Here is a 51504-nt window from a genome sequence, read left to right on the forward strand (position 1 = left end):
AGCTTCGGTAAGCAAGGCCCACACTTTATTTTCAAAAGTAGTTTTTATACCTTAAGTTGTGCATACAAGATAAAGGGGGAAGGGGTAGAGTCATGCAAGGTCAGCAGTCCTTGATCATTATCAAAGCCAGGCTTTCTTCCTGCAAACTTATCATATGCAAAAGTTTTAGGTGATTTACATCATCTTCTGGCCAGGAGGCCTGTTAACATTTTATGACCCTTTTCCTCAGAAAACTTATTTTTCTCTCAAGGTGATTATTCTAAAGTCATGCGTCACCCTCCCAAAGCATTAGATAAAGTTGCATACCTATAGGGCAAAAGTGGTGGGCTATAATAAGAAACAGTATGAAAAGGCAAAATGATAATACTGAAAGAGAAACTCCCCAGGTCAGTAGGTGCCCAATATGCTACTGGAGATCAGTGGAGAAATAACTCCAGAAAGAATGAAAGGAAGGAGCCAAAGCAAAAAGAATACCCAGCCGTGGATGTGACTGGTGATAGAAGCAAGGTCTGATGCTGTAAAGAGAAATATTGCATAGAAACCTGGAATGTCAGGTCCATAAATCAAGGCAAATTGGAAGTGGTCAAACGAGATGGCAAGAGTGAATGTCGACATTCTAGGAATCAGTGAACTTAAATGGACTGGAATGGGTGAATTTAACTCAGATGACCATTATATCTACTACTGCAGGCAGGAATCCCTCAGAAGAAATGGAGTGGCCATCATGGTCAACATAAGAGTCCAAAATGCCGTACTTGGATGCAATCTCAAAAACGACAGAATGATCTCTGTTCATTTCCAAGGCAAACCATTCAATATCACAGTAATCCAAGTCTATGCCTCAACCAGTAACGCTGAAGAAGCTGAAGTTGAACGGTTCTATGAAGACCTACAAGACCTTTTAGAACTAACACCCAAAAAAGATGTCCTTTTCATTATAGGGGATTAGAATGCAAAAGTAGGAAGTCAAGAAACACCTGGGGTAACAGGCAAATTTGGCCTTGGAATACAGAATGAAGCAGGGCAAAGTCTAATAGAGTTTTGCCAAGAAAATGCACTAGTCATAATAAACACCCTCTTCCAACAACACAAGAGAAGACTCTATACATGGACATCACCAGATGGTCAACACCGAAATCAGATTGATTATATTCTTTGCAGCCAAAATGGAGAAGCTCTATATAGTCAGCAAAAACAAGACCAGGAGCTGACTGCGGCTCAGACCATGAAATCCTTATTGCCAAATTCAGACTGAAATTGAAGAAAGTAGGGAAACCACTAGACCATTCAGGTATGACCTAAATCAAATCCCTTATGATTATACAGTGGAAGTGAGAAATAGATTTAAGGGCATAGATCTGATAGATAGAGTGCCTGATGAACTATGGAATGAGGTTCGTGACATTGTACAGGAGACAGGGATCAAGACCATCCCCATGGAAAAGGAATGCAAAAGAGCAAAATGGCTGTCTGGGGAGGCCTTACAAATAACTGTGAAAAGAAAAGAAGTGAAAAGCAAAGGAGAAAAGGAAAGATATAAACATCTGAATGCAGAGTTCCAAAGAATAGCAAGAAGAGATAAGAAAGCCTTCTTCAGCAATCAATGCAAAGAAATAGAGGAAAACAACAGTACGGGAAAGACTAGAGATCTCTTCAAGAAAATCAGAGATACCAAAGGAACATTTCATGCAAAGATAGGCTTGATAAAAGACAGAAATGGTATGGACCTAACAGAAGCAGAAGATATTAAGAAAAGATGGCAAGAATACACAGAAGAACTGTACAAAAAAGATCTTTATGAACCCAGATAATCACAATGATGTGATCACTAACCTAGAGCCAGACATCCTGGAATGTGAAGTCAAGTGGGCCTTAGAAAGCATCACTACGAACAAAGCTAGTGGAGGTGATGGAATTCCAGTTGAGCTATTCCAAATCCTGAAAGATGATGCTATGAAAGTGCTGCACTCAATATGCCAGCAAATTTGGAAAACTCAGCAGTGGTCACAGGACTGGAAAAGGTCAGTTTTCGTTCCAATCCCAAAGAAAGGCAATGCCAAAGAACGCTCAAACTACTGCACAATCGCACTCATCTCACATGCTAGTAAAGTAATGCTCAAAATTCTCCAAGCCAGGCTTCAGCAATACATGAACCGTGAACTTCCAGATGTTCAAGCTGGTTTTAGAAAGGCAGAGGAACCAGAGATCAAATCGCCAACATCTACTGGATCACGGAAAAAGCAGGAGAGTTCCAGAAAAACATCTATTTCTGCTGTATTGACTATGCCAAAGCCTTTGACTGTGTGGATCACAATAAACTGTGGAAAATTCTGAAAGAGATGGGAATGCCAGACCACCTGATCTGCCTCCTGAGAAATTTGTATGCAGGTCAGGAAGCAACAGTTAGAACTGGACTTGGAAAAACAGATTGGTTCCAAATAGGAAAAGGAGTATGTCAAGGCTGTATATTGTCACCCTGTTTATTTAACTTATATGCAGAGTACATCATGAGAAATGCTGGACTGGAAGAAACACAAGCTGGAATCAAGATAACCTCAGATATGCAGATGCACACCACCCTTATGGCAGAAAGTGAAGAGGAACTCAAAAGCCTCTTGATGAAAGTGAAAGTGGAGAGTGAAAAAGCTGACTTAAAGCTCAACATTCAGAAAACGAAGATCATGGCATCACTTCATGGGAAATAGATGGGGAAACAGTGGAAACAGTGTCAGACTTTATTTTGGGGGGCTCCAAAATCACTGCAGATGGTGATTGCAACCATGAAATTAAAAGACGCTTACTCCTTGGAAGGAAAGTTATGACCAACCTAGATAGCATATTCAAAAGCAGAGACATTACTTTGCCAACAAAGGTTCGTCTAGTCAAGTCCATGGTTTTTCCTGTGGTCATGTATGGATGTGAGAGTTGGACTGTGAAGAAGGCTGAGCACTGAAGAATTGATGCTTTTGAACTGTGGTGTTGGAGAAGACTCTTGAAAGTCCCTTGGACTGCAAGGAGAGCCAACCAGTCCATTCTGAAGGAGATCAGCCCTGGGATTTCTTTGGAAGGAATGATGCTAAAGCTGAAACTCCAGTACTTTGTCACCTCATGCGAAGAGTTGACTCATTGGAAAAGACTCTGATGCTGGGAGGGATTGGGTGCAAGAGGAGAAGGGAATGACAGAGGATGAGATGGCTGGATGGCATCACTGACTCGATGGATGTGAGTCTGAGTGAACTCCGGGAGTTGGTGATGGACAGGGAGGTCTGGTGTGCTGCGATTCATGGGGTATCAAAGAGTCGGACACAACTGAGCGACTGATCTGATCTGATAACAAGAAAAGAATTAACTCAAGGGTCTAAGGTTACAAACATTAAAGCTACTACTTACATTTCTATACACCAACTATATTAATCAATACACTCCCAGGGACACAGTAGGTAAGGGATATGGAAACTTGGCAGCAAGCATTAGCTCAACAAAGAAATCCTCTACTAGTTCTATTTAACAACTTTAACTCTCTGAGAAGCTCTGCATTGTTAGAATATCTTAAGCTTCCTGTGCCTCTCGTGGTTGGGAGGCTGTGAATTTGAACAAATCTGTCAGGCAAGCTAGAAAGTCATCAGAGAGGTTTGAATTGAAACATTCCTATTATGTCCAGGAGACTTATTAACTAGAGTTTCAAGTTGATTTTCTTACAGAGAAGGTGGTGGGGGATAGCCGCTGTAAATGTCAGAAGAGTTGGTGAAAGTCGTGAAATAGTAAAACAGACAGATTTTGGTTTTGGGGTACATGCTCAGGCAGGCCCAGAGGGGCACCCCTTGATTTCTGGCTCGCCTTGCCCACCAGAACTCTCCCACATGGCCTTGTCATGGGGTGGGGACTCCCATGCTGGCTCCTGGCACATTAGCACTAAGCCACCTGGGAAACCCATGTCCAACAGGAAGAGAGAATTTGGAGTCTGAGTCATGTCACACAAGAGAGTGACACCTTAGTCTTTCCACAAATGCATACTACCAAAGCATAAAATCAAGCCCCCTTGATTCAAGATAATCATCTATTTCAAGATGATCCTCCGTGACTTGAAACATCTCCTAGAACAAAAATCAATCTTCTTCTTCCAGATCCAATTAAGCTTCTATCTTAATATTAGTTTGTAGTGTTAAGTGCCTGATAATTACCTTTTTTATTGTAATGCAAGTGCCTAACATTAAGCTTTTGATTGACAGGCATTTATTTCAAACACGTTTACCTCAAATAAACATATAGTCAACTACACATTTAAATAAAGAGCTGGGCCACCCCACCCATGAATTCCCCTTTTAGAAAACCTTGGATGGCCTCCATTAACTGAGCACTTGAGTGACCCTGCTTTTCCCTCCCATGCTTTAATTTCTCCTCTTGTGTTTTATTTTCATTGATAAAGAGTGAACCCATGACACCCTAGACACCCCACCCTTGATCCCAATAATGGCAGAGTCCCAGATCCATGCTCTCTCTCTCCCTAAATTCTCTTTGTGTGGCCCCAGGTGTTCATGTAACCTTCAGGACCTATAAGTAATAAACCTTGTTTTTTCCAAATTTCCATAATGATTGTTGCTGAGATGCATCCTGCAATCATAATAGGAACCACAAGGGTCAGCCCAGCCACAGCATTAGCCTTGGTCAGAGAAACGTCTGTAGGAGAGCCCAAGTGAGTGCCTCAGGCATTCTTAGCTGATGGAATCACTACCCTATCAATAGACTGAGATCGACACAAAATATGTTTATATAAAATACAAGATATAGGGACAGACACCAAACAAAACCATAAGTCAGCAGAAAGTCTAATGTAAAATATAAACCATTCTACAGTGAGCTTAATTTCCCAAAAGTCAAAAGTATGAAAAAAAAATAGAGGAGAAGGACCACTATGAAATAAGGGACTTAAAAACACAACAAGATACAGTGTGAATCTTGTTTACATCCTAATTTTAAGAATTTACTTAAAGATAATTGGAGAAATTTGAACATAGTCTGGGTATTAGATGCCATTGGGGAGGTATTTTTAAATATCATAACATCGGGGTTGGCATGTTTTTTTCTTTAAATGCCTTCATCGATAAAACATACTGAGTACACTTGACCCTTCAACAATACCAAGGCCAGGGGTGACAACTCACTGAGAAATTGAAAATCCACCTATAACTTTGAGTTGGCTCTCTGTACACATGGTTCCCCTGTACATATGAGGTTCCCTATCTACGGATTCAACCAGCCATAAATCCCGTACTTCTGTATTTACTACTAAAAAAAAAAAGTCGGCCTTTAAGTGAAACTGTGCAGTTCAAATCCATGTTGTTCAAGGATCAAATGTATTTGCACATGGAAAACATCGCTACACTTCTCACATAACACAATACTTACACATCTGAAATTTGCTCTAAAGTGTTCCAGAAAAAAAAGGAGCTATAGGCAATAGAAATAGGATTGGCAAATGTTGATATTGATGCTAGATGATGGCTGTATGGGATTTATTATAGTGTTCTATCTACTTTTCTGTATATTTGAAATTTTCTACAATAAAGTAGTTAAACAATTAAATGCATTCAGCTTTAATTTTTTAATATGCTTTCCCTTTAACCTGACAATTCAACTCTTAAGAATTTATTGTAGGAAAATCTAAATGTGAACTATATTTGCATGGTGAAAAAATTAAAAATGACTATGAGCTTTCACAAACAGAGATCACCTAAATCATGTTCAGCTATGCTGAGAATCTCTGAAGAATAAATACATACATATTGGTTAAAATAAAAAGAGGTTCAAGACATAGTCATCAATGAAAAACCACATTACAAACTTCCATGATTCAACTTATCTCTAGGTTTGTTTTGCATTGCTGTTTTCATATATTTGTTTCCTATAGGAAATATTCAAAGCCTATTTGGTAAAGAAATTATAAAATATTAAAGTAAAAAATTTAAAGCACTTTAAAATTATTGCTCTACAATATTCATTTTTAGTATGAGTACAGTAACTATAAAACTTTTCACAGAGAGAAATGTCAAAACAGGACAAAGTTATTTCTACCCAACCAATCCCAAAGTCCAATTAACATATTTACCACCATCCTCCTTCAATCATTTCAGCTTGCTTAACATACAGAAGCATCCACAGTGCCTGCTGAACTTCCTTATTCCTCAGGGTATAAATCACAGGATTGAAGAAAGGGGTGATCACAGTGTAGAGCAAGGCAAAGACCTTCATGAGGAGCTGAGAGTGGACAGCAGAGGGCGCGATGTATAAGACCATGAGAGTACCATAGTATGTGGACACTACAGCTAGGTGGGAGGAGCACGTGGAGAAAGCCTTCCTTCTGCTGGCCCCAGCAGGAACTCTCAGCACAGCCACCACAATCCGGCCATAAGATGTCAGAATCAGTCCAAAGGGAACAGTGAGGCAGACCACAGACAGAATGAATGTTGTCATCTGGGCTACACTGGGATCTGAGCAGGCCAGGCTCATCAAAGGCATGAAGTCACAGTAAAAGTGGTCAATGTGGTTGTGGCCACAGAATCTCAGTTGGGCCATGAGGGCTATAATCACTACACCTACCATGAAGCCAGAGAGCCACACTATGACCACCAGCCCCAAACACCATCTGGGTCCCATCAGGAGAGGGTAGCGGAGCGGGTAGCAGATGGCCAGGTAGCGATCATATGCCATGACAGCCAGTAGGAAGCACTCAGCAGTGGCTAAAGAACCAAAGATAAAGAACTGGAGCAAGCAACCAGCCACAGAGATGGCCGCCTCCTGCAAGAAGCCCTCCAACATCTTGGGCACCACTGAGGAAGTGTAGAGGATCTCCAGGAAGGACAGATTAGCCAGGAAGAAATACATGGGTGTGTGGAGCCTCTGAGAGCTAACCACCGCCACAATGATTAGCATGTTCCCTAGGATGATGGAAGCGTAGATGACAGTGAACACAATAAAGAGAAGGAGATGCAGCTCAGCTTTGACATAGAAACCAAGAAGGACAAATTCAATAATCGTTTGGTTTCCTATGGAGACCGTTTCCATGAAGATCATCCAAGTTTCTGCAGTGATTAAGTGACAGATTCTAGTGCTTCTTTGCATCTTCTACACCAAGCCCGAGATAAGTAGAGCTAAAATGAAAAAGATAAAGGTAAGTCTCAAAAACCCCTTTTTAGTTGCTTTTCCAATTCCTTACCTCTGCTGTTTTCCTTAATTGTGCACATATTCAAGACTCAAGAAGTTTGATCAATGATTTAAACTCACAATTTCCAGTCTTCAGAGACCTTAACCTATTAGTTCAATCTAATATTTTTATTAAAGAAGGAAATGGCAACCCACTCCAGTATACTTGTCTGGAGAATCCCATGGACAGAGAAACCTGGCAGGCTACAGTCCACGGGGTCACAAGAGTCAAACACAACTTAGCGACTAAACCACCACCAATATTTTTATGATTTACTAAATTCTACCTTCCTGATCTCTGTAACCAGCCATAGAGCCTTCCTCATGAGCAACAGTATGCTATGCTAAGTCACTTCAGTCATGTCCGACTCTGTGCGACCCCACAGACAGCAGCCTTCCAGGCTCCCCTGTCCCTGGGATTTTCCAGGCAAGAGTACTGGAGTGGGGTGCCATTGCCTTCTCCGGAGCAACAGTGTAATGTCTTTCAAATGCCTGCCTTGTGTCCTATCACAGCTTACAATCAGCTTGTTATAGGAAAAAAAAAAAAAAAAAAAACTGTTTTATCTTCCTTGATCACAACCAGCTTCACTGTGAGTGGTTTGGAAATTCTGCCTGATACCCAAGCTTACTATATTGTAGTCATCTTTATCTTAACATTGTCTCTTCATTCCTCAAGCACCTAATCAATTGTTACTTGGAAAATTCCTATGTATTCTCTCTTCATTAGTCTTATAACCTCTTTATCTTAGCACAATTATAACCTTATAGTCTCGAGATTACCCTCTCCCTTAAAAATAATGTTCTTTAAATTCTAATTTCATACAAGATTTTATAATACAAATGTAATAAATAATATGATTGATGAAAGTATAGGTGCTGTGTGATTAGAGAGAAAACCAACTCAGACTAGGAACTGAGAGAGTGTGAGAATCAAGATCAGGGAGGCTCCCTGAGGAAGTAATTGTAGCTAAAAAGTTTTGAAGAACAAGTGTCAGCCAGGCAAAGGATAGGAGAGTGAGCATAGCATTCTAGGCAGGAGAGACATAATGGAAAGCAAGGATGTATAATTGAGTGAAGAGCTGAAAATGCCCCTGAGTACCTGCAAGGAAGATCTCATATGCTATCCAAAGCGATGTGTGTGTGTTTATTAAAAATGAGAATGCATCAAATGATTGGAAGCAGAGGGCAAAAATGCAGATATTTGTTGGTGCATGTGTGTGTGTGTGTGTGTGTGTGTCACAGAATCTGCTAGCAGAAGGTATGAAAAATATGGTTGTCAACTCCACAATAAGACTGTTCTTGGGAGTGTTTTAAAAGTTCAGTCAAGGATCTTCCCTGGTGGTCCAGTGATTAAGACTCCAAGCTTCCACTGTTTGGAGGACAGTGGACACTGGGGACACAGGTTGAATCCCTGGCTGGAGAACTAAGATCCCACATGCTGTGTGGGAAAAATAATAATAACAAAATTAACTTTTAAAAAAATTCATCCACATGAAAACTATTTTCAAGTCATAGCATAATCGTGGCTTTTCAGATCACCACATTCCCACTCTATTTTTCAAGGGGTTGGGGAAGTGGGGAGAAAGAAGAAGGAAAAGAGAAGATAGAAGGATGTGAGGATTATAGACAAATGGGAAGGTTTTAGTGGAAGACGTTGCAACACTAGGATTCCAGAGGAATGACTTTGAAAAACTGACTTTTTGACTCTCTGGGTTAAATGAAATGTGTTACTAATCAGAGGAAACAACTCCATAAATACCAATTCTTTACCCTTTTATAAAAAGTCTGTGACCTAAGCTGTGAACAATTATACAAAAATAGGAAACTCACCTGCAATAGTCCTTCTAAAGATAAAAATTGTGAAAAGCAGAATATGTGCTAAGATCTTCTGAAGAGTTCAGATTATTGAAGTTTCCCAATTTCAACTCCTCCCTTGAACTCAACCTGAAATAATGCAAGACACTGATTAGAAATGTCACACTTTTCACCCTCCACTCCCCAGAGTCATTCTCTTTTCCACTCTCCATCTCCTTTTCTAGTTTCCCGATTCCTTTGGCTTTTCCACTGTAGGTCCTTCCCTTTATCACAAAAGAGGGCTGACAATTGCCAAGAGGAGAGGGGCCCCTGAGAACCAATTACAAACTGACTAGAGAACAACCTTAAATGAAAAGGAAATATCAGCCCCCTGAGATACCTGTCTTTCTCCAGAGGAGGTTCCTGAACTGTTGGCTTGACCAAAAGTAGAGCAGAAACCAAGGGTTATATGGGAACCCTCCTTTCCATCTACTTGGGGGCTAATGCACTCCACTAAGCATCCCATCCCCCATTCCTAGGCTCTTTCCCCAGAACTTATCACAAAACTCTCCTAAGTTCTCTACAGCATCCCTAAACCACCATGCCCAAGAGTGGTCCTCCCAGAAGACTGCTCTCAACCCTTCCACCCCACACCCAGCTTTCAGACATTTCACCATCCCAGAAAAGTATTTCAATTGAAACAGCCCTGGGGAGTATTTCATGTGGATTTTCAAAGCCTTGCCAATGTTGGGCTGATTTAAGGGGAAGGAAGCTGGCATATTATTACAAAGTAACATCTACATGATTAAATGGCCTTTCAGTGTCCTCCATGCCCAAATGCCTACCTGACAGCTCCTCTCCAATTGTTCCCTTCTGTGAATTCTCCACAGACACCAGGCTGATCTATTGACTTCTCATCCCCAGCAGTGTGTTCAGTCACTTCACTGTCATCCATCTGAGTCAAACCCTTACTTCATTCCCATTTTTTTCCCAACAGACCAACAGAGAAAGCCCCTTTCTCTGAACTACTGTAAGGTCCACTATCTACAGCAACAGTAAATGCTACTACTTTTTTTTTATTCAATAGCTTAAATCATAGATATAATGCACTCTAACTATAACAATTCAAATAAAATAGCAATCTCTAAAGAAAATGAATACTCTCTCTTTCTCCCCGCAGAACACTCCACCTACCTTGATGAAACCATTGTTTAAATATTGACATCTGTCTTTACATACTTTTCCCTTTACTTATAAAAACATTTGCAAACATAATGCCTCAGCAGGCAGATTCTTTACCATTGCATCACCCAGGAAGCCCTAATATCCCATGATTATTTCCAATGGTGCCAAAGAGCTCTACGATATTTGTTAAACAGAAAAAAAAATCAAGTACAAAATAGTATGCTTAGTGTGTTCCATTCTCATTTGTATAAAAAAGTAAAATAAACCATTCACATCTGTTTCTGTGGACATAATCAAGAAATTGAGACAATGCTGAGACCTGGGATCCTTTGCTGCAATACTGCAAAGCTTATACCTGGACACACCTCTCTTCCAGCTACAAAATACAAAGAAATTATATGGGACTAAAAATTACTGTGTGCATGCACAGTTGGGGCAAATTCTAGACCAAAAAATACAAAAGTCCCAACTGCCATTTCTGAAGAGATGGAAGCAAAAACTAGGTATTGGGAGCAAAAACAGGGTACTGCACATGCCCTCCTGCACTCAACACCACAAAAGGGTGGGCAAACCACCTAAGCCACACCTCCAGCCCAAGCCCTGGACACACTCCTTGTTGTTAGTCACTACATCGTGTCCAACTTTCTGTGGCCCCATGCACTGTAGCACACCAGGCTCCTCTGTCCTACACTATCTTCTAAAGTTTTCTCAAATTCATGTCCATTGAGTTGATCCATTAGTTAATTAGCATCAACTAACCAAGATGATTAGATGAGACCTAACCATCTCATCCTCTGCTGCTCCTTCTCCTTTTGCCTTCAATCTTTCCCAGCATCAGGATCTTTTCCAATGAGTCGGCTCTTTGCATCAGGTGGCCAACGTACTTTGGAGCTTCAGCTTCAGCAACAGTCCTTCCAATGAATAATCAGGGCTAATTTCCTTTAGGATTGACTGGTTTGGTCTCCTGGCAGTACAAGGGACTCTCAAGAGTTTCTCCAGCAACACTATTTGAAAGCATCAATTCTTTGGTGCTCAACCTTCCTTATGGACCAACTCTCACATCCGTACATGACTATTGGGAAAACACTCCTACCCTCAGCCATGTAAGGAATGAGCTCGCCCCTCCACTGGGACAAGCAAGGGAACATGTTACTTGCTTTCTCTCCCTCCTGCAGCTGGCACAGGAGCCCCAATAAAGCCTTGCCTGAATTTCTTGTCTGATCTGTAGTCAGTTTCTATTGACTGTGGAAGGCCAAGAACCTGGTTAGCATCAAAACTACTAATTCTTGCTACTGGGGATTTGGGGTGATATACATGATTTTTATTTTCATACATTTTTTGTTTTTTCCCATATAAAAACTTTACCATGTTTAAATTTTTTATGTGTTTGCCAATTACCATACAAATTGCTCTTTAAATTTATTTTCTATTTATCACCTTCAACAACCAAGATCAAAACCCTGGCCTGTTCACTGCTCTCTCTGCTATATGCTTACTTCCTAGGACACAATAAGAAAAGAAAAAACACACAAGGGAAATGAGGAGGAGGACAAGGCATCAGACAAGCTTTGGGGGATTTTCCAATACCAAAAATGTTGACCCTCATGCAGCAATGAATTGAAAACGTTATAGAATGAAAAAAACAGCATATTCATTGTAATGATTATTCAAACTTGATGGGACTTTTCCTGTCCCATCACAAACTGTACTTGGGAGAATTTCCTCAAGCCCTCATTAGTGAATTCAGGCAAGTTGCTGTTACCTTTCCCCTCCTTAACTCTCTTTACTCCCACAGAGGAAGGTCTTCCCTAAAGCCTGAAAAGAAATGTTTGTGTTCAACAAAAGCATAAGAAGTGGGCACTGGGGACTTCCCTGGTGATCCAATGACTAAGACTCCATGCTCCCAGTGCAGAGGGTCCAGGATCTATTCCTGGTCAGGGAACAAGACCCCACATGCTGCAACTAAGACTCGGTGCAGCCAAATAAATATATCATTGCTGTTGTTTGGTCTCTCAGTTGTGTCTGACTCTTTGAGGCCCCATAGACTGTGGCTCACCAGTCTCCTCTGTCCATGAGATTTCCCAGTCAAGAATACTGGAGTGGGTTGCCATTCCTTCTCCAGGGGATCTTCCTGACCCAGTGCTCGAACCTGCATCTCCTGCATTGCAGAAAGGTTCTTTACCGTTGAGCCACCAGGGAAGCCCAAATAAATAAAAAAAAATAAAAAAATTATAACCTTAAAAAAAAAAGGTGGGCATTGGACACACTCTTATTACTAACAGTCATTACTGACTGTACAGGACTCTGTGTGAAGAGTGATCTTCTTCAGTGGCTCTAGATCGAACAATATGACACCAAGAAATTCTGGAATCAACAGCCTCAGAGCTAACATTCCAGACAGCAGAAGAGGAAACCTGGTCCCCATCAGCCTGCTCCATACACAGAGAGGCAGATGTGGTCCTTCTACAGGGAATTGTCTGCACTGGCAGGGCTTTCTGACTCTAAGGGAACAGTGTGACCGCTGGGCTCCTGATACCAATCATCTCTGTGAGTCACCTTAGGGTGTGTGGGTCTCAGGGAGTACAGTTCCCCTGAGGAAAAAAGACACACCAACAACACTTCCCTTCACAGGGCAGTCACCTCAGAGCATGGAGGCTCAAATCTGGAAAATAAACTGTACATGCTTCTGAAGATTCCATGGTTTTCCAGAGACCCTGACCCCCTAAGGAAGACATGCTTCTGAAAAGGGAGCTGGGAGAAGAGGACACAGGGAGCTCCTCTCCAACACCACCTCTCTCAGTTGGACTTTGTTACTGTTTTTCCTAAGACAGAAGCTGCACCCTACCTCTTTGTCCCACAGAACCAACTGATGCATCTTTCCGGTCCTCTTTCCCATCATTGGTGAGTGCTATCTTCTCCTGCCCTGATGCCCAAGGCAATGAGGGTCAGTGTCTTTGGTCATGTAAAAAGAATTAGGAATGGAAAGTTAGAGTGTAACTAATGATAGTGAGCCAGATCTTCTCTCTTAGTCAGAATTCAGTTGCATTATCCCTATTTTAAAGGCTTCGGCAGTGGCTGACAGAATCTGCCTGCAATGCAGAAGCTTCAGGAGACTCAAATTTGATCCCTGGGTGGGGAAGATCCCCTGGAGGAGGACATGGCAACCCACTCCAATATTCTTGCCTGGAAAATCCCATGGACAGAAGAGCCTGGAGGGCTACAGTCCATAGGGTCGCAAAGAGTCGGACATGACTGAAGTGACTTAGCATGCATCCCTATTTTAAAAAGAAAGAAAAGGGGTAGGGGAAGGAAGGGAGGAAAACTTAAATTCAAAATAGCTGAGATAGGACACTCCAAAAGTAACCTGAAGCTTCACTGAATAGCAGAATGGTGTAGAGTATTTCTCTCTCTCTTTAGAAATAGAGAATAAATGTCCGGAGTGATGGATGAGAGAAAAGTATTCTTTATCAGCTGCTGAAGTAGAGAGAGAGATGGAGAAGGTGGAGCACCTAGAGTTGTTCATTTCTGAATCATACTCAGCTTCTCAGAGACAGCTGAACACCAACCTGCTGTTTGACCTCTACCTGATATTTTTAAAGACTGACCATTTTCATATATATCCCTCTGACTCAACTTTGTCCATAACTTCACAAAGGGCAGTGACACAGTCAATGGCTCTAACTCAATAATATTTTAAATTTTATTTTCAATAAAATTATATGTTTGCCTGTTTTTTAAATTAAATAATAAATGAGGGTAAGAAAAGGAAAATATTTATATTGGTTTGACATTTTTCAAGAGTCTTTATAGTTAGGATTAGAGATGATTTGTCCAAAGTTTCAGAAGAAACCTTGACTCAAAAAATTAAATGAATTCTTTAAGATGACCAAATGAGAGATGATAGATGCCATTTCTTAATTCCTGGCCCAAATTCTAGGCATAAATATTGTGATACCAGCAACTACAAGCACAGCCTCTTGGTGGTAAGAGGAAGGGGACCACTACTTATTTGACCACAAAGTTTATGGAAGCATAGAGTCTGTTTTACTCCCCCTATACATTCTCACTCATTCCCATTCTGGAAAATAAAATACAGTAAGGAATATCATAGATTTATACAGGGAAAAACAATAGTATTGTGAACACTGGTTCCAGGGTACAAAGATAAAATATAAATATGCTGCCATCAGTTCTGTTGTTCAGAATCCAGCACGGATGAAAAGAGATGAGATTGTTCCAAGACCCTTCCTCTCTGGGCTGCGGAACACTTATTATAGGTGAAGTTTATTGCATCAGAATTTCCAGGTCCAGTTGCCATTCTTCTGAACTGTATAGCTCTCTGAACAGTAAGAATTCAGGATTATTTCACTAGTCCCTGGACTAGAACATTTGGCTGAGACTTCATAAATGAATCAAAAACAATGGTTGCTGTTTTACAAAACACAGGGGAGGATGCCAAGCATGAGCAAAGGCACTGAGGCAGAAAGGAATCTAGGGTTTGGGGCAAAATAAGGAAAGCTGCCTAAAATGGCCCCCAACCTTTAGATTCTCTAAATGTTAAATGTGCATCAGTGATTGCTGATCAGCAGACTCAGCCTGCAAATGTACAGCAGTTGTATTTTTATGCTTACTGCCTCCCTTTCCACTGGGTCACCAACTGCCTAATGACCCTGAGTCAGATTCCCTAATTTGTCAGTCATGTTTATGTTTCAAAGTGTTCTCTGGCTATTAAGACATTCACTTTTCCTTTGCTTCTATTAGGATGAAACTTTGCACACAAATCCCTGTTAGTTTTTGTTCCAATCACATTCATATCATGTGTTCCTTTTTAATAACCCCAGCCAACAGCCAGTCCTAGATCTGCTCTTAGCTCTGCTAGCAGTAAAAGGGAGAGAGCCTGGTCTGCTCACATGACCCCCACTTTTCCCCCATATCTACTTTTTCTGGTCAGGCAGGTAAGGAAATAGATAAATATGCTGGTAAGGTTGCATCCTCTTCTTGGTTGGAACTTTGGCTCAAGCCAAAGTTAATTTAAACAGAAGTTGAGCAGCTCCCTTAAGCCTTGGCCATCCACTCAGTTTCATCTTGCCAGTTGACTCCCAACTGAGAGCCTCATACAAAATTCCTGATGCCCCAAACTCTTTGCCTGATGATCCAGTATGGGCCCAAATGCATCAGCTCTCTATAACCCTGACTCTGGAACCTGTACCTACACACGGATTCGTCTTCATTCCAGTGGGAAATCAATAATTCAGGGAAGCAAGGTCTGTTTCTTCTCTGCCAGGAGGTCTCACTGTATCACCTCTCCCAAAGCTCCTCCCCTAGCCCCATCAGTATCTGCTGGTGGGTGAGCGACCAGTGAGGAAATCAGAAGTCAGTGTCTTTTCTCTGCAGGTCTTACTTTTCCTTCAGGGGAAGAAAGGAGTTGACTTAGGGAAGAAGACTGTTGGAAGGTCAGAGATGGAGATAGCCTGTCTGTGCAAGCAAGCCCTGCCTTCCCCCCAAAAATGACCACCCCTTCCTCCCAGCCCTTACCTTAATCAAAGCCCTAGGGAACTCCTCAGTGTCAGTTCATGCCTCCGTGCATTGGCAAACACCCTGCTCTTTGATACCTAAAAACTCCTTTGTATTCATAAAGACTGATGTTGAATTTGACCTTCTCTGTGAAACCTTTCTCTGCTTCTAAAAAGTCAGATCCTTCAACTGCAGTGGTTTCCTTAAGGTCCTTTAACTAGCCCATGTTTATAACACTTACCAAAATACTTCATGAAACATCTGTTTATATCTAGATTTCTACTATTAGACATGAGCTCCTTGAAGTCAGAAGCTCAATGGTAATCATAGATAAGTAAAAATTTGGGGCTGGAGAGAGTGAAGAGGAAGAGTGTTTTCTTCTGACATAAATCTCTCAGCAGTTCTTACTGGGAGAAAACAGACACAGAAAGTTTGTATTTAGAATGAGCTCTGGGGAAATAGGAATAATCCCACCGGCAAACTTAAAAATACACTTTCTTAGACAGGTGGTATAGAACACATGTTTCAGGGTCTGCAAAAGAATGCCAATCCAAGGAATTGGAACCTGATATAATGTATTATAGGAATCACAGGCAAAAGATTGATGGAATGAAAACTGTGTCCAAAAAAAAAAAAAAAACTGTGTCCAGGAAAATCCATCTGGCAGGGAATTCTGGACACTTTGGAAGAGAAAGAAGCTGGATAACAATTAGCAAGCAGCTTTGATGGTGTATCTATTCATTCCTCCACCTGACACTTAGTTTTTACTGCTCTGTCTTCCATGCTGTATCCCAGGTTTTGAGAATAAAACCTTGAATAAAGTAGAGCTCCCAACTTCAAGGGATTTAATAGTAGATCTGAGTAAATCTTAAATACTGAGATTTAATAGTAGAAAAATAGACATAAACAGATATATCACAAAGCACTTTAGTAAGTATTGACATGGGGGCAAAGAAAGAGAGAGGGGAAGAAGGGAGTCATTGAACATTAATCCATATTTGCAGCATGAGAAACCTGATGGGTGGTAGTGTCATGAACAAAGGAGATGGTACTAAGCCTGAATCAGGAGATGGCAGTGGAAGAATGGAAAGTAAAGGATGGACAGTTCAGAAATTTCTTTTTATGGTTTCAAGTGTGCATTTGTCTTTGCATGTGTATGTGTGTATAAATACATAAATGAAAATACTTCAAAAGTTAACATTCCAATATAAATAATGTTTCTCACACTGACTGGAAAATATTCAGATGATTCTTAATTTCTTTTTAATATTTGTCAATTTTCTCTCGTTTTTCTCAACTAACTCAATGCATTCTTTTTTAATACTTATTTATTTATTTGACTATGCCAGGACTTGGTTGCAACCTGAAGGATCTTTATCAACTAACTTATTTCTGACATCAAAATAAAATAAATATTTTAATAGCAAAATAAAATATCCCTCTTGATATTGAAATTGTATTTATTATGAAGTGGTGACACAAAAATTTACATTTAAGAAGTCACTGGTAATCTATATCTTGGGCATACATACCAGATCATATTGAATATTAGATTTTGCATCACACCTTTACATTGTGTCAAAACAATTTCTCATGTATTTTGTTTATTTCATGTATTTTAATGTATAGCATAATTAATCTTACTCCTAATGTTGAATATATTTGATATTTCCATTTTTAGAGCACTTCAAATGAAGACACCTGCAAGATGTGGAAAATATGTAAAACTCACATCTCAATAATGTCAGTGCTATCACCTTCATCCATTCCAATGAACTTCAGCTGTGCAAACCTGAGTATCCTCTGAGCCTTGCTTTTGTGATTAGTTTGGATTTAAGCACATATCTATAACAGTTGTTTCCTTTCAAGGATCTTAACCCATCCCCAAATTCCCATCTGGGAATCCAAGCCTACATTTACTCTTCACGTTAAACTATATTCCACTCCTTACCCTCCACTGAGCAAGAAGAGCTCTCCTACTCTGCCTTTGATTCTCAGAATCAGAGTCTCCATGAAGGGCCTCTACCAGTCTTGTGCTGGAATCTGTACAAAGGTAAACACACTCACTACTCCCCACCTTCTGAGATCTGATGGCAAAAGACAGAGCTACTGTCCAGAGCAGGAAGATAGAAGATCAGTAATATCCCATATCTTCTGCAAGCCTGAAGGTTAAAGATTCTTGGGATCAGAGCTCAAGGATACACACTAACCAATCCTTGGAAATATTAAGTTAAATAATATAAACTTCCTGGTCTGACGTCCAAAAAAGTTGATATCTACAATAATATGCAATTCAACCTATGCTTAGGGACAGCGTGGCTCCATGTTCACTCTAGTTAGAGCCACAGCTGAGTCCTCTCCTGTAATCTTTCTAAAGAGAATTCCTGGGAAATGTGGCATTTTAGGACCTATTTCAATGAGGAGAAAGAGAGAGTGTCTTGAATATTTAGTAACCCTACTTTTGAAGAAGTAGAGTGCTCTCTGCTTTGGAGAAGCTCTGAGGCAGTCAAAGAGTGAATTAAAAGGAATACTGGGAGTGTGTGGAGTCCAGATGGTGTAATAAAGCTGGAGAGGAAACCATGTAACTTAAGACATCTCAAGATCTTTATATGTCTCCTCCATGCCCAGTTGACCCACCAAGCTGAATGGAAAGAGCCAACCGCACCTTGGTCACTCAATTTATCTTCATGAGATTTTCCAACTCTCCACTTCTGCAGCTGCTCTTCTTCTCCCTCTTTCTCCTGGTCTACCTCTTATCCCTGGTGGGCAATGGGCTCATTGTGCTCATTGTGGCCTTGGACGGATGCCTCCACACTCCCATGTACTTCTTTATCTGCAACCTCTCCTTGGTAGAGCTCTGGTACACCACAGTCACCGTGCCCAAAATGCTGGCCAACTTTCTCAGTTCCCAAGGGGTCATCTCAGTTCCCAGCTGCATCACCCAGTACTACTTCTTCTTCTCTTTGGCTGCCACAGAACTCTTCTTTCTCACTACCATGGCCTATGACCGCTATGCAGCCATCTGCCGACCACTCCACTACCCACTTCTGCTCAGCCCTCAAACGTGTGGTACCCTGGCTGGCGTCTGCTGGTGTGTGGGATTCCTCTGCCCCATGTTCCCTTCATTCCTCCTTACACAGATCTCCTTCTGCACCCCCAACCAGATCAACCACTTCTTCTGTGACGCTGACCAGATTTTCCGCCTTTCTTGCACAGACACATACGCCATCCAAGCCGTGGGCTATGCTTTTAGCACTGTCATTATCCTAGGGGCCCTGGTCTTCACCATGGCTTCCTATGCCCACATCCTGGCCACAATTCTAGCCATGGCCTCAGCTGCTGCTCGGCGCAAGGCCTTTTCCACATGCACAGCACATCTTTCCGTGGTCACCATCTACTTTGGCACTCTCATATTCATGTATGTCCGCCCTGCTGTTAGGTATGAGTCAAGTATCAACAAGATTGTGGCTATTTTCTACTCAGTCATCACTCCCCTTCTCAATCCTCTCATCTATACACTCCGTAACAAGGATGTCAAGGAAGCTCTGAAAGTCTTGGTGTCCCGGATGAAAAAGGTCTACCACTCAAGCGGGAAACAAAGTGATGGAGCCACAGGAAAAGCAGAGAGAGCAAAGCTGGCGGGGTATCCAGCAGAAAATAACTCCTAGTCATTGAATTTTACCTGTGCAAGGTAACTTTTTTAATCATTAAGCTTAGCTTTTTATTTATTTATTTTTTTAATTTTTGGTTCCAGTGTTTTCATTGCTTTGTGCAGCCTTTCTCTAGTTGCAACAAGTAGGGCTTGCTCTTGCCAGTGCACTGGCTTCTCATGGCAGTGGCTTCTCTTGTTCTGGAGCACAGGCTCTAGGTGCAGGAGCTTCAGTGGTTGCAGTGCATGGGCTCAGTAGTTGCTCGCAGGCTCTAGAGCTCAGGCTCAGTAGTTCTGCCACACCCACTTTAGTTGCCCCAAGCATGAGGAATCTTCCCAGAACAGGGATTGAGCAAGTGTCCCTGCATTGGTAGGCAGACTCCCACCCAGGGAAGTCCAGTCATTAAGTCTATATATTTGCTCTGGGGAGTTATCTGTGGCACATTTTAAGTGAAACAGTTGCTCCTCCTGCCACCCAGCATGTCCATTTTTGCCTATTCTTTCCATTGCTCAGCTTCTCCAGAGGAGTGAATACTCTCATGTTCATATAAAGTGCTGGGAAATCGCACGTGGTTTGTAGTCTGTACATCTGGGTTGGACATCCAGCTCCTTCACTTGCTATCAGGCAGGTAACCAAAGAACATAAAATCCTTTTCAGTTCTCTCAGAGAGAAGTTCTGATGTTCAGTAGACTTAATAACATGCAAAGCAGTGAATGAAGAAATGATGCAAAGCCGAAGAATTGATGCTTTTGAACTGTGGTGTTGGAGAAGACTCTTGAGAGTCCCTTGGACTGCAAAGAGATCCAACCAGTCCATCCTAAAGGAAATCAGTCCTGAATATTCATTGAAAGTACTGATATTGAAGCTGAAACTCCAATACTTTGGCCACCTGATATGAAGAACCGACTCATTGGAAAAGACCCTAATGCTGGGAAAGATTGAAGGCGGGAGGAGAAGGGGACAACAGAGGATGAGATGGTTGGGTGGCATCACTGACGCGAGGGACATGAGTTTGAGTAGGCTCCAGGAGTTGGTGATGGACAGGGAAGCCTGGTGTACTGCAGTCCATGGGGTCGCAAAGAGTCAGACATGGCTGAGTGACTGAACTGAAAGCAGTGAACAAGTGCTGGTTTATTAGATTAGATTGGCGTGTAGTTTTCTTTCCTTGTAGTGCTGTTATGCGCTGGACTGTGTGTGACCACCTCTCTCACCCCCAGAAAAATTCATATGTTGAAACCCTAATGACCAATGCCTCAGAATGAGGCTGTATCTGGAGACAGCATCTTTAAAGAGATGATTAAGGATAAATGAGTTACCTGGAATGGGGCCTAATCCAATATGACTACTAATATCCTTTTAAGAAGAGGCAACCAGGACACAGATACACAGAGGGAAAACCAGTGTCTTAATACATAGGAGAAGACAGCCTTCTATAAGCAATGAGAGTAGACTCAAGAAACTAACCTTGCCAACACTTGGATCTCCAGACTCCTGTGGAGTCTGTGAGATAATGAATCTTTTTATTTAATCCATCCCATCTGTGATACTTTGTTGCTGCTGCTGCTGCTAAGTCGCTTCAGTCGTGTCCAACTCTGTGTGACCCACAGACGGCAGCCCACCAGGCTTCCCGTCCCTGGGATTCTCCAGGCAAGAACACTAGAGTGGGTTGCTATTTCCTTCTCCAATGCATGAAAAGTGAAAAGTGAAAGTGAAGTCGCTCAGTCGTGTCTGACTCTTAACGACCCCATGGACTGCAGCCTACCAGGCTCCTCCATCCATGGGATTCTCCAGGCAAGAATACTGGAGTGGGGTGCCATTGCCTTCTCCGTTATGGCACCCCAAATAAAGTTTGCCTGTTATTTTCTTTTTTATTGAAGTTTAATTGATTTAAAATGTTATGTTAGTTTCAGGTGCACAGTAAAATGATTCATATATAGATATATAGATATATATATATACAGTCTTTTTCAGATTCTTTTCCCTTAAAGGTTATTACAAAATAGTGAGTACAGTTCCTTGTGCTATACAATAGATTCTTTGTAGGTTATCTATTTTACATACAATAGTGTGTATATGTTAATAGCAAACTCCTAATTTTCCCTCCCCTCCTTTCCCCTTTGGTAGCCATAAGTCTGTTTTCTATGTCTGTGAGTGTATTTCTGTTTTGTATAGATATTCATTTGTATCATTTTTTAAATTCCACATATAAGCAATATTATATAATATTTGTCTTTGTCTGGCTTACTTAGTATGATAATCTCTAGGGTCCATCCATGTTGCTGCAAATGGCATTATTTCATCCCTTTTTTGGCTGAGTAATATTCCTGTGTGTGTGTGTGTGTGTGTGTGTACTACATCTATATCCATTTATCTGTTGATGGACACTTAGGTTTCCTCCATTTCTTGACAATTGTAAATAATGCTGCTATGATCATGGGTGCATGTATCTTTTTAGTGTTTTGATTCAGTTTGGTTTGGTTTGGATTGGTTTGGATATATACCCAGGAGTGGAACTGCTGGGTCATAGTTCTATTTGTAGTTTTTTGAGAAACCTCTGTACTGTTTTCCATAGTGGCTGCACCAGTTACATTCTCACCTCAGTGTACAAGGGTTCTCTTTCTCCATATCCTCACCAACATTTGCTGTTTGTGTTCTTTTTGATTACAGTCATTCCAATAGATGTGAGGTGATAGGTCATTGTGTTTCAGGTTTGCATTTCCCTGATAATTAGCAATATTAAGCATCTTTTTATGTGCCTGATGGCCATCTGCATTTCCTCTTTGGAAAAAATGTCTCTTCAATTCATCTGCCCATTTTTTAATTGGGTTAGTTTTTTGATATTATGGGAGAGCTACGAAAAACAATAGCCCTGGACATTTTCTCTGATATGCTCTTGACAGGTCACCCTACAATTTCTGCAACCTAAGAAACAGACTTTAAAATAACACATTAATTGGTTGTGTGAAGAGCACTTCCCTTTGGAAAGTCAAATATGCTTGGAGACTCAGGTCCTCAGAGACATGAAAGAGACACCAAATTGAACAGTACCTTCCTCGGGAGGGATCCACTGTGTAGAGAAAGGAGAAAATAAGCAAGTCATCAAAGACCATCTGCCTTTATCACTGGCTGTTTCTTCAAATAAAAAGAAAGAATTCTGATAGCATCTCCTGAAAAACACTGAAAGAGCCACTAAGGTGGAATGAACCAAGGACTCTCGAACTGCAAAAGGACACCAGTGTGTGAGCTTGTATTTTTAATAGATGTTCCTGAATATGGTTTTACGTTTGCAAAGAATTTAGATGTGTGCTTCTATTATATATCTGGGTGTATTTATATTCCTAGGTTAAATGTATTTTCACATTCATTGTTATTTGTAGTGATATTTGTGTGTATATACAATACATGATTTATTTGTGACCTTAGCTGACTCTAGCATCTGAGGATATTGGACTATTTTTCTGTGCTTGTGTTTAGAAATGTACTATGTTAGTGTGTGGATCTGTGAAGTTTACACGTGTGGCTTGGGTTTTTGCATACATATTAAGATAAATAGAGATGAGGTTTGAGGGCTGTAAAATGCAAAAATAAGCAACCAGGAAGGACCTTGTCATCTCCTTCCTGAGTATCTTTAAAAACTAGAGCGATTCTCACTCCTTTGGATAATTAACAGTTTAACTGCCTATAAGAGAGAGAATCTTTCCAATTTCTTCTCTCCCCTTTGAAAACCATGAAATTTATCTCATTGCCATTAGATAGGAAACTGAGAAAAAAAATAGAGAAAGGTTGAGTGGATCTGGTAACTGAAGAAAGAGTTGAAGTTGGGGGGCGGGGGGTGGGGAACTATACGAAAATTGTGTGAGAGGGGAGACAAATTGAGAGGCATGGGAAAAGGAAACATGTGAAAGAAGGAAAGTAAAAGACAAATATAGAAGGACTCAAAAAGGAAAAAACACAGAGAAAATTCCGACTAAATTGGGATTTTTCATGCCCTCCCTGAACATGGAACACATCTAACTTTGAGGAGGGAAATATCTGCTGGGAGGGAAAATTCTGTCCCCAGCACTGTGGGAAGGATGAGCAAGGGAGAAAAGAGTAAAAAGGAGGCTAGAATGATCCAGCCCTCATCCCTGGAGTAACTGAAAACAGAATTCAGTGTGTTGTTATGAAAGGCGGGCACCACCAGGGAGAAGTCAGGTGAGGGAGTTAGGCACAGAGCCGCACTATTCACCCAGGGTTCCAAGAGCCAGCAAGAGTCTAATATGGACTCAAGGCTGTGCTGCCTCAAAGGCCATGAAAGTCTAAAAGACAGAAGTTCCAATGCTTTGCTCAGATACAAGAAGAGGTCATCTTTTTAAAATTTCAAATTTTGAAACAGGGTTTATTTCTTTTTAATTGTTGGCCAGACCCTGTGTCACGTGAGATCTTAGTTCCCCTACCAGGCATGGAACCCGCATCCCCTGCACTGGAAGGAGCAGTCTTAACCACCTGACTGACAGAGAAGTCCCAACAAGAAGCCATCTTTGCCCACCTCACAATTCCATAATTGCAACTTTCCCTCGCCATTTCTTTCGTCCTTCATCAGAAGGGATTTGAGCAGGATGTCTACAAACACCTCCGTGGTGACCGAATTCATTCTTGTCGGTTTCTCCCGCCTGGCCGACCTCCAGGGCTTACTCTTCTCCTTTCTCACCGTCTACCTGCTCACCGTGGCTGGCAACCTCCTCATCGTGCTGCTGGTCTCTGCTGACGCTGCCCTCCGGACCCCCATGTACTTCTTCCTTCGAAACCTCTCAACCCTGGAGATCGGCTACACGTCTGTCACGGTCCCCCTGCTGCTTCACCACCTCCTCACCGGTCAGCGCCACATCCCTCGCTCTGGTTGTGCTCTCCAGATGTTCTTCTTTCTCCTTTTTGGTGCCACGGAGTGTTGCCTCCTGGCAGCCATGGCCTATGACCGCTACGCCGCCATATGCCAACCCCTTCGCTACCCACTGCTTCTGAGCCAACGGACATGCCTGTGTCTAGCTGGGTCAGCGTGGGCCTGTGGGGCACTGGTGGGCCTGGGCCACACCTCCTTTGTCTTCTCCTTGCCCTTCTGTGGCCCCAAGGCCATCCCACACTTCCTCTGTGAGATCCAGGCTGTCCTGCAGCTGGTATGCGGGAACACCTCTCTCAACGAGCTGCAGATTATCCTGGCCGCTGCTCTCCTCATCCTCTGTCCCTTTGGCCTCATCCTGGGTTCCTATGGGCATATCCTGGCTACTATCTTCCGGATCCCATCTGCTGCTGGCCGCCTCAAAGCCTTCTCCACCTGCTCCTCCCACCTGGTGGTGGTGTCCCTTTTCTATGGCACCGCCATCTTTATCTACATCCGGCCTAAGGCCAGCTATGATCCCACCAGTGACCCTCTTGTCTCCCTCTTCTATGCTGTAGTCACCCCCATCCTCAATCCCATCATCTACAGCCTCCGGAATGCTGATGTCAAGGCTGCCCTAAGAGAACCATCCAGAAAATAGGGCCGGCAGGGATTTGACAAAGGGTTGCTGATGATGACCCCCATTTCCAGTCAGCCCCAAATCACCAAAGATCAAAGGGAGAAGAGGCGTGGTTCTTGGGAGAGGGCAGCTTGTCAAAAAGAAAATGTTACCTTAAAGAACTACTGGAATCAAACGCCTCCTCCAACTTCAGCAACCCACGCACGCACAAGCACGCAAACACTATTCTGCCTTCTCCTAAGAAACAGGAAATATTTAGGATGGAGGATTAACTCTACAAGCAGAGCAAGTTGACAATTGGAAAAATGTTACAAATTGTCATCCTCACCAATGAAGGTAATAAAATTTCCAACCAGAGTAATGATCCTTGAAGTTATTTGACATTTGTACATTCTAAGGTAAGGCATTTATTCTCTGAGTGGTCCTGCTCCTTAGTACTTAGCACACATAATTATACCTAAGTAAATCTATCACCAGGTAGAAAGGAAAGCCCTTAAGAAGTGAGAGCAATGAAAAAAGTTTCAATAAAGGTAAGTTCTTATGAGAATCGGACTTCCCTGGGGGCTCAGCTGATAAAGAATCCCTCTGCAATGCAGAAGACCTGGGTTCCATTCATGGGTTGGGAAGATCACCTGGAGAAGAAATAGCTACCCACTCCGGGAGTGGTTAAGAGAATAGATTATAATGTCTGTAATTCAAGATCATAATTTTTCCAAGTGATTACCTGTGTGATAACAGGAGAACTATATCATCACTCTGAGCCTTAATCTATTTATCCATAAAATTTGCATAATAATAGAGTATTTCTTTGGGTTTGTTGAGGATTTATAGACTTGTTAAATAGCCAAATTCAATGTCTCACACAAAATAGTGTCTCCATAAATGGTTTTATTAGAGAGTCAGACAGATCTGTACAGAGGATAATATCCATTGCACATTGGGCACCTTTGCTGGGAGAGAGAAGGATCTTCTTGGAGTGTCAGTGACCTCCTGCACCAAGATTCAAAGGAGTGGAGGAAGAGACTCCACACCCATCACAGACATAAAGACAACCAGGCCACTATAGAGCAGATATGATGGCAAAGTACAGAAGAGTCAGAGACACACAGAACAAAAAAATGAGATGAGCTGAGACCATCAGAAACCATGTCTCGGGGGCAAATACTCAATCATTATTAAAAATCCAATCCATACTCATTTTCTTATAGGCAATATTTTATTCAGTTTTACAAGCATTTACTGAAGGTCTTCCGTATGCCCACTGCTGTGCTTGGCACTGTGGTGAATACCAGAGAAATATAGGGTGGTGATTTTGCCCAGATGGTGCTTGCTAGCTGGTTGAGGAAATAATGCTGACTCCCATGAATCTGGGCTTCCCTGGCGGCTCAGTTGATAAAGAATCCACCTGCAATGTGGGAGACCTGGGTTCAATCCCTGGGTTGGGAAGATCTCTTGGAAAAGGGAAAGGCTACCCACTCCAGTATTGAAGCCTGGAGAATTCCATAGTGTAGTTCATGGACATGACTGAGCACACACACACACACACACACACACACACACACACACACACTTGTGAAACCATTCCCACATGCATGATATGAAAGAATTCAAGCCCTTCAAAAGTTTTCTCATGTCCTGTTTCAATTTCTCCCTTCTACCCCTCCACACATTGCTCATTCCCAAACCTCTGATCAGCTTTCCGTGGCTATAGATTATTTTGCCTTTTCTAGAGTTTTATATAAATGGAATCACAAAGTATGTACTCTTTTATGACTTCTTTCATTCAGCACAATTAATTTGAAAGTCATCTATGTTGTGTGAATCAACAGCTCATTTCTTTTTATTGCTGTGTTATTCCATTATACAAACATATGACAAAATATTTATCCATTAACCTATTGGTGGAAATTTGGGTTGTTTTCAGTTTCTGGTTATTACAAATAAAGCTGCTCTGAACACTATGTTTCAGAGCATAGTGTTTGTCTATGAAACATGTTTCAAAGCATGTTTGTCTGCTTTTATTTCTCTTCAGTTAGTATTTAGGTGTGGAATAGCTGGATCATACGGAAAGTGTTTAACTTTTTAAGAAACTAATTAATCACTTTTCCCTGCTTGCATGACAACCAGTAAACTTAAAGCCAAATTTATAAGCCATCTCCAGGAAATGTACATTCCCTCACAGTGCACTTTTGAAATATTCACCTGATATCTGACATCACCTTAGTTTTTCTATTCTGCCATTTTCTTTGTTCTCTCTACCTCATCCTTACTTTGTGGATAATATGTAAAGCTTGTTAAAGTTTTTCTAGAACAAGATCTAGGGTCATGAGCATAGAAAAGATAGCAGAGAGGAGGGCTGAAAGGAAAAGGGCTGACTCAAATGAGCTCTATGTCAGGTTCAAGCTCCACTATTTCATGTCAATTTCCCTGAGGACTTTCTGCTTCTTGTGGCTGATTCTTGGATAAAGAACCAAAAAGAAGATCTGGTAAATTCTCCCTCCCCACCATTGCTACCAAGGGATCTTGAACTACATTGTGTATGTATGTTAGTCACTCATTTGTGTCCAACTCTTTGTAAGCCATGGCTCCTCACCAGGCTCCTCTGTCCATGGTTCTTCAGGCAAGAATACTGGAGTGGGTAGTCATTACCTTCTCTAGGGGATCTTCTGACCCAGGGATTGAATCTGGGTCTCCTGCATTGCAGGCAGACTCTTTAACCATCTGAGCCACCAGGGAAGCTTGAATCTTGGCCAATACAAGCTGTCCGCTTGGTTGCCTGGCAAATACCACTCAAAATAGACAGCAAGTTTCTAAATTCTGAACTATGACCCCAGATATAAGAGAATTCACATTTCTGTTTATTCACATGGGGATTTCTAGCAGAGAGCAGACAAGCATATGGTCATCAGGAAAGAAGGAAAATATACAGGGAGGAGCCAGTTATCAGAGAGATCTCTGGGTGGCCGATGTACACCCTCACCCAAGGTTAAGGAATCTACTGACAAATCCGAATCTGCTCCCCAAATCCAATGTGGCTTCTGCCCCATCTTTCTGATGGATGCTCATCATATCTGGGAGCTGTATCTAGACAGCCAGGATCTCACCAAGAAAATGTCATCTGAGGTTACTGTCTCACACAGGCCATAGCCCTGTGTCTGGATGAGATCTCCCAAAGAGAGGAAGTCTCATCAGCATCTACGGTATTATTAGGAAGCAGTCCCAACATCGTGGTGGATTTGCACACCAGACACATGCACTAAAAATAGTAACACAGCTGCCTGAGAAGGTGCCTGAAGCCCACTTTTAAAGACTCATAAAAGCCCTTCCCTTTGAATCACAGGCAATTTTTACTTCAGGAATTTCTGAAAACGTGATCATTTTTCATTCACAGGTTAATGTAGAGTTCTAAGAGCAAGACACCTCAGAACATGAAACCTAGACATATAGAGAGGCCAAACAAAAACAAAGGGTCGGGGAACTTCCCTGGTGGTGCAGTGGTTAAGACTCTACATCCACTGCAAGGGGGTACGGATTCCATTCCTGGTCAGGGAACTAAGATTCCACATGTCCCCCAGCCAAAATGTTAAGTAAATAAAATAAAAGGAAGAGTCTGAAAAGGTGGCCAAGTTCGATTTTGTCCATGTCCCAGTGTGCCCTGGTCAATCGTAGGGCTTCTCCTGGGTAAGCCAGACTTCATCTGGGCTCTCTCATTTCCTTGCACTTCTCTGAGCTTTTCCAGATGAACTAATGAGACAACAGACTATTTTATAACGCGCCCCCTTGTGGTCAGGGACTGGTACAGATTACAATCTCCATCTCTTCAATACAGACTGTACAGACGGGAACACCCTGATTACCCTTGGTTTGGATTTGGGTGGGAACGTGCAGTGATGGAGCTGAGGGCTCTATACTACTGGCTTTTAACTAAACTAGGACAGAGATTCTTAAAATGCAGTCTCCTAACCAGAAGGAACGACATCTCTCAGGAACATAGAAATGTAAAATTCTCAGGGGCCTCCCCAGACCTACTGAATCAGGAATTCTGTGGGTAAAATCCATCTTAAAGACTAAAATTAGTATCCTAGACCTTAGCTCAAGGGATACTTGCTACAGTATTTCAGGATCGGGTCTTGCTGTCCAGAATTCTGGAGATGATTCAGTTCTCTATTATGACCACAGGGTGGCATACCAATCCTGACATCCTGAAGTTCAGTCGCTCAGTCTGACTCTGCCAACAGGCAGAGTCCCCATGGAGGGCAGCACACCAGGCTTCTGTCTTCCACTATTTGCCAGAGTTTGTTCAACTCATGTCCATTAAGTCGATGATACCATCCAACCATCTCATCCTCTGTCATCCCCTTCTCTTGCCTTCAGTCTTTCCCAGCATCAGGGTCTTTTCCAATGAGTTGGCTCTTCATATCAGGTGGCCAAAGTATTGGGAGTTTCAGCTTCAGCATCAGTCCTTCCAATGAATATTCAAGATTGATTTCCTTTAGGATTCGCTGGTTTGATCCCCTTCCAGTCCAAGGGACTCTCAAGAATCTTCTCCAGCGCCACAGTTCAAAGGCATCAATTCTTCAGTGCTCAGTATTTTTTATTGTCCAGTTTTCACATCTGTACATAACTACTAAAAAACCATAGCTTTGACTATATGGACCTTTGTTGGCAAAGTACTCTCTCTGATTTTTAATATGCTGTCTAGATCGGTCGTAGCTTTTCTTCCAAGGAGCAAGTGTCTTTTAATTTCATGACTACAGCCATCGTCGGTTGTGATTTGAAGCCCAAGAAAAGAGTCTGTCACTGTTTCCATTGTTTCCCCATCTATTTGCCATGAAGTGATGGGACCGGATGTCATGATCTTCTTTTTTTGAATGTTGAGTTTTAAGTCAGCTTTTCACTCTCCTCTTTCACCTTCATTAAAAGGCTCTTTAATTCCTCTTTCCTTTCTGCCATTAGGGTGGTATCATCTGCATATCTGAGGTTATTGATATTTCTCCCGGCAATCTTGATTCCAGCTTGTGCTTCATCCAGTCCAGCATTTCCCATGATGTGCTCTGCATATAAGTTAAATAAGCAGGGTGACAGTATACACCCTTGACGTACTCCTTTCCCAATTTTGAACCAGTCCGTTGTTCCATGTGCAGTTCTAACAGTTGCTTCTTGACTTGTATACAGGTTTCACATGAGGCAGGTAAGGTAGTCTAGTGTTCCCATCTCTTTAACAACTTTCCACAGTTTGTTGTGATCCATACAGCCAAAGGCTTTGTCATAGTCAATGAAGCAGAGGCAGATTTTTCTGGAATTCTTTTGCTTTTTCTATGATCCAGTGGATGTTGACAAATTGATCTCTGGTTCCTCTGCCTTTGCTAAATCCATCTTGTACTTCTGGAAGTTCTTGCTTCACATACTGTTGAAGTCTAGCTTGAAGGATTTTGAGCATGACCTTCCTAGGATGTGAAATGAGTGCAATTGTGTGGTAGTTAGAATATTCCTCAGCATTGCCTTTCTTTGGATTTGGAATGAAAATACCTTTTCCAGTCCTGTGGCCACTATGGAGTTTTCTAAATTTGCTGGCATATTGAGTGCGGCACTTTCATAGCATCATCTTTTAGTATTTGAAATAGCTCAGCTGGAATTCCATCACCTCCACTAGCTTTATTCATACCGATGCTTCCTAAGGCCCATTTGACTTTGCACTCCAGGATGTCTGGCTCTAGGTGAGTGATCACACCATCACAGTTATCTGGGTCATGAAGATCATTTTTATATAGTTCTTCTATGTATTGTTGCCACCTCTTCTTAAAATCTTCTGCATCTGTTAGGTCCATACCGTATCTGTCCTTTATTGTGCCTAGCAGGAGGGCCGAGAGGAGCTGCTCCACATTCAAGGTCAGGAGGGGTGGCCGTGAGGAGATACCCCTCATCCAAGGTAAGGAGCAGCAGCTGCACTTGCTGGAGCAGCCATGAAAATATACCCCACATCCAAGGTAAGGGAAACCCAAGTAAGACAGTAGGTGTTGCAAGAGGGCATCAGAGGGCAGACACACTGAAACCATAATCATAGAAAACTAGCCAATCTAATCACACGGACCACAGCCTTGTCTAACCCAATGAAACTAAGCCATGCCGTGTAGGGCCACCCAAAATGGGCAGATCATGGTGGAGAGGTCTGACAGAATGTGGTCCACTGGAAAAGGAATGGCAAACCACTTCAGTATTCTTCCTTGAGAACCCCATGAATAGTATGAAAAGGCAAAATGATAGGATACTGAAAGAGGAACTCCCTGGGTCGGTAGGTGCCCAATATGCTACTGGAGATCAGTGGAGAAATAACTCCAGAAAGAATGAAGGGATGGAGCCAAAGCAAAAAGAATACCCGACTGTGGATGTGTCTGCTGATAGAAGCAAGGTCCGATGCTGTAAAGAGCAATATTGCTTAGGAACCTGGAATGTCAGGTCCATGAATCAAGACAAATTGGAAGTGGTCAAACAAAAGATGGCAAGAGTGAATGTCGAAATTCTAGGAATCAGCGAACTAAAATGGACTGGAATGGGTGAATTTAACTCAGATGACCATTATATCTACTACTGTGGGCAGGAATCCCTTAGGACAAATGGAGTAGCCATCATGGTCAACAAAAGAGTCTGAAATGCAGTACTTGGATGCAATCTCAAAAATGACAGAATGATCTCTGTTCGTTTCCAAGGTAAACCATTCACTATCACAGTAATCCAAGCCTATGCCCCAACCAGTAACGCTGAAGAAGCTGAAGTTGAATGGCTCTATGAAGACCTACAAGACCTTTTAGAACTAACACCCAAAAAAGAAATCCTTTTCATTATAGGGGACTGGAAGGCAAAAGTAGGAAGTCAAGAAACACCTGAGATCAGATCAGTTGCTCAGTCGTGTCCGACTCTTTGAGACCCCATGAATCACAGCATGCCAGGCCTCCCTGTCCATCACCAACTCCTGGAGTTCACAGAGACTCATGTCCATCGAGTCAGTGATGCCATCCAGCCATCTCATCCTCTGTCATCCCCTTCTCCTCTTGCCCCCAATCCCTCCCAGCATCAGAGTCTTTTCCAATGAGTCAACTCTTCGCATGAGGTGGCCAAAGTACTGGAGTTTCAGCTTTAGCATCATTCCTTCCAAAGAAATCCCAGGGCTAATCTCCTTCAGAATGGACTGGTTGGATCTCCTTGCAGTCCAAGGGACTTTCAAGAGTCTTCTCCAACACCACACTTCAAAAGCATCAATTCTTTGGCACTCGGCCTTCTTCACAGTCCAACTCTCACATCCATACATGACCACTGGAAAAACCATAGCCTTGACTAGACGAACCTTTGTTGGCTAAGTAATGTCTCTGCTTTTGAATATGCTATCTAGGTTGGTCATAACTTTCCTTCCAAGGAGTAAGCATCTTTTAATTTCATGGCTGCAGTCACCATCTGTAGTGATTTTGGAGCCCAGAAAAATAAAGTCTGACACTGTTTCCACTGTTTGCCCATCTATTTCCCATGAAGTGATGGGACCGGATGCCATGATCTTCATTTTCTGAATGTTGGGCTTTAAGCCAACTTTTTCACTCTCCACTTTCACTTTCATCAAGAGGCTTTGAGTTCCTCTTCACTTTCTGCCATAAGGGTGGTGTCATCTGCATATCTGAGGTTATTGATATTTCTCCTGGCAATCTTGATTCCAGCTTGTGCTTCTTCCAGTCCAGCGTTTCTCATGATGTACTCTGCATATAAGTTAAATAAGCAGGGTGACAATATACAGCCTTGACATACTCCTTTTCCTATTTGGAACCAGTCTGTTGTTCCATGTCCAGTTCTAGCTGTTGCTTCAAGATCTGCATACAAATTTCTCAAGAGGCAGATCAGGTGGTCTGGTATTCCCATCTCTTTCAGAATTTTCCACAGTTTATTGTGATCCACACAGTCAAAGACTTTGGCATAGTCAATAAAACAGAAATAGATGCTTTCCTGGAACTCTCTTGCTTTTTCCATGATCCAGTGGATGTTGGCAATTTGATCTCTGGTTCCTCTGCCTTTTCTAAATCCAGCTTGAGCATCTGGAAGTTCATGGTTCACATATTGCTGAAGCCTGGCTTGGAGAATTTTGAGCATTACTTTACTAGCGTGTGAGATGAGTGCAATTGTGTGGTAGTTTGAGCATTCTTTGGCATTGCCTTTCTTTGGGATTGGAATAAAAATTGACCTTTTCCAGTCCTGTGGCCACTGCTGAGTTTTCCAAATTTGGTGGCATATTGAGTGCAGCACTTTCACAGCATCATCTTTCAGGATTTGGAATAGCTCAACTGGAATGCCATCACCTCCACTAGCTTTGTTCATAGTGATGCTTTCTAAGGCCCACTTAACTTCACATTCCATGATGTCTGGCTCTAGGTCAGTGAACACCTGAGGTAACAGGCAAATTTGGCTTTGGAGTACAGAATGAAGCAGGGCAAAGGCTAATAGAGTTTTGCCAAGAGAACGCACTGGTCATTGCAAACACCCTCTTCCAACAACACAAGAGAAGACTCTACACATGGATATCACCAGATGGTCAACACCAAAATCAGATTGATTACATTCTCTGCAGCCAAAGATGGAGAAGCTCTATACAGTCAGCAAAAATAAGACTGGGAGCTGACTGTGGCTCAGATCATGAACTCCTTATTGCCAAATTCAGACTGAAATTGAAGAAAGTAAGGAAAACCACTAGACCATTCAGGTATGACCTAAAGCATATCTCTTATGATTATACAGTGGAAGTGAGAAATAGATTTAAGGGACTAGATCTGATAGATAAAGTGCCTGATGAACTATGGATGGAGGTTCGTGACCTTGTACAGGAGACAGAGATCAAGACCATCCCCATAGAAAAGAAAAACTAAAAAGCAAAATGGCTATATGAGGAGGCCTTACAAATAGCTGTGAAAAGAAGAGAAGTGAAAAGCAAAGGAAAAAAGGAAAGATATAAGCATCTGAATGCAGAGTTCCAAAGAATAGCAAAGAGCGATAAGAACGCCTTCCTCAGCAATCAATGCAAAGAAATAGAGGAATACAACAGAATAGGAAAGACTAGAGACCTCATCAAGAAAATTAGAGATACCAAGGGAACATTTCATGGACTCCATAAAGGACAGAAATGCTATGGACCTAACAGAAGCAGAAGATACTAAGAAGAGGTGGCAAGAATGCACAGAAGAACTGTACAAAAAAGATCTTCATGACCAAGATAATCACGATGGTGTGATCACTCACCTAGAGCCAGACATCCTGAAATGTGAAGTCAAGTGGGCCTTAGAAAGCATCACTACGAACAAAGCTAGTACAGATGATTGAATTCCAGTTGAGCTATTCCAAATCCTGAAAGATGATGCTGTGAAAGTGCTGCACTCAATATGCCAGCAAATTTGGAAAACTCAGCAGTGGCCACAGGACTGGAAAAGGTCAGTTTTCATTCCAATCCCAAAGAAAGGCAATGCTGAAGAATGCTCAAACTACCACACAATTGCACTCATCTCACACACTAGTAGGGAGAAGGCAATGGCACCCCACTCCAGTACTGTTGCCTGGAAAATCCCATGGATGGAGGAGCCTGGTAGGCTGCAGTCCATGGGGTCCTTTAGAGTCAGACACGGCTGAGCAACTTCACTTTCACTTTCCACTTTCATGCATTGGAGAAGGAAATGGCAACCCACTCCAGTGTTCTTGCCTGGAGAATCCCATGGCCAGAGAAGCCTGGTGGGCTGCAGTCCATGGGGTCCCACAGAGTAGGACACGACTGAAGCGACTTAGCAGCAGCAGCAGCAGCACACACTAGTAAAGTAATGCTTAAAATTCTCCAAGCCAGGCTTCAGCAATACATGAATCGTGAACTTCCAGATGTTCAAGCTGGTTTTAGAAAAGGCAGAGGAACCAGAGATCAAATTGCCAACATCTACTGGATCACGGAAAAAGCAGGAGAGTTCCAGAAAAACATCTATTTCTGTTTTATTGACTATGCCAAAGCCTTTGACTGTGTGGATCACAACAAACTGTGGAAAATTCTGAAAGAGATGGGAATACCAGACCACCTGACCTGCCTCTTGAGAAACCTATATGCAGGTCAGGAAGCAACAGTAGAATTGGACATGGAACAACAGACTGGTTCCAAATAGGAAAAGGAGTATGTCAAGGCTGTATATTGTCACCCTGCTTATTTAACTTATATGCAGAGTACATCATGAGAAACGCTGGACTGGAAGAAACACAAGCTGGAATCAAGATTGCCGGGAGAAATATCAAGAACCTCAGATATGCAGATGGCACCACCCTTATGGCAGAATGTGAAGAGGAACTCAAAAGCCTCTTGATGAAAGTGAAAGAGGAGAATGAAAAAGTTGACTTAAAGCTCAACATTCAGAAAACAAAGATCATGGCATCCGGTCCCATCACTTCATGGGAACTAGATGGGGAAACAGTGGAAACAGTGTCAGACTTTATTTTTCTGGGCTCCAAAATCACTGCAGATGGTGACTACAGCCATGAAATTAAAAGACACTTACTTTTTGGAAGGAAAGTTATGACCAACCTAGACAGTATATTCAAAAGCAGAGACATTACTTAGCCAACAAAGGTCCGTCTAGTCAAGGCTATGGTTTTTCCAGTGGTCATGTATGGATGTGAGAGTTGGACTGTGAAGGAAGCTGAGCACCAAAGAATTGATGCTTTTGAACTGTGGTGTTGGAGAAGACTCTTGAGAGTCCCTTGGACTGCAAGGAGATCCAACCAGTCCATTCTAAAGGAGATCAGTCCTGGGTGTTCATTGGAAGGACTGATGCTAAAGCTGAAACTCCAGTACTTTGGCCACCTCATGTGAAGAGTTGACTCATTGGAAAAGACTCTGATGCTGGGAGGGATTGGCAGGAGGAGAAGGGGATGACAGAGGATGAGATGACTGGATGGCATCACAGACTCAATGGACATGAGTCTCTGTGAACTCCAGGAGTTGGTGATGGACAGGGAGGCCTGGCGTGCTGCGATTCGTGGGGTTGCAAAGAGTTGGCCACAACTGAGCGACTGAACTGAACTGAACTGAACTTGTACATGAAATGTCCCTTGGTATCTCTAATCTTTTTGAAGAGAGCTCTAGTCTCTCTCATTCTATTGTTTTCCTCTATTTCTTTGTATGTCTCCTTGCTATTCTTTGGAACTCCTGATATTTTGACCTAAAGTGTATAGTATGCAACGACATAGGGAAAGGCCTCTTCCCAGAACTTGATAGGCTCCAGGAACGTTGAGGAAAATTAGAAAGTCAAAATCAAAGTATTTTTAAACCAGTTGCCAAGACTGCACAGGAAAGTGTGGCTAGTCATATAATTCATGTAGAAAGAGAAGTGCTGGCTTCCACCAACCACAAGCTTAAAAATAATTTTCTTCCAGCAAAACGACAGCTGATTGAAGGGAAAAGTCGGTGCACAAGGAAACATATAGGAAGTATCAACCTCCAGGAAGTGCATCCAGTGGAATTTGGTGATAATTTCCAGCTCCATAACGTCTGATTTTCGGTTAGAGGACTGAGCAAAGAATGGTATTGCTACCCTCACCGTATCAACTCTGACAGCTCTTCAACCAGAAAACATCAAGTGCTGAGAGGAAACCAGGCCGCTAACTCTCCACCACCATGTCCCCTGTGTTTAACTTCTACCCCCTGTTTTGAGTTCTGTGGAAACACAAAAAAATGTTGCTTGTTTGGCTTTTTTAATTGCTAGTTACACAGACTCCCACCACATCCTGCCCTAATGCAACACAGGCAGGAAGTTACACCAGTGAAGCAGAGTACAATTTCAAAGAAAACAACACAACCCTGTAACACCAAAATTCAGAACTCTGAAAACCAAAGATTTGGGTGAGGGAGGAGGAGCAAGGTGACCATGGGGTGGTACAAATGAGGACACTTGGGCTGCAGGGCTCAGGTCATTTAGGAGGTGAAAATATTTCAGGGGACCTCTTCAAAAGGGGGCCACCTGCTCCTCCCTCTTTATCTTCTCCCATGAGATAGACTAGGGGCTCCAACAAGTGAGAATAAAAACCTTAGAAAATAAGATGATGTAAGTTAGATAAAAAAAAACTCTACAAACAGATTTAACCTGAGCACCTACCACCTGCCCTGTACCTTCTGCTCCAAGATCATTCCCTGAGGACCCAGGGATTAGCTGTCTGATGCTCTCTAGCATTTCTTACACTTCTGGATAGGGGCATGGAAGACACTGAAGAGGCAGGAAGGACCGAGGCCTGCTTAGAAACCCTACTTAGTAACCATCAACCCCAGATATTTGCCTGAAGGCCACTCAGTTCAGTTTATAGTTACTCAGTCATGTCTGACTCTTTGCAACCCCATGGACTGCAGCATGCCAGTCTTCCCTGTCCATCACCAACTCCCAGAGCCTATTCAAATTCATGTCCATCAAGTCAGTGATGCCATCCAACCATTTCATCCTCTGTCATTCCCTTCTCCTCCAGCCTTCAATCTTTCCCAGCATCAGGGTCTTTTCCAATGAGTCAGTTCTTCACAACAGGTGGCCAAAGTATTATAGCTTCAGCTTCAGCATCAGGTCTTCCAATGAATATTCAGAACTTATTTCCTTTAGGATGGACTAGTTGGAGCTCCTTCAGTCTAAGGGACTCTCAAGAATCTTCTCCAACACCACAGTTCAAAAGCATCAGTTCTTTGGTGCTCAGCTTTCTTTATAGTTTAACTCTCACATCCATACATGACTACTGGAAAAACCATAGCCTTGACTAGACGGACCTTTGTTGGCAAAGTAATGTCTCTGCTTTTTAATATGCTGTCTAGGTTGGTCATAGCTTTTCTTCCAAGGAGCAAGCATCTTTTAATTTCATGGCTGCAGTCACCAACTTGCAGTGATTTTGGAGCCCCCCAAAAAACAAACTCTCTCACTGTTTCCATTGTTTTCCCACCTATTTGCCATGAAGTTGAAGGAGGAAACAGAACAGGCTCTATCTTGAAAGCAGGACTCCATCTTGGGCGGACTGTGGACTTTGAGCTATATGCCCAGTATCTATGGAAACGACACACCAACTGGAAAACCAGACCCCCAGAAGAAAGAGCCCCAGGGCTCTCTGTAGCCTAAAAGAATACCCTAATTATCTGGGTAACCAAATATAATCATACATTCTATTATGCTTATTGGGGTATGACCACAGGCCTATTGATAATTCTCCACTGTTAACTACCTAGCCTTCAGTTCAGTTCAGTCTCTCAGTCGTGTCGACTCTTTGTGACCCCATGAATTGCAGCACGCCAGGACTCCCTGTCCATCACCAACTCCCGGAGTTCACCCAAACTCACGTCCATCGAGTCAGTGATGCCATCCAGTCATCTCATCTTCTGTCGTCCCCTTCTCCTCCTGCCCCCAATCCCTCCCAGCATCAGAGTCTTTTCCAATGAGTCAACTCTTCGCATGAGGTGGCCAAAGTATTGGAGTTTCAGCTTTAGCATCAGTCCTTCCAATGAACACCCAGGACTGATCTCCCTTAGAATGGACTGATTGGATCTCCTTGCAGTTCAAGGGACTCTCAAGAGTCTTCTCCAACACCACAGTTCAAAAGCATCAATTCTTCTGCGCTCAGCTTTCTTCACAGTCCAACTCTCACATCCATACATGACCACTGGAAAAACCATAGCCTTGACTAGACAGACCTTTGTTGGCTAAGTAATGTCTCTGCTTTTGAATATGCTATCTAGGTTGGTCATGACTTTCCTTCCAAGGAGTAAGCATCTTTTAATTTCATGGCTGCAGTCACCATCTGTAGTGATTTTGGAGCCTAAAAAAATAAAGTCTGACACTGTTTCCCCATCTATTTCCCATGAAGTGAGGGGACCAGAGGCCATGATCTTCATTTTCTGAATGTTGAGCTTTAAGCCAACTTTTTCACTCTCCACTTTCACTTTCATCAAGAGGCTTTTGAGTTCCTCTTCACTTTCTGCCATAAGGGTGGTGTCATCTGCATATCTGAGGTTCTTGATATTTCTCCTGGCAATCTTGATTCCAGCTTGTTTCTCATGATGTACTACTCTGCATATAAGTTAAATAAACAGGGTGACAATATACAGCCTTGACATACTCCTTTTCCCATTTGGAAGCAGTCTGTTGTTCCATGTCCAGTTCTAACTGTTGCTTCCTGACCTGCATATAGGTTTCTCAAGAGGCAGGTCAGGTGGTCTGGTATTCCCATCTCTTTCAGAATTTTCCACAGTTTGTTGAGATCCACACAGTCAAAGGCTTTGGTATAGTCAATAAAGTAGAAATAGACGTTTTTCTGGAACTCTCTTGCTTTTTCCATGATCCAGTGGATGTTGGCAATTTGATCTCTGGTTCCTCTGCCTTTTCTAAAACCAGCTTGAACATCTGGAAGTTCACGATTCATGTATTGCTGAAGCCTGGCTTGGAGAATTTTGAGCATTACTTTACTAGCGTGTGAGATGAGTGCAATTGTGCAGTAGTTTGAGCATTCTTTGGCATTGCCTTTCTTTGGGATTGGAATGAAAAATGACCTTTTCCAGTCCTGTGGCCACTGCTGAGTTTTCCAAATTTGGTGGCATATTGAGTGCAGCACTTTCACAGCACTACCTAGCCTTAAGGCATATGAATCATGGGTTAACTTTGATTGTATCTTTCTTTTTCCTTTGTTCAGACTAGTTTCAGGGAATTTGGGGAGGTGGGTTTGTGCATGTACACTTAGGGTATATAAGGTTTTCACAAAAACTGGTCAGGATCCTTGGCTAAGAGGAGACTCTGCCTTGGGCCTGCCCGTGTAATAATCTGCACTCCACTATCTGCATTGTCCTTCTGAGTGAGTTTGTTTCCCGGAACTCGTGGCTACAACAAAGTGATGGGACCAGATGCCATGATTTTAGCTTTCTGAATGTTGAGTTTTAAGCCAACATTTTCACTGTCTTCTTTCACTTTCCTCAAGAGGCTCTTTAATTCTTAGCTCTGAGAAAAGGCAAAACCCTGGTTGTTGCTGTTCAGTAGTTCAGAAGTGTCTGACTCCTTGCGACCCCATCACTGCAGCACGCCAGGCTTCCCTGTCCTTCAAAATCTCCCAGAGCTTGCTCAAACTCATGTCTGTTGAGTCGGTGCTGCCATCCAACCATCACATCCTCTATCATCCCTTCTCCTCCTGCCTTCAATCCTTCCCCAGCATCAGGGTCTTTTCCAGTGTGTCCATTGTTCCCATCAGGAGGCCAAAGGCTTGCAGCTTCTGGATATGATGAGGTTGGTTTTAGGACTGAAGCTCCTGCCGCCCCCACCCCGCCCCCCAACCCCGGTCTGCCGCGCAGCCTTAGGGTTTCTTGCGCATATGGACCCTGTGGTGCGCGACCATCTGCTGAAGCCCTGGTCTTAGCCATCCCTAGCCACAGGTACGGGATGAGGTGCGAGCTCCGTGCCACCCCGCCACTTGTCTTGCCGGGCTTCCCGCCGGCGGGGACCCGCCTGTGCGGAATGAGGTTGGCGCGGTGGCTGAAACACTTGGTACAATCCGCGCACTTGTGGGGTCTCTTGCCACCGTGGATGCGCCGGTGCCGGGTCTTGGCCAAGGTGGAAGCACTTGTCGAAACTCACTGCCGCGGTAGGGCTGCTGGCCTGTGGATTCGCTGGTGCGCGAGCATGACGAGATGCGGCCAAAGCTGCGGGTGCACTGCAGGCAGGGCAGCTCAGCGGCGTGCGTGCACTGCTGGTGTCCCGTGTCCTCAGCAACTCTAAAGATTTGAGGCCAAAGCGCTCCGCGGACTGCGCGCAGCTTAAAGGAGCCTCCCCGCTGTGCCTGCAGCAGTGGCAAGTCGGATCTGAGTTCCAGCTCAGGCTCTCATTGAGCTGTGGACACCGGAAAAGCTTCTTCTCGCTGTGGATGCGCTGTTGGCGGTTCCTTTTGGAGGGGTGGCTGACGCCCTTGCCCCGCAGCGGGCACTGGTAAGGCTTGCGTGGATCTGGAGCAGAAAAGGGTCATCAGGGAGAGTCGATGGCAGTGCAAAGGGTCAGTTCCTTGCCCTCGAGGGGCATCAGTAGAGAACCTTGTCAGAATGCTCCTCGGAGACCTCATCCCCACTGGGCAGGGCTGGGGAAAGGAGTCCCTGCCTCACAGACCTCCTGGGTTCGGTAAGGATTTCATGATGTCTCCTGCAGGGGAAAGCAGAAGCCAGGGTTTGAGATGGGTGGAAATGAAGTGCAGTACAAACTGGCAGATTCGAGCCTTAGTACTGAGGCTAATATTGACCTGTGGGGCAAATCACTCAGGATCTCTAAGCCTTCTTCCTCATCTGTAAAATGGGGGAAATAAGACATACTTAACAAGTTTGTATGGTTATAAAGCTGTTTAATAAATATGTGCTGAATGGAGCACTTGGAAAGGGAAAGGGGAAGGTGTCAAGGGTTACTTCAGACTCCATGGTCTCCATACTCGCAAGAAACTCAGACATTTCAAAAAGAAAGCAAATAAAAGGTTGTTTCTACTTGGTCTTAGTAGATTTAATTTCCTGATTCTACTTGACTTACCATTATTTAGGGGTTAAGGAGGTTAAGGTGGAGGGGAACTTTTAAAATATCTGAGTGAGGCAGGCACTCAGCAAATACTCTCACCACCAACAACAAAAACAAAATAACTGTACAGATTTGTCAAAAACGATAATGGAAGGGCTCTAGAAATTGACCAAAGGCATCTATCGACTTAAAAAATATTGACTTTAAACAACCTAAAACTTCAGCTTTGTTTTACTCAATGGGAATTTTTAGGACTTAAGCCCAGGAGAGAGCATCTCAAGTGAACCTAAGAGAACCGCTCTGAAGAGCTGATGGGAAGAAGCCAGGTTTTATAGAAGTCTTACAACAAAGAGCAGATAGTCTAATATCAAAAGATACAGTTCAGTTCAGTTCAGTTCAGTTGCTCAGTTGTGTCCGACTCTTTGCGACCCCACGAATCGCAGCACACCAGGACTCCCTGTCCATCACCAACTCTCGGAGTTCACCCAAACTCACATCCATTGAGTCCGTGATGCCATCCAGCCATCTCATCCTCTGTCGTCCCCTTCTCCTCCTGCCCCCAATCCCTCCCAGCATCAGAGTCTTTTCCAATGAGTCAACTCTTCGCATGAGGTGGCCAAAGTATTGGAGTTTCAGCTTTAGCATCAGTCCTTCCAATGAACACCCAGGACTGATCTCCTTTAGAATGGACTGGTTGGACCTCCTTGCAGTCCAAGGGACTCTCAAGAGTCTTCTCCAACACCACAGTTCAAAAGCATCGATTCTTCTGAGCTCAGCTTTCTTCACAGTCCAACTTTCACATCCATACATGACTACTGGAAAAACCATAGCCTTGACTAGACAGACCTTTGTTGGCTAAGTAATGTCTCTGCTTTTGAATATACTGTCTAGGTTGGTCATAACTTTCCTTCCAAGGAGTAAGCGTCTTTTAATTTCATGGCTGCAGTCACCATCTGCAGTGATTTTGGAGCCTAAAAAAATAAAGTCTGACACTGTTTCCACTGTTTCCCCATCTATTTCCCGTGAAGTGATGGGACCAGATGCCATGATCTTCGTTTTCTGAATGTTGAGCTTTAAGCCAACTTTTTCACTCTCCTCTTTCACTTTCAAGAGGCTTTTTAGTTCCTCTTCACTTTCTGCCATAAGGGTGGTGTCATCTGCATATCTGAGGTTCTTGATATTTCTCCTGGCAATCTTGATGCCAGCTTGTGCTTCTTCCAGCCCAGCGTTTCTCATGATGTACTCTGCATATAAGTTAAATAAATAGGGTGACAATATACAGCCTTGACATACTCCTTTTCCCATTTGGAACCAGTCTGTTGTTCCATGTCCAGTTCTAACTGTTGCTTCCTGACCTGCATACAGATTTCTCAAGAGGCAGGTCAGGTGGTCTGGAATTCCCATCTCTTTCAGAATTTTCCACAGTTTGTTGAGATCCACACAGTCAAAGGCTTTGGCATAGTCAATAAAGCAGAAGTAGATCCTTTTCTGGAACTCTCTTGCTTTTTCCATGATCCAGTGGATGTTGGCAATTTGATCTCTGGTTCCTCTGCCTTTTCTAAAACCAGCTTGAACATCTGTAAGTTCACGATTCATGTATTGTTGAAGCCTGGCTTGGAGAATTTTGAGCATTACTTTACTAGCGTGTGAGATGAGTGCAATTGTGCAGTAGTTTGAGCATTCTTTGGCATTGCCTTTCCTTGGGATTGGAATGAAAACGGACCTTTTCCAGTCCTGTGGCCACTGCTGAGTTTTCCAAATTTGGTGGCATATTGAGTGCAGCACTTTCACAGCATCATCTTTCAGGATTTGAAATCGCTCAACTGGAATGCCATCACCTCCACTAGCTTTGTTCATAGTGATGCTTCCTAAGGCCCATTTGACTTTACATTCCAGGATGTCTGGCTCTAGGTGAGTGATCACACCATCATGATTATCTTGGTCATGAAGATCTTTTTTGTACAGTTCTTCTGTGTATGCTTGCCACCTCTTCTTAATATCTTCTGCTTCTGTTAGGTCCATACCATTTCTGTCCTTTATCGAGCCCATCTTTGCATGAAATATTCCCTTGGTATCTCTACTTTTCTTGAAGAGATCTCTAGTCTTTCCCATTCTGTTGTTTTCCTCTATTTCTCTGCATTGATCGCTGAGGAAGGCTTTCTTATCTCTTCTTGCTATTCTTTGGAACTCTGCATTCAGATGTTTATATCTTTCCTTCTCTCCTTTGCTTTTTGCTTCTCTTCTTTCAACAGCTATTTGTAAGGCCTCCTCAGACAGCCATTTTGCTTTTTTGCATTTCTTTTCCATGGGAATGGTCTTGATCTCTGTCTCCTGTACAAGGTCATGAACCTCCATCCATAGCTCATCAGGTACACTATCTATCAGATCTAGTCCCTTAAATCTATTTCTCACTTCCACTGTATAATCATAAGAGATTTGATTTAGGTCATACCTGAATGGTCAAGTGGTTTTCCCTACTTTCTTCAATTTAAGTCTGAATTTGGCAATAAGGAGTTCATGTTCTGAGCCACAGTCAGCTCCCGGTCTTGTTTTTGCTGACTGTATAGAGCTTCTCCATCTTTGGCTGCAAAGAATATAATCAATCTGATTTCGGTGTTGACCATCTGGTGATGTCCATGTGTAGAGTATTCTCTTGTGTATGTGTAGAGTCCAAGGAGCGCTGGCTGCGCTGGTGCAGGAGGGCTGAGAGAAGCTACTCCACGTTAAAGGTCAAGAGGTGCGGCCATGAGGAGATACCCCTCATCCAAGGTAAGGAGCAGCGGCTGCACTTGCTGGAGCAGCTGTGAAGAGATACCCCATGTCCAAGATAAGAGAAACCCAAGTAAGATGGTAGGTGTTATGAGAGGGCATCAGAGGACAGACATACTGAAACCATAATCACAGAAAACTAGCCAATCTGATCACATGGACCACAGCCTTGTCTAACTCAATGAAACTAAGCCATGCCGTGTGGGGCCACCAAAGACGGGCAGGTCATGGTGGAGAGGTCTGACAGAATGTGGTCTACTGGAGAAGGGAATGGCAAACCACTTCAGTGTTCTTGCCTTGAGAACCCCATGAATAGTATGAAAGGCAAAATGATAGGACACTGAAAGAGGAACTCCCCACGTTGGTAGGTGCCCAATATACTACTGGAGATCAGTGGAGAAATAATTCCAGAAAGAATGAAGGGATGGAGCCAAAACAAAAACAATACCCAGTTGTGGATATGACTGGTGATAGAAGCAAGGTCTAATGCTGTAAAGAACAATATTTCATAGGAACCTGGAATGTCAGGTCCATGAATCAAGGCAAATTGGAAGTGGTCAAACAGGAGATGGCAAGAGTGAACGTCAACATTCTAGGAATCAGCGAACTAAAATGGACTGGAATGGGTGAATTTAACTCAGATGACCACTGTATCTACTCCTGTGAGCAGGAATCCCTCAGGAGAAATGGAGTAGCCATCATGGTCAACAAAAGAGTCCGAAATGCAGTACTTGGATGCAATCTCAAAAATGACAGAATGATCTCTGTTCGTTTCCAAGGCAAACCATTCAATATCACAGTAATCCAAGCCTACGCCCCAACCAGTAACACTGAAGAAGCTGAAGTTGAACAGTTCTATGAAGACCTACAAGACCTTTTAGAACTAACACCCAAAAAAGATGTCCTTTTCATTATAGGGGACTGGAATGCAGAAGTAGGAAGTCAAGAAACAGCTGAATTAACAGGCAATTTTGGCCTTGGAGTACGGAATGAAGCAGGGCAAAGGCTAATAGAGTTTTGCCAAGAGAACGCACTGGTCATAGCAAACACCCTCTTCCAACAACACAAGAGAAGACTCTACACATGGACATCACCAGATGGTCAACACCGAAATCAGATTGAGCAAAAGATTATTGTTAATTAAAGAAAATCAGATATCTCAAGTTAAGAAATTTAGCACTTTTCTATGTATGGGAGGATGCAAGAAAGAATCTGGGCTAACTGAAATCATTCCTTTCATATCCGTCTCAGCTATCCGGGGCCAGCATCTTATGTTTTTCACATCCTAAGCTCCCTTGGGCTCACTGTAGGGAGTGGCTGCAACCTGATGGCTATTAGATCTCAGATATTCTTCTACTTCCTGAGTGCCTTTATGCTCAGATTGGAGGTCTGGAATTGCTGACGACTGTGGACTGTGACATCATTGTTCACTAATATGGCAGGAAATGTTCCATTTCTCACATCCAACAATTTGAGAAGTGTTTATTCAAGAATACTTTCCTAAACTTTAGCAAGAACCCTCTTAGGCTGGAGTTTCTCCTTTCACCCACCCAACTGAACAAAGGAAGGATTAAGATACAATGAGATCTGGGTGTTAGGACTGTGAAGTACTGACAAATGAAACTCTCTTAAAAGTTGGGGGTGGGGGCTGGGGGAGACATGCAGAATGACCATTCCAGGATGAGGAGTTCTACAAGGAAAACAGTCCAGATACCCTCACTCTTCCCAGAAGAAACTCAAAGCCAACTTCTCAAATGTCAGCAACCCTGGAATAGCATGTGAGCCCAAGGATGAGCCCCATAAGGGCTGATAGACAAGAAAGGACATTCAAATATGAAGAGGAAGCAAGATTCAAAGACACAGAGAAGAGATGGCATAAGGAGCAGATAAAGGCAGAGTGACCTGAACCAATGGGACCGAATGAATTAGGTGGCCAGCACTGCTTAATAAACATAACTCCAGCATCAAGGAGTCAATAGGGCATTTGAGCAGAAAAGTGGGCTTATCTGGTCTAATCCCATCATTTGGAAGATGAGAAAACAAAGACATAGATAGACTTAAATGTGTCCATGGTCACAAAGCTACCTAGTGCAGAACCAGAATCCTAGGTTTCCTTTGGCCCAACCAAGTTCTCTGGCCATTGTGATCTTGCCTCTACATACATGCTGAATGAACAAATGAATGAATCCCACCCACCTGGTTTCATCATAAGACAAGTCAGAGCTTTTGGTTCAGAGAAAACTGAAACAGTCAGGCTTGTGAGATGGAGTAAAAGGAAAGAGATGGCTGAGTACTAGCCCAAAGAGCAAAAAGGAAAAGGAACACAGAGTCACCATAAAAGTAGGAAAGAGGAAGAGGTAGAAGAAAAGACAAGGGGAAGTCAAGAGGCCACATTCTCCCCTGAACCCCAGTTGCAAAGTGCATGGATGTCACAGTTAGTCTGTGGAGGATGAAGATAGGGGAAAGTTAAGCTGGGGAGGCCATTGAGAGATTTCATGCTTGAGGGTATCACCCCCCACTCCATTCTGCCTCCCTGAACCTGACACCTAGAAGCTATTACCCCTATTCACATCCTGCTCTATTCTTGGATCCTGCCCTTGCCCACAACAACCACTGGTCCTCCTCTTCACCTCCCACTGCCCTTTCTGTCAGGCTTCCTCTTCCCCACCTCTCTCCCCAAACTTTCCCATAACTTTCCCATCCTCAGAGGACCCACCCTCTAAAGTGTGCCCCACCCCTAGACATCTGCTCCGGAAGTGGCCTCCTCCCCTCACTCTGCAGAATTGAAGTGGGAGGTGACTGGGATGGGAATAGGAGGGGTGCAGGCAGGGTGACCCGCTGGTGGAGAAAAAGAAGGACCACCACAAAAGCCCAGAGGAAAACTCACTAGCTCACAGGGAAATTGGTGTCTGGGCTCCCTGGGCCAGCCTCTTTTAGGAGCTAAGGAGCAGCACACTCACCCATGGATCTCACCTCCCCAGCCTGCACTCTCGGATCCCCCTGCTTCACCTCCTCCCCAGGCTCTCTCACATTCACAGATCAGGGTCCCAGGGAGGGACTGGAGAGCCTGGCAGGAGAGGATCTCCCTTGGGAGCCAGAAAAGAGATGTAGAAAGCAGGAGTGGCTGAGGAATAGAGACAAAGGTTTCAGCTCAGTCCAGAAAACATGAGTGGGTGCTCACTCTGTTCACTGGCACCCTCTTTGTCTCTCTAGGGTATGTACTGTCACTGTCAGGGTCAACCAGGGAAGAGGCAAGGAAAGTGGGAGAAACTCAGGTGCCATGGGGCTGAGAAACAGAAGCGCTGGGTCCTCCAGAGATATTGGACCAGGGATTGAACCCAAGTCCCCTGAATTGGCAGGCAGATTCTGACCCATTGAACTACCAGGGAAGCCCTATAATGAAATGAAAAGCAGAAGGTGAAAAAAGATTGTTTGTTTTGCAAATTCTAAAGGCTGTGGGAAGTGAGAAGAGGCTTAGAAAGGCTTCCTGGAGGAGGTGATGCTTGTTTTGAAGCTGGAGGGGTAGGGAGGAATGAGGTCGGTGTAAAGGGACAAGGAGGGCATTCCTTCAAGCAAAGATACAGAGGTGGGGATGCGCAAAGAGTCACCCAACCCCACCAGGGCAACAAGTTTATGTGAGAAAAAGCAGAACACGTGCCAGGCCTGGAAACTTGAGGCTGGATTCTTAGAAGCCTTGAATGCCAGACTTCAGACTACTGGCTCTATCTGGGGAGAGGGGGCACTGGAGAAAGTCACATATTTCTCCAACCTTCCAACACTCTTATTGAGGCAGGAATCATTTAAGTTAATTTCAAGATGAATACAAGGATTCTGAAAGATCCTGAGAGACATGGAAAGAAGATCAAAGGGACCATGGTGAAGGTTTCTGGGTTCAAGTGTCTTCACTTGGCCCCTGAAAGAGGCAGCTTACAGAATGGGAGGAAATATTTGTAAACCATATTATCTGATAAGGGGTTAATATTCCAAAAAAAAAAACATATACAACTCACTAGCAAAATAAATTCAATTAAATAATTGTCAAAGGACTTGAACAGATATTTTTCAGGAAAAAAAATCTGATCAAAAAGTGGACAAAGGATCTGAATAGATGTTTTTTCCAAAGTCATAAAAAAGGGCTACCAGGAACATGAAAACATGCTTGACATCACTAGCCATCAGGGAAATGCAACTCAGAACCACAATGAGAGGGGGCTGGACTTCCCTGGTGGTCCAGTGGTTAAGAATCTGCCTTTCAATGCAGGAAACACGGGTTCAATCCCTGGTCTGGAAACTAAGATCCCACATGCCCCGGAGAAACTAACCTCGAGTGCCACAAATAGAGAACCAGCACACCACAGCTAAGACCCATCACAGACGTCCCCCGTCCCCCCAAAAAGAGCACAATGAGACATCACCTTACACTTATTACAACAGCTATCATCAAAAAGACAAGAGAGATAAGTGTCAGTGAGGATGTGGGGAAGAGAACCCTGGTGTGCTGTTGGTGGGATGTAAAGTGATACACACATATGTGTGTGTTTCAAAGGAAAGCAAAGTGGGTGAGGTGGGAAATGACAGCAATGAGGAGTGTCGAGGGTAAAGCTGAAGTGAGAGCCGAAGCTGCGTTCAAAACTGAAGATGACCTCATCAAATCTATAATATCTCCCACAGGTCAGGGTTGCTACCTACGTTTTACAGATGGTGACACCAAGAATCACTAGGTTGAACAGCTGGCTGAAGGTCACCCTACAGAGAATGAAATCCTAAACCAGTTAAAAATTAAGAGTAGCAACAATGTGAGAAGGAATCGCGCTGCCTCTGGCTTCCACATACTGCCAGGGACACTCTACCCAAAAGGACCATTCCCTCTAGTATCTTCCCTTGCCTACCCTGGGAGAGCTCTCTCTCCGGATACCTCCATACGAAGGACTAATTATGGGAGAGGGTCAAAGAGTCCCCAGAGCTCCACCCTCTCTCTAAATAACAGGAATCGGTTAATTCCCCGGCTCCTTCTTCATTCTCTACAACTGCTCTGCCCTTAAGAATCAGGAAGAACATTTTTTTTTCTATTTTTTTAAAAATATTTTTATGCTTTTTGTTGGTTTGTTTTAAATACATAAAGAATCAAATCCAGTAAAATGGGATATGGACTTTTTCTATTTTTTAAAAAACATTTTTATGCTTCTTTTTTTTGTTTTGGACACATAAGAATCAAATCTAATAAAATGAGATGTGGGCTTTTTTTCATTTTTTAAAAAACATTTTTAAGGAAAGACATCTTTGCTGCCACTACCAACAATACTGATTTGCCATCACCACAAGGATCAGGTCCTCGCCTTGTCTAAACCTTATTACAGGGTTCTCCGGGAACCCATATCACCACCTGTACCTGGGTCTCAGTGTATCCCAGGACTTACGGGGCTTCTTGCCCCAGGTCATTCTATTCATTCCTCTGCTGACCAGCAAGAAGCATCCACCCTAAGTCTTCTTCCCTAAGGTAGCTGCTCTGATCTCAGGCACCCATTCCAGAAATAACAGTCATGTGACTTGGCCTTTCTTTCATCCCTCCCCCGGCCACTTCAAACCCAGAGAATCCAGAGCAGGAGCACAAGACCAGCCTCTCATCTGTTAGCTGAAGGCCTAAACACCAGTGCCAAAGAATAAGACATGAAGGTAGGTTTATTACCACATCCCACTTTTTAAAAATGGTCTTATGGATGAGGGGTGCATTCTAGAACACCAAATGATGTGTGAGGACAGATTAGAATATTTTTTACAACATATTTTGTGTTCTGGATGCTTGAGGGGGATTATGGGGTGTTTGTATGTGTGTACAAACGTGTCTGAGCTACTTGTTTGGGAATTTGTGTGTACCTGCAGTAAAGATGTCTGTGCAATTTTACCACTGTGTGCCTGTTTTCAGAGTTTGGTGGGTTTGCAGAAGAATGTCTTAAGGCTTGCCTGGCTGAACTGTTGTGTATTTATGTAGCCACAGAATTAGAAAATTTGACTTTTTATAACTCAACGTCCCTAACGCCATTGTCAGCTTTCATACTTTTTTCATCTTTGATATGACTATAATATTATCCAGAAATAAAGGTAAATCTTTGTATGGAATTTTATCCATCACAGTCCTTAACATATTAGAGCCTGGTTCCTTTAAAAAAAGCAAGGGTCCCCGAATTAATCAGATTTGAGTTGAAATCCTGAGAGGCATTTACAAACTATGTGACTTTGAGCATGTTATTTAACCTCATTTGCCCTCCTCTCTTATTATATAAAGTAAGGATATTATCTAATTTTTCACATAAGGTCAGAGTGAATATATGAAAAGGGATATAAATTCACACACCAGCTTTGTCCTGACCTAGTGTAAGAACCCTCTAGAAGCCTATTCCCTGATATGAAATAGGGTTTGATAGTTAACATTCATTCACCATCTACTACATTGTCAGAAACTGATCTAAGAGCTTGACATGTTTGACCTACTTAACCAATTCTACTTTCACATCAGGAAACTGAGGCACAGAGAGGTTAAACAACAGTGGCCAAGGTTGCTCGGGTAAGAAATGAGAGAAGCAAGAATGGAACAGGGGCAGTCTGACTCCCAAATCCTTGTGGTTTTTTTTTTAATTATTTTTATTTATTTATCAGTATTTGGCTGTGCCGGGTCTTGGTTGTAGCATAAAGCATCTTCACTGCGGCATGCAGGACTCTTTCGTTGTGTCCTGGGAACTGTTAGGTGTGGCACGTGGGATCTGGTTCCCTGACAAGGGATTGAACAAAGCGTCTCTGCATTGGGAGCGTGGAATCTTAGCCCCTGGACCACCAGGGAAGTCCCCCAAACCCTTATTGTTAATCAAAACATTAATACTTGTTCTGCTTTAATGAAGATAAATGAGAGAACCATACAAATACAATGTTGTATTAGGGGGAAGAAGGTTCTTTTCTGAACAATTAAAAATACAGGATTATAATTTAAGAACAGCAAATATGATTTTTAAAATAAGTTATCCTTACAATGATAACCTGTCAGAGACCATGCAGTAGGAAGCTTTCTATGTGACTTTTATCCATCACATCAACCATGATGGTTTCTGTACTGTTAGAAATTTGATTCGGCATTACCTCAAGGATTAAGACTTTTGCATCCACTTTTACTTTGCTTGAAAAATAGTTATTAAAGTGAAAAAAATATTTATTAAAATGAGAGCCAGGAAGGTAGTACAGGAACTTCAGATGTCATTTAGTTCTTACTCAATGGTTCACACATGAAAAAAAATTGAGGTGGAAAGAAATGAAATGACGTCCCCATATCAAATCATTAACAAAAGGGAGTTC

General features: G+C 42.8%; 3 protein-coding genes across 3 annotated transcripts; 2 read left to right on the forward strand and 1 right to left on the reverse strand.

Moving 5' to 3' along the window:
* Positions 1 to 6102: 6102 nt before the first annotated feature.
* On the reverse strand, positions 6103 to 7105 carry LOC102272158 (olfactory receptor 11A1-like). Its single transcript, XM_014483076.2, has one exon. It carries the CDS (start codon positions 7069 to 7071, stop codon positions 6103 to 6105), a length of 969 nt encoding a protein of 322 aa, XP_014338562.2. The 5' UTR covers positions 7072 to 7105.
* Positions 7106 to 18338: 11233 nt separating this feature from the next.
* LOC102279829 (olfactory receptor 6N2) lies at positions 18339 to 19361 on the forward strand. The gene has a single exon (XM_005911507.2). It carries the CDS (start codon positions 18339 to 18341, stop codon positions 19359 to 19361), a length of 1023 nt encoding a protein of 340 aa, XP_005911569.2.
* Positions 19362 to 23941: 4580 nt separating this feature from the next.
* On the forward strand, positions 23942 to 24859 carry LOC102280106 (olfactory receptor 10C1). Its single transcript, XM_005911508.2, has one exon. It carries the CDS (start codon positions 23942 to 23944, stop codon positions 24857 to 24859), a length of 918 nt encoding a protein of 305 aa, XP_005911570.2.
* Positions 24860 to 51504: the final 26645 nt, after the last annotated feature.

The sequence above is a fragment of the Bos mutus genome, chromosome 23, assembly GCF_027580195.1.
Source record: "Bos mutus isolate GX-2022 chromosome 23, NWIPB_WYAK_1.1, whole genome shotgun sequence".
In the NCBI taxonomy this organism is placed as follows: domain Eukaryota; kingdom Metazoa; phylum Chordata; class Mammalia; order Artiodactyla; family Bovidae; genus Bos; species Bos mutus.

What these genes read in the sequence shown, in the direction of transcription:
- LOC102272158 (XM_014483076.2), bottom strand. Translation starts at nt 7,071, where the DNA reads ATGATCTTCATGGAAACGGTCTCCATAGGAAACCAAACGATTATTGAA.
- LOC102279829 (XM_005911507.2), top strand. Translation starts at nt 18,339, where the DNA reads ATGGAAAGAGCCAACCGCACCTTGGTCACTCAATTTATCTTCATGAGA.
- LOC102280106 (XM_005911508.2), top strand. Translation starts at nt 23,942, where the DNA reads ATGTCTACAAACACCTCCGTGGTGACCGAATTCATTCTTGTCGGTTTC.